The sequence below is a fragment of the Somniosus microcephalus genome, unplaced genomic scaffold (genome assembly GCF_052327205.1).
Source record: "Somniosus microcephalus isolate GS21.2 unplaced genomic scaffold, FLI_Smic_1.0 unresolved_chr1, whole genome shotgun sequence".
NCBI lineage: Eukaryota > Metazoa > Chordata > Chondrichthyes > Squaliformes > Somniosidae > Somniosus > Somniosus microcephalus.
Window position 1 is genome coordinate 134356942 of NW_028225179.1, and position 72089 is coordinate 134429030.

Consider the following 72089-nt stretch of genomic DNA (forward strand, 5'->3'; position numbering starts at 1 on the left):
TGTCAACTGGGCTTCGCTCATCCACCATCTTGGTGACTTCTTCAAAATATATAATCAAAATTGTAAGACATCACCTTTTTATGAAGCCATGTTGGGTGTCCCTAATATGTCCCTCTCTATCCAAACAATCTTATATTGCATCCCTAATTATGCCCTCATGCATCTTTCCTATTACTGATGTCAAACTAATGGTCCTATAGTTACCCGGTACTGTCTTTCACCTTTTCTAAAGATGGGAACTACATTAGACACCTTCCAATCTATGAGAAACATCCCAGAGTGCGGTGAGCTATTAACAATCTGGGCTCGGGTCTGCACAGCACGTGTCCCATCTCCCTGACAGTCTGGCTGCTCTATCTATTTTCAGGTTCTTAATTCTATCTAAAACAATATGTTCATCTATGTTAATATTACTAGTTTTATTATTAAAATCATTCAATTCTAATAGTCAAGCATCATCTTCAGGGTTGATGACCGATGCAATTGAATCCTTATTTACTATTTCCGCCATACCCAGTGAGTCCTTTGTAATCTGTCCCTGAACATCCTTCAATGGCCCAATACCGTCTTTGACAATTCTCTGACTCTTCCCATAACTGAAAAAGCTTTCCTCAATACTTCCACAATTGTCTATGATTCTCTTTTCCATTATCCTTCGAGCTGATCTAATAGCAGCCTTTGTTTCTTTTAGCTGTTCCTTACACTTAACTCTGTTTAGTTCAGTATTAGATGCCTTTAATTTATAGAAACAGTTTTGTTTACATCTTATTTGTCTTTGTAAATCTCCAGTCAGCCGCCATGGCTTTTTCTTGGGACAGTCCCTTCTTTGACTTTGGGTACATATTTGTCTTCCATATTTTTTATTTTGTTCTTAAACATATTCCAGTTGTATTCTACATCGGTCTCATCACCACCCAGAAGGGTGGGCCAATTTATCCGTTCCAAATCATCTGCCATGTTAGTGAAGTTTGCTCTTCTGAAATCTGGTACTATTTGTAGATCCTCGGTACATTTAGTACAAACCGTATAATGTTTCATTTGGTAGGAACAGTCGAGCAGTCTGCAAAATCACATCACATCCGAGTTCGCTAAAATGCACCAGATTCTGTCTGAGAAAGAGCAGCAATTAATCGGAGATCTCAGGGGAGAAGAGCAGAGGATTGTGGAAACAATGGAGAAAAACCTTCGAGAAATTCAAGAGAATTTAAATTCTATTCAGGAGAAGCTGTCAAAGTTGCAGAAACAAATGGACCAACAAGACGCGCTGACATTTCTGAAGGTGAGGATTATATTGCGGGTTAGTTGCAGAATAAGTGATGACAATGTTGAAATAAATGCAGCATTTGCTGAAAAATTTGAAACTGATTTAAACCGAGAGTTTTGTCTATTCTGGGGCGGATCTGCTGTTGTGACTGAACTAACCGGCTCCCACACTGTCTGCAGGATCACGGGATCGTGTTCCCGTGATCGTAATTATTTCTGTGTCCCCAAGAGGTTAATATTCTCCTGGCGCTCACATTACAATGCAGTTCCAGTTACATTGTGTGAGTGTGTGGGTGTGTCTGGTGCGGTGGGTGTGAGAGTCACTGTGTCTCTGAGTGAGACTGGTGTTCAGTTCCAGAACATGACCACACAAATATTAACATATTAACATCGAGAGGGAGGAGGTATTGGCGGTTTTAGCAGGCCTAAAAATGGATAAATCCCCAGGCCCGGATGAAATATATCCCAGGCTGCTGTGTGAGGCAAAGGAAGAGATTGCGGGGGCTCTAACACATATATTCAGAACCTTTCTGGCCACAGGGGATGTGCCAGAGGACTGGAGAACCGCTAATGTAGTACCATTATTCAAGAAGGGTAGTAGGGAAAAACCGGGGAACTACAGGCCAGTGAGCCTAACATCAGTGGTAGGAAAATTATTGGAAAAAATTCTGAGGGACAAAATTAGTCTCCACTTGGAGAGGCAAGGATTAATCAGGGATAGTCAACATGGCTTTGTCAAGGGAAGATCATGTCTGACTAATTTGATTGAATTTTTTGAGGGGGTGACCAGGTGTGTGGATGAGGGTAACGCAGTGGATGTGGTATACATGGATTTCAGTAAGGCCTTTGATAAAGTCCCACACAGGAGACTGGTCAAGAAGGTAAGAGCCCATGGAATCCAGGGTGCCTTGGCACATTGGATACAAAACTGGCTTAGTGGCAGAAGGCAGAGGGTGATGGTCGAAGGTTGTTTTTGTGACTGGAAGCCTGTGGCCAGTGGGGTACCACAGGGATCGGTGCTGGGTCCCTTGCTGTTTGTGGTCTACATTAATGACTTGGATATGAATGTAAAAGGTATGATCAGTAAGTTCGCGGATGATACAAAAATTGGTAGGGTGGTAAATAGCGAGGAGGGTAGCCTCAGTCTGCAGGACGATATAGATGGGTTGGTCAGATGGGCAGAACAGTGGCAAATGGAATTTAACCCGGAAAAGTGCGAGGTGATGCACTTTGGGGGGACTAACAAGGCAAGGGAATACACAATGAATGGTAAGACCCTAGGCAAGACGGAGGGTCAGAGGGATCTGGGTGTGCAAGTACACAGATCCCTGAAGGCGGCGGAACAGGTGGATAAGGTGGTAAAAAAGGCATATGGGATACTTGCCTTCATTAGCCGAGGCATAGAATATAAGAGCAAGGAGGTTATGATGGAGCTGTTCAAAACACTGGTTAGGCCACAGCTGGAATACTGTGTGCAGTTCTGGTCGCCACACTACAGGAAGGATGTGATCGCTTTGGAGAGGGTGCAGAGGAGATTCACCAGGATGTTACCAGGGCTGGAGCGCTTCAGCTATGAAGAGAGACTGGGCAGATTGGGTTTGTTTTCCTTGGAGCAGAGGAGGCTGAGGGGGGACATGATTGAGGTGTACAAAATTATGAGGGGCATAGATAGGATGGATACTGAGGAGCTTTTTCCCTTAGTAGAAGGGTCAATAACCAGGGGGCATAGTTTCAAGGTAAAGGGCGGGAGGTTTAGAGGGGATTTGAGAAAGAACTTTTTCACCCAGAGGGTGGTTGGAGTCTGGAACTCACTGCCTGAAAGGGTTGTGGAGGCAGGAACCCTCACAACATTTAAGAAGCATTTGGATGAGCACTTGAAATGCCATAGCATACAAGGCTACGGACCAAATGCTGGAATATGGGATTAGATTAGACAGGGCTGATGGCCAGTGCGGACACGATGGGCCGAAGGGCCTCTTTCCGTACTGTATAACTCTATGACTCTATGACTAAATCAGATTTTCCAACTGCATCCTCTTTCTATCAGATGCTTTTAATAAATTTTGGTATAATTTCTGCTGCCTGGTTTTCAAATATATCGGGCTAGATTTTCCTGGAGCCGTCAGGCGAGGTTTCAGGCGTGTGGGGGGGGAAAATCCCGAATTTGGGGGTCCCGACACCATCCCACCCAAAACCCCGCCCCACGTAAGTTTCAGAGGCGGCGGTTACCCGCCCCGCACTGGGACCCGCCAAAACCAGGCGGGAAGGGATTAGTGCCAATTAACTGCCTGTTAACAGGTAGTTAACGGGCAGTTTTTAGCCTAATCCCTATTTTGAGGGGTTTCGTGTGGGTTTCCCGACGGCTCCAAACCACGCCAGGTTAGAGCAGGCAGGCCGTCGGGTTGAAGGAGTTGGAGGGATCACGATATCGGCGCTCAGGTGAGCGATGGGTGCATGAGTGCAAAAGTAAGTGTGTTTGGTGTGTCTAAAGTGTGTAAAGAACTTTTACTTACCTGTACTTACCTTAACAGCCTTTCTTCCTGTAGGCGTCAGGAGCCCATCACTCAGCCGGAACTTTAAGCTGAACGGCTGCGATCTGTGAAAAGTGACAGCCTTCAGCTTTGAGTGCCGGTAAGAGTTCTAACTGAGTCTGTGCAGAAGGACTCATGTTAGAACTCAGTGTCAGTGTTTCACAGCTTCAAAGAACTCTTGACAGATGAAATTGCAGTCTGTGACGTCACCTGTTGCCGGGTGGCCCTTAATTGGCCTGCTGAGGCCGCCCAGCGGGCTCAACAAGTTCAATCAAGGGAAAATCGCGCGGATTGGCCGGATGTCGAAGTAGGCGGGTCAAAAACCCGAAAAGAGAAGTCCCGCCTTCTTCCCGACAGGTTTGGGAAAATCTACCCCGATCCTCTCTCTATCTGTGGGGACCTGGCAGTGAGAATTCGGAATTATCAGCATCTTGTCACAATATGGGTGTAATTTCTGCTGTCCGGATATAGACGGTCAGTCTCCGTCAACTCAGATTTGTGTTTTATTGGTTTCAGGAGGAAACGTGTCAGGAGAGGAGGTAGGACACACTGTTTACTGAAACTCTGCACCATTTAGTAAAATAACTCAGCAAAGAGTTTAAGGTCAATTTATAACATCAACTGTTTACTATTTACAGGACTGGTGAGGACTATTATAAACCATCATTATCAGATGGCAAGCTGTCGATCGGAAAGTTCAACGGCCCTTTACAGTACACAGCGTGGAGAGAAATGATAGACGCCATTAACCCCGGTAAAACTCTTATATTCCTTTTCCTGATTTATTAATCCAGACTCAAAGAGTCGTGTAGGAATAAAGGGTTTCAATTGATGGGGCACTGGCACCAGTACTGGGGAAAGACGGAGCTGTTCCATTTGGATGGGCTCCACTTAAACCGGGATAGGGACCAGCGTCCTGGCGAATCGAATAAATAGGGCTGTAAACTAAAAAAAAAAGGATGGGAGGGGTCAGGTGAGGGGGAATTTAGAAATCTAAGGAGAAAGGTCAAGGCAATAGAGCAGTGTAGCGATTTGGCTAAAAATAAGCAGAGTGCGACAGGAAGGGACAGAGAGTTTAACGGTAGCAGTGCAGCAGGGAATAAGGTCAAATCAGGGAATAATGCAAAAAAAAATAAAAGCTCTTTAACTGAATGCACGAAGCATTCGTAACAAGATAGATGAACTAGTAGCACAAATAGAGATAAATGGGTTTGATCTAATAGCCATTACAGAGACGTGGTTGCAAGGTGGCCAAGGTTGGGAACTAAATGTTCCAGGGTACTTGATGTTTCGAAAAGACAGGCAGAATGGAAAAGGAGGGGGAGTGGCCCTGATAATAAAGGATGACATAAGGTCAGTAGCGAGAAAGGATCTTGGCTCGGAAAATCAGGAAGCAGAATCATGGGTGGAGATAAGGAATAACAAGGGACAGAAAACACTGGTAGGAGTAGTATATAGGTCCCCTAACAGTAGCTATAGCATTGGACAGAATATTAATCAAGAAATAGTAGGAGCTGCAACAAAGGGAATGCAATAATCTTGGGGGACTTTAATTTCCATATAGACTGGACAAATCAAATTGGCAAAGGTAGTCTGGAGGACAAGTTCATGGAATGCATTTGGGACAGCTTCCGAGAACAATATGTCATGGAACCAACAGGGAACAGGTTGTTTTACATCTTCAGTTGTGTAATGAGACAGGGTTAATTAGCAATCTCATCGTAAAGGATCCTTTGGGGCAGGGTGGACATAATACAGGAAACTTTGTGCTATCCGGCACCGACGGGACCGAGCTGTTGCCGTTCCCTCAAAACTGCCGGACACACCAGCGTTAATGTTGAAGCATACGGAGCTTTTTATCTCCGTATCTGACAACAAACACTGTTGCTTAGCAACAGCTTGTAAACAGTCGGCCCATACCTTGGAAGCGTCTCTCTGAAGCTGTTGCTAAGCTACAGAGACTTTGCAGAGCCTGACTGTTTGGAAAAAAAAGCCACGAGAAGAAAAAAAGCCACGAGAAGAAAAGAAACCTAACAAAACGGCTCCTGATTTTTGCCGGTGGCTCGAGCTTGCGGGACATTTAGCCTCCGGATAACACACAGTTTCCTGTATGATAGAATTTCACGTTAATTTTGAGAGTGACTTGCTTAAGTCCGAAACTAGAATGTTAAATTTAAATAAAGCCAATTACATATGTATGAGGGATGAGTTGGCTAAGGTAGATTGGAAAAATAGATTAAAAGGTACGGCGGTAGATGAGCAGTGGCTAGCATTTAAAGAAATATTTCATAATTCTCAACAAAAATACATTCCATTGAGAAACAAAAGCTCCATGGGAAAAATGATCCAACCATGGCTAACTAAAGAAGTTAAGGACAGCATTAGATTGAAAGAAGACGATTATGATGCTGCAAATAATAATAGTAAGCCTGAGGATTGGAAGAGTTTCAGAAACCAGTAAAGGTTGACCAAAAAATTGATAAAAAGGGAAAAAATAGAATATGAGAGAAAACTAGCAAGAAATATAAAAGCAGATTATAAGCTTCTACAAGTATGTAAAAAGGAAGAGAGTAGCAAAAATGTTGGTCCCTCAGAGGCTGTGACAGGAGAAATTATTATGGGGAATAAGGAAATGGTTGAAACGTTAAACAAATATTTTGTAACTGTCTTCAGAGTAGAAGACACAAAAAGCATAGCAACACTGGTGGGGAACCAATGGGCTAATGAGGGTGAGGAATGTAACGTAATTAATGTAAGTAGAGATAAAGTACTAGAGAAACTAATGGGAGTAAAAGCCGACAAATCCTCTGGACCTGTTGGCCTACATCCTAGGGTTCTAAAAGAGGTGGCTGCACAGATAGTGGATGCATTGGTTTTGATCTTCCGAAATTCCCTAGATTCTAGAATGGTCCTAGTGAATTGGAAGGTCGCAAATGTAACACCGTGATTCAAGAAAGGAAGGAGAGAAAAACAGGGAACTACAGGCCAGTTACCTTGACATCAGTCATTGGGAAAATGTTGGAATGCATTCTTAAGGAAGTGGTATCAGAGCACTTAGAAAATCATAACATGATTAAGCAGAGTCAGCATGGTTTTATGAAAGGGAAATCATGTTTGACAAATATATTAGAGTTTTCTTAAGACGTAATTAGCAGGGTAAATAAAGGGGAACCAGTGGATGTAGTATATTTGGATTTCCAAAAGGCATTCGATAAGGTGCCACATAAAAGGTTATTACACAAGATTAGGGCTCATGGGGTTGGGGGTAATATGTTAGTGTAGGAACTGGGGTTCCTAGCCGAAGAATTGAGATCGACTCAGAAAATCAAAAACAATAAAATTTAATGAACAAACGAAGCTGTACAGGAAACTGTAGGATACAATGCAAATAGGTCTGGTCTGCTTGAAAGCCTCTCTGGAAACTGCTAGCAGGTTCCGAGCTCAACTGCTAGCAGGTCCCGAGCTCTACTGCTAGAAGGTTCCGAGCTCTGACGTCATGACGTCATCACGTTCTTCCCGCCGTTGAGAGATCAAGTGGCGGACGGCATGACGTCATCACGCGGAGTACAGGAAAGAAACCCTAGTACAGTTAACAGATACATTAAAGGTGCAGCCCCCAGCTGTACTACATTGCTGTAAAAGGAATTATATACAATTGCCCATAATCCTCTGGTGGTTCTGCCACATGCGCCCCCCCAGAATTGCTTTTAACAGAGAAGGTAAGGTGAGAAGGGGGTCTGACAAGTCTGTCCGACCGACTGCGATACCCCGGCAGCTGGAACAGAGCGCTAGAAGATGAACTGGCCGTTGGCTGTGGTTGGGATGACGCCGCAGGCGGAGGAGAAGAAGAGGCCGGCTGTGGTCGACCCGGTGAGGCGGGCACTGGCGACTCGGCAGATGACTGTGGCTGTACTGGACCGGCAGTCGACGGCGGACGACCACGACGAGGCGGCTGAGCGGTGACGACTGGTTCGCTCAGATCCAGATGCGCCGATTTCAACCGGTCGATGGAGATGTGGTCAGGCTTACCGCCGACGTCGACTGTGAAGGACTTGTCACCTGATGAGATGACGCGGAACGGACCTGTGTAAGGCGGTTTGAGCGGGTTTTTGCGAGCATCCTGCCGAATGAACACGTATTCTGCGCTCTTAAGTTCCACCGGGACATGGGAGCGCTGCAGGTCATGATGCGACGTAGGCACTGGGATGAAATTCCTAGCCGCTTCCTGGTGGCTGACGAGCTGCTGAGCTGGGGACCAGGGTTCCGTGTGAGGAGGAAGAAAATCGCCAGGCACTCTGAGTGGTTGGCCGTAAACCAGCTCTGCTGAAGAAGAATGCAGGTCGTCCTTAGGCACCGTGCGAAGACCCAAGGGAGCCTGTCCACCCAACTAGGCCCACGGAGACTAGCTTTAAGGGACCTGTGGAATCTTTCACACAGACCGTTCGCCTGTGGATGGTAGGCAGTGGTACGATGAAGCTTGGTGCCCAAACCTTGAGCTACGGCGTTCCAAAGCTCAGAGGTAAATTGAGGCCCCCGGTCGGAGGAGATGTCAGCCGGTACCCCGAACCGAGCTACCCACGACGAGATGAAGGCTCTGGAGACGTCTGCTGTTGTGGTGGCAACCAAAGGAATTGCCTCTGGCCACCTGGTGGTGCGGTCTACCACGGTGAGGAGGTGAGTGTACCCGCGAGAGGAAGGGAGAGGACCAACCAGGTCCACGTGCACATGGTCGAATCGACGCTCTGGAACCGGAAAAGTGGCGACTGGGGCCTTAACATGGCGTTGTATCTTGGACTTCTGGCAACTCATGCAGGTATTGGTCCAGTCACGGACGTCGAGATGCATGCCCTTCCAGACGAATTTCTTTGCCATGAGTCGTTGTGACGCTCTCATGCCAGGGTGTGACAACCCGTGGATAGTGTTGAAAATTCTCCTGCGCCATTCGACTGGAACGATTGGACGTGGGACGCCCATCGAGATGTCACACAGGAGTGTGGTCCCTGCGGCCTGGAAACTGACATCAGCCACTTGTAAGCTGGAAGGTGCGGTCCGGTATGCTGCACTTCAGGGTCTGCCTTCTGTTCTTTTGCCAAACCAACATAGTCGACTCCCAGGTGTACTGCGTGGAGCTGGGCGCGGGAGAGACAATCCGCCACCAGGTTGTCTTTGCCCGAGACATGTTGTATGTTGGTTGTAAATTCAGATATGTATGTAAGATGATGTTGTTGCCGTGCCGACCATGGTTCCGCTGTCTTGGCCATCACAAAAGTAAGTGGCTTGTGGTCTACAAAAGCCGTGAATGGGCGTCCTTCCAGTAGGAAGCGAAAATGGCGGATGGCCAGAAACAATGCCAACAACTCCCTATCAAAAGTACTATACTTGCGTTCGTTCTTCCGCAATTGGCGGCTGAAGAAAGCCAGTGGTTGCCATGTGCCGTCGACCCACTGCTCCTGTACTGCCCCGATGGCATAATCAGATGCGTCGGTGGTAAGGGCAATGGTTGCACCTGGAAGGGGATGTGCCAACATGGTCGCAGCAGCCAAAGCGTTCTTAGTGTCGAGGAAAGCCTGGTCCATCTGGGGTGTCCAATCGATCGGGTCTTTGCCCGATTTACCTCTGAGGGCCTCGTACAAAGGTTGCATCAACAGTGCCGCCTTGGGGACGAACCGATGATAAAAATTGACCATTCCCAGAAATTCCTGGCGGGTCCTGACGGTCTGAGGAAGAGGGAACAAGGTGACTGCTTCCACCTTCGTGGCCAGCGGGACGGCACCTTCTGAGGTGATTCTGTGTCCAAGGAAATCAATGCTGTGCAACCCAAACTGGCACTTGGCCGGGTTGATAATAAGGCCATGTTGGCTGAGACGAGAAAAAAGGGTACGCAAGTGCGTAATGTGTTCTTTCGTGCTGTTACTGGCAATAAGGATATCGTCTAGGTAGACGAAGATGAACGGCAGATCGCGCAACACGGAATCCATGAGACGTTGGAAGGCTTGTGCTGCATTCTTCAGCCCAAACGGCATACGAAGGAACTCAAAGAGCCCGAAAGGTGTGATGATGGCAGTTTTGGGGACGTCCTGAGGATGCACGGGCACTTGATGATAGCCTCGGACGAGGTCTACTTTGGAAAAGATGGAATTGCCAGATGGGCCGAAAAATCCTGAATGTGAGGAATTGGGTACCGATCCGGTGTGGTAGCCTCATTCAGGTGTCTGTAGTCGCCGCATGGTCGCCATCCGCCGCCCGGCTTGGGAACAATGTGTAATGGTGAGGACCAAGGACTATTCGAACGTCGAATAATACCCAGGTGTTCCATTGTATGGAACTCCGCCTTGGCGGCCGCAAGTTTACCAGGTTCCAGCCTTCGAGTTCTCGCATAAACGGGAGATCCTGTCCTGGTAATGTGGTGCACCACACCGTGCCTCGTGACTGAAGAAGAAAATGTGGGCCTGGTGAGCTCAGGGAACTCACTGAGAAGACGAGTGAACTCATTTGAAGATGGGACTGCACAGGCAACTGACCAAGACATCGCGGTGCTTCGGTGGCAGGGGACCGAGTGAAAAGTGGAGGCACTGATTAGCTGGCAGTGTCAGACGTCGACGAGAAACCCGTTTGCGCAGAAGAAATCTGCCCCCAGGATGGCCTGTGAGACTTTCGCCGTGATGAACTCCCAAACAAAACGTTGGCCGTCAAAACTCAACTGGACCCTACGCTTTCCGAACGTGCGAATGGCCGCACCATTGGCTGCCTCGAGGGGGGGACCTTGACCTCCAAATTGAAGATCTAGCTTCGACGCTGGTAGGATACTACACTGGGAGCCAGTATCACAGAGAAAACGTTGCCCTGACAGGGAGTCTGTAATGTATGGAGGAGGAGTCGGATTCGCTCTTGTGGGGGATGGGCGCCTCGTGGCTGCACAAGATTGTTGTGAGACGGTAAATATTTTATCCGCTTCAGCGGCGAGTTCAGCACAATCCATGATCGCGGAATTGGCCAAGGCCGTCTGTACTGGCTCTGGTAGTTGACAGAGAAACAGCTCGCGGAACAGAAAACATTGCGATTCCGAGCCCAAAAGCATGAGCATTTGGCTCATGAGCTCTGAGGGTTTTGAGTCCCCGAGGCCGGGCATGGAGATAAGTCTGCGAGCACGCTCCGACTTGGACAGACCGAAAATCTGCAGTAAACGTGCTTTTAAAGCTTCGTACTTACCATCGTTCGGTGGACTCTTGAGGAGGCTGACGACCCGCGAGGCCGTGGCGCTGTCGAGGGCGGAGACCACGTAATAATAACGGGTCAAATCCGCTGCTACTCCCCGGATTGCAAATTGGGCTTCCGCCTGGAAAAACCACGTGGCCGGTTGTTGCTCCCAAAATTGCGGCAGTTTGAGGGTGACGGCGTTCGTGTCCAAGATGTAACTTCAACGAAAATTGTTCGAAGAAATCGGGGTCACCAATGTAGGAACTGGGGTTCCTAGCCGAAGAATTGAGATCGACTCAGAAAATCAAAAACAATAAAATTTAATGAACAAACGAAGCTGTACAGGAAACTGTAGGATACAATGCAAATAGGTCTGGTCTGCTTGAAAGCCTCTCTGGAAACTGCTAGAAGGTTCCGAGCTCAACTGCTAGCAGGTTCCGAGCTCAACTGCTAGCAGGTTCCAAGCTCTACTGCTAGAAGGTTCCGAGCTCTGACGTCATGACGTCATCACGTTCTTCCCGCTGTTGAGAGATCATGTGACGGACGGCATGACGTCATCACGCGGAGTACAGGAAAGATGCCCTAGTACAGTTAACAGATACATTAAAGGTGCAGCCCCCAGCTGTACTACATTGCTGTAAAAGGAATTATATACAATTGTCCGTAATCCTCTGGTGGTTCCGCCACATGAGTATGGATAGCGGATTGGTTAACGGACAGAAAACAGAGAGTAGGGATAAACGGATCTTTTTCAGGTTGGCAGGCTGTAACTAGTGGGAAGCAAAGAGTTGGAATCTGGTTGGCAGACAGGGAGCAAAGAGTGGCAGGCAGTGACTAGTGGGGTACCGCAGGGATTGGTGCTAGGACCCCAGCTATTCACAATATATATTAATGATCTAGATGAGGGAACTAAATGTAATATCTCCAAGTTTGCAGACGACACAAAGCTGGGTGGGTGTGTGTGCTGTGAGGAGGATGCAGAGAAGCTCCAGTATGATTTGGACAGGTTGGGTGATTGGGCAGATGCATGGCAGATGCAGTATAATGTGGATAAATGCGAGGTTATCCACTTTGGTGGCAAAAACAGGAAGGCAGATTATTATCTGAACGGCAATAGATTGACAGAAGGGGAAGTGCAACGAGACCTGGGTGTCCTTGTGCACCAGTCGTTGAAGGTAAGCATGCCGGTGCAGCAGGTGGTTAAGAAGGCAAATGGTATGTTGGCCTTCATAGCGAGAGGATTCGAGTACAGGAGCAAGGATGTCTTGCTGCAGTTGTACAGAGCCTTGGTGAGACCACACCTTGAGTATTGTGTGCAGTTTTGGTTGCCTTATCTGAGGAAGGATGTTCTTGCCATGGAGGGAGTGCAGCGAAGATTCACCAGACTGATATCTGGGATGGCAGGAATGACATATGAGGAGAGATTGGGTCAATTGGGCTTATATTCGCTGGAGTTTAGCAGAATGAGAGGGGATCTCATTGAAACTTATAAAATTCTAACAGGACTAGACAGACTAGATGCAGGAAGTATGTTCCGATGGCGGGGGAGTCCAGAACCAGGGGTCACAGTCTAAGGATAAGGGGTAAGCCATTTAGGACAGAGATGAGGAGGAATTTCTTCACCCAGAGTGGTGAACCTGTGGAATTCTCTACCACAGAAGGCAGTAGAGGCCAATTCATTAAATATATTCAAGAAGGAGTTAGATATATTTCTTAAAGCTAAAGGGATCAAGGGATATGGGGAGAAAGGGACAGGGTACTGAATTTGGATGATTAGCCATGATCTCATTAAATGGCAGAGTAGGCTCGAGGGGCCGAATGGCCTACTCCTGCTCCTATCTTCTATGTTTCTATGCTGCAAGGATCAGTGTTGGGGCCTCAGCTATTTATAATCTATATTAATGACCTAGATGAAGGGACCGAGTGTAATGTATCCAAGTTTGCTGGTGATACAAATCTAGGTGGGACAGTAAGCTGTGAGGAGAACAGAAGGAGTCTGCAAAGGGATAGAGATAGTCTAAGTGAGTGGGCAGTAAGGTGGCAGATGGAGTATAATGTAGGGAAATGTGAGGTTATTCACTTTGATAGGAAGAATAGAAAAACAGAATATTGTTTCAAATGGTGAGAAACTTTCAAATGTTGGTGTTCAGAGAGATTTGGGTGTGCTCCTGCAAGAAACACAAAGCTAGCCTGCAGGTACAGCAAGTAATAAGGAAGGCAAATGGCATGTTGGCCTTTATTGCAAGGTGGTTGGAGTATAAGAGTAAGGAAGTCTTGCTACAATTGTACAGGGCCTTGGTGAGACCACACCTGGAGTACTGTGCACAGTTCTGGTCTCCTTATCTAAGGATGGATATACTTGCCTTGGAGGCGGTGCAACGAAGGTTCACTAGATTGATTTGTGGGATGAGAGGGCTGTCCTATGAGGAGAGATTGTGTAGAATGGGCCTATACTCTCTGGAGTTTAGAAGAATCAGAGGTGATCTCATTGAAACATACAAGATTCTGAAGGGGATTAACAGGGTAGATGCTGAGAGGATGTTTCCCCTGGCTGGAGTGTCTAGAACTAGGGAGCACAGTCTCAGGAAAAGGGGTAGACCATTTAAGACCGAGATTAGGAGGAATTTCTTCACTCAGTGAGTTTTGAATCTTTGGAATTCTCTGCCACAGAGGGCTGTGCATGCTGAGTCTTTGGGCTCGATTTTCATTGAACCGTGGAGTCGGGCTTGGAGGCGTGCGGAGAGTTAAAATAGCAAAAACTGGTGGGCACGAACCCCACCCCCCCCCCCCTCACCCCCAGCCTGGTTCACGACTCCGGGCAATTTTAACTTAGGTGTATCTGACGGTCCCGACTCCGTCCCGCATCCAACAGGCGGGACTGGTCTTTAAGGCCCTTAATTACCACTAAATGGCCTCTATAATCCTATTTTAACAGGCCCTTGCAAATTTAACCCTTTTCCCACGTAAAACACGCCTGGTGAGAAACACGAATGTGAAACCTGGCGGGAGCACTATTGGATTGCTGACTATCAACTGCAGGTCAATCATTAAAGAGGAGATTTGATCAGGCGTCATTTGCAGGTGGCAGGACTTCGTGGTCTCAGGTCTGGGGCAACTTTTAACAAGGCTTAACCACACCTGTGGAAGGTTGGAGCCTCACACCCATCTCCAGTGTGGCCTCCAGGGAAACCCCTCTCACCACCTTCACTCAGTGCTTGCTCAACGGAGGCATATACCAGAAGCATGTGAGCCATTTATTTCCTTCCCATCTTGGCATTAGAGGAGCTCGAGCACCAGCCACGGCAGCAGCAGAACCAGGAACAACAGCAACAGCACCAACAGGAGCGCCAGGCTGCTGCTCACTGACCTGAGGCTGCACAGGCCAGAAGGGGCCAGCACCTGGAAGCCCGTCAGCGCAGGAGATACCCCACAAACAGGGTCTACAGACGCAGGGTCACCTATCTCAACATGTCTGAGCAGCAGTGCCAAAGGCGGCTCCGACTTTTGCGAGAGGTAGTGACTGACATCTGCGCAATGCTACAGCAAGACATGCTGCCCAGAGGACCAGGTGGACAAGCATTACCAGTGCCCGTGAAAGTCACCACCGCACTCAACTTTTTTGCCTCAGGCTCATTCCAGGGATCAGCAGCAGACATCAGCGGCATCTCCCAGGCGGCCGCACAAACTTGCATCATGCAGGTAACCGATGCCCTCTTTGCCCTCGCGCACAATCACATCCATTTCACCAGGGATCGAGCAAGTGTCGCGGCGCAAGCGGTTGGATTAGCTCATCTGGCAGGCTTTCTAAGGGGGCAGGGCGTCGTTGACTGCACACATGTGGCCCTTAGGGCACCCCATCGCAATCCAGGTATTTTTGTCAACCTCAAGGGCTTCCACTCCCTCAACGTTCAGCTGGCGGGTGACCACAAGAAGGATATTTTGCATGGAATGGAGGGTAGCTAATGTTACCCCACTATTCATAAAAGGTGGTAGAGAGAAAACAGGAAATTGCAGACCGGTAAGCCTGTCATCGGCAGTGGGGAAAATGCTAGAGTCCATTATAAAAGAAGATGTAATAGCAGAGCACTTGGAAAACAGTGACAGGATCGGACAAAGTCAACATGGATTTACAAAAGGTAAATTGTGCTTGACTAATCTACTGGAATTTTTTGAGGATGTAACTGGTAGAATAGATAAGGGAGAACCAGTGGATGTGGTGTATTTGGACTTTCAGAAGGCTTTCGATAAGGTCCCGCATAAGAGATTAGCATGTAAAGTTAAGGCACATGGGATTGGGGGCAAGGTGCTGACTTGGATAAAGAACTGGTTGGCAGACAAGAAGCAAAGAGTCGGAATAAACGGGTCTTATTCCGAGTGGCAGGCAGTGACTAGTGGGGTACCGCAGGGATCGGTCCTAGGACCCCAGCTATTCACAATATATATAAATGATCTAGACGAGGGAACTAGATGTAATATCTCCAAGTTTGCAGATGACACAAAGCTGGGTGGGCGTGTATGCTGTGAGGAGGATGCCGAGAAACTCTAGTATGATTTGGACAGGTTGGGTGATTGGGCAGAAGCATGGCAGATGCAGTATAATGTGGATAAATGCGAGGTTATCCACTTTGGTGGCAAAAACAGGAAGGCAAATTATTATCTGTACGGCAATAGATTGGGAGAAGGGGAAGTGCAACGAGACCTGGGTGTCCTTGTGCACCAGTCGCTGAAGGTAAGCGTACAGATGCAGCAGGCGGTTAAGAAGGCAAATGGTATGTTGGCCTTCGTAGCAAGAGGGTTTGAGTACAAGAAGAAGGATGTCTTGCTGCAGTTGCACAGGGCCTTGGTGAGACCACACCTTGAGTATTGTGTGCAGTTTAGGTCACCTTATCTGAGGAAGGATGTTCTTGCCATGGAGGGAGTGCATCGAAGATTCACCAGGCTGATACCTGGGATGGCAGGAATGACATATGAGAAGAGATTGGGTCAATTGGGCTTATACTCGCTGGAGTTTAGAAGAATGAGAGGGGATCTCATTGAAACTTATAAAATTCTAACAGGACTAGACAGACTGGATGCAGGAAGGATGTTCCCGATGGCCGGGGAGTCCAGAACCAAGGGTCACAGTCTAAGGATAAGGGGTAAGCCATTTAGAACAGAGATGAGGAGGAATTTCTTCACCCAGAGAGTGGTGAACCTGTGGCATTCTCTACAACAGAAGGCAGTGGTGGCCAATTCATTAAATATATTCAAGACGGAGTTGGATATATTTCTTAAGGCTAAAGAGATCAAGGGATATGGGGAGAAGGCAGGGACAGGGTACTGAATTTGGATGATCAGCCATGATCTCATTGAATGGCGGAACAGGCTCGAGGGGCCAAATGTCCTACTCCTGCTCCTATCTTCTATGTTTCTATGTTTGTCCCATGTACCCTGAGGACGTGGCTAATGACGCCATTGAGGAGGCCAGCCAACGAAGCTGAGGAGCGCTACAACTCCAGCCACATTTCCACGAAATCCATTATCGAGCAAACCATCGGTTTGCTGAAGATGCGCTTCAGATGCCTGGATAGATCAGGTGGGGCCCTGCAGTACTGGTTTGCTGTGCACTTCACAACATGGCACAGCATCGTGGCTTGCAGATTCCTGAGGACCAAGTGGCTCCTCACATATCCTCCTCCTCCTCAGGAGGGTGAAAACGAACATCCTGCAGAGGCTCATCAACCAGCAGCAGCATTACGTGAGAACATTGCTGCCCGGGATGCAAGGAACGCACTCATCCTGGCCAGATTTGCTTAGCCTAATCAATCAAAGACTTTTGCCTCGCAGCTTCCTACCAGAGCATTGACAATGTCCAAGAACCAGAGGATTCCTAGCACTCTGACCACCATACTGACAGTTGCAAGTATTCCTAAGGCCTCAATGTGGAAGTCCCAATAGCGAAATGACAGACGCCACAACTGCAACATTTGCCATCAGACGCTTTATGCACAATTACGACGTGATGGCATTTTTACACTAAACACAAAATTCCACCCAAGTGACTCCCCTTGTGACTACTTGTGCTTTATCTTCCTCTTGCGTGTGCTCCTACGTACTGCTTCCCCTGTGGCTTCAGCAGATGTGGAGGCCCCTTGCTCACTTACCTGCTGCTCCTGTCTTGGCACCTTTGGCGGGCGTCCTCTGGGGTTGCGAGCCTGTGAGGGCTCGTCAGCAGTCTGCTGCTCCTGCGGCTGTGCAGGGGTTGAGGCGTCTAGCTCACTTGGGTGTGGACTCCGGTGGGGCTCTGACCGAGGGCTCTGCAGAATGAAGGAGTGAGTTTAGAGATTGCATAGCATAGATACTTAGAAGGAGACAAAGATGGAGTGAGGTTGCAAGACCAAGGGCCCTCCCTGTGTGTTGTCAGTTGTGTTCAAAGCATCAGAGTGATAGGGAGTGTGAGGGCTGCATGGTGGAATAGTTATGTGAATGTGAGCATAGAGAGAGAGGGAATGGGTAAGGGTGCATGGATGCCAGTGTCAAGTGAGATGTGGAGGAAGAGATTGCTAAAGCTGAGTGCTGGTGAGGAAAGGTAATGGGGATCAGATTGAGGGTGATGGGAAATTCATACTCACTTTTGCAGTGCGCTGAAGGTCATGAAATCTTTTCCTGCACTGTGTCCAGGTTCTGCGGGTGACTCCCAAGGAGTTGACCTCCTCAGCCACCTGCATTCACACAGCCTTGGTCTGAGTGGGGGGCCTCTTCCTCCCTGATGAAGGGAACAGGACCTCCCTGTTGGCCCTAGCCCCATCGACTAATGCCTGCAGTGCCGCCTCGTCAAAGCGAGGAGCTGCTCTTGCCCTCCCGCTTGTCATCTTTCCTGCAGGTCCCTCTGACACCAAATGGAGAAAGCTTGGAAGCCTGCAGAAGAAGCAAGGCTTGCTGTGGTCCTTAAATGCAGCAGCAATGATGACGTCATCGGAGGGGACTGTCAGTCATGAAAAACCCCTTTGCAAAGGCTTCCCACACGTTGGAAATCAATTGAGTTAAAATTGCATCAATCTCCCACATCCATTTAGATTCGTGTGGGGAAACACGAAATTCGGATAACACGACACCATCCCGCACCTGAGTTAAAATCGAGCCCAAATTATTCAAGGCCGATACAGATAGATTTTTGGACTCTAGGGGAATCAAGGGATATGGAGATCGGGTGGGAAGGTGGAGTTGAGGTCGATGATCAGCATTGATCTTATTGAATGGCGGAGCAGGCTTGAGGGGCCGTGTGGCCGACTCCTGCTCTTATTTCTTATGTTCTTATGAGAGGAGACTAAACCAGCTCCCAGACCCCAGATTAAATGATCACTGATGTCCGGGTCTAGTCTGGAGGGCAGAACCTTGGCCAATATTTTACAGTCAGCATTAAGGAGTGTGTATGGTGACCATGTGGGGATAACCTTACTTTTCTTGTGTATTAACATGATTTTGATGAATTTCAGAGTATCTGGTTCTGTGTCTCCAGTACAGGGTGTAGGAGGTTCAGCCGGAGGGGAGAAAACTCCGGGATTGTGGCCTTGTAAAACTTGGTCGGGTGGGCGTCAGTTGGTATGGTTTTGCCAGATTGGAGCTCAGTGTCTGAGATTAGGACCCAGAGTGACCGTGTGCAACAGATCAGTCAAGCATTTTCCACCTCGGGGTATATGTGAGGAGATGAGCTTCGCCTAGAGGTAGGCAGGAACTCTGAGTCATGTAGGAGGGAAGGTGTGAGGCTCCGAGGACTGAGTGGAGTTTAATTGGTGCAAGTCCTGTTTACCTCCTATCACAACAGGTTAGGCGGGATAGACGGGATGCTTCAGGGAGGAGTAGCCGATCCTGGAGTGTGTCTTGCGTCGTTTCAAGTAGAAGGTGAATTCCTTCTCTTTGGGGTGTGGGTCTGCCATACATCCTCTAGGCCCAGGACACTACTTTGATCTTGGATTGCTCGGGCTGCTTGTCCTCGTGTCCTGTGTCCACTGGGAGCTTGTCCTGTTTGGAGTGAAAGCACAGTCTGGGTCTCCACTCCTGGTTCCTGTGCTGTCCATAGGTGGGGCGAGTGTGAGGAATGCTGATGCGGGGACTCCTCATTCGGGACACTGAACTGAAGCATCACTTTGGGTTGTCCTGTTATTCAAATTTCATTAGGATGGAGCAGCCTCCTTCTCCAGGAATGTGTGTCTCCAGAGTAATGGGGAGGTTGCTGGTGATTAGTGTGACTGTCCTCTGCTCTTGGCTGAGGAGAAGGTGGCCAGCATTTGTCCCACCCACTCACTCATAAACCTGGTGTGTTCTGAGGGCGATGAGGAGGGTCTCCTGTAGAAATGCCGCTTCCACTTGTCCTGTTATGTCGATCAATTCAGTTTTGGCTGATTGTGTGTTGGAGTCTATTTAGATTTATGGATATCATGATGTTGTAGCGGTACCACTGAGTGTCCCTTACTTACCGGTCATAATTCCCTTTAACGATGTAGCCGGTGCGGGACTTTCCTCCTTTGGGAGCGCGGGCGAACGTGATGACGCGGGTTAACGCGATGATGTCACGTCGCACATCACATGACCGTCCCAAGCGCGGGCAAACGCAATGACGTCATCACGCAAGTCACGTGACTACCCAAGCGCGGAAAGAACGCGATGACGTCATCACGCAATCCACGGGACTGCCGACTCAGTCTTCGTGGCGTCCCCGCTGGGGAAAGACCTGTTCCACGGCTCTCCTGCATCGATCTACATTGTTTGCTGTATTTCATCTAATCCAACATTAAAGTCCTGTTTGTTGTTCTTCCGAATCAAGCTCCGTTATTTGTTAGGAATACGCCTATTCCTACAATGTTTTTTTTTAACAAAGTTAGTTTCCCTCCTCCTCTGGGTTCTCTCTTCCCCTCTGCAGCAGTTCCCCCTTCTTTGCTACTTTTGCCCATTTCCCTTCCCTTCTCTCTTTCCTTCCGGTGTCTGGACCTTTCCCCCTCTTCCGTTTGGAAGCCCCGCCGTAGCCTCTGGCGCCGATTCCTTGTGTGTTTCTGAAGGTCCCTGGGTCACTCTGCAGCCGCTGAGAACAGCAGGGGACCGGGGGGCCGCAGAGTTCCTGGTCGGATCGCAGTGGGCAGCAGGGGTCAGAGCGACCCCAGGAGCGTAAACCACCGGGTCAGAGCAGATTCCAATAACAGAACCTGGAGCCCTTTAAAAACACCGCAGTTCCCGGGAATCCCCCAAATGGCCACTTTAAAAAAGGAAAGTGTTTGAAACATAGAAGATAGGAGCAGGAGTAGGCCATTTGGCCCCTCGAGCCTGCTCCGCCATTTAATGAGATCATGGCTGATCATCCAAATCAGTACCCTGTCCCTGCTTTCGCCCCATATCCCTTGATTCCTTTAGCCTTAAGAAATATATCTAACTCCTTCTTGAATATATTTACTGAATTGGCCTCAACTGCCTTCTGTGGTAGAGAATTCCACAGGTTCACCACTCTCTGGGTGAAGAAATTCCTCCTCATCTCAGTCCTAAATGACTTACCCCTTATCCTTAGACTGTGACCTCTGGTTCTGGACTCCCCCGCCATCGGGAACATCCTTCCTGCATCTAGTCTGTCTAGTCCTGTTGCAATTTTATAAGTTTCAAAGAGATCCCCTCTCATTCTTCTAAACTCTAGCGAATATAGGCCTAATCGACCCAACCTCTCCTCATACGTCATTCCTGCCATCCCAGGTATCAGTCTGGTGAATCTTCGCTGCGCTCCCTCCATGGCAAGAAAAGCCTTCCTCAGATAAGACGACCAAAACTGCACACAATACTCAAGGTGTGGTCTCACCAAGGCCCTGTACAACTGCAGCAAGACATCCTTGCTCCTGTACTCAAATCCTCTCGCTATGAAGGTCAACATACCTTTTGCCTTCTTAACCGCCTGCTGCAACTGCATGTTACCTTCAGCGACTGGTGCACAAGGACACCCAGGTCTCGTTGCACTTCCCCTTTTCCCAATCTGTTGCCGCTCAGTTAATAATCTGTCTTCCTGTTTTTACCACCAAAGTGGATAACCTCGCATTTATCCATATTATACTGCATCTGCCATGCATCTGCCCAATCACCCAACCTGTCCAAATCGTACTGGAGTTCCTCTGTATCCTCCTCACAGCACACACGCCCACCCAGCTTTGTTTCGTCTGCAAACTTGGAGATATTACATCTAGTTCCCTCGTCTAGGTCATTAATATATATTGTGAACAGCTGGGGTCCTAGCACCGATCCCTGCGGTACCCCACTAGTCAATGCCTGCCACTCGGAATAAGACCCGTTTATTCCAAATTTTTGCTTCCTGTCTGCCAACCAGTTCTTTATCCAAGTCAGCACCTTACCCCCAATCCCATGTACTTTAACTTTGCACACCAATCTCTTATGCGGGACCTTATCGAAAGCCTTCTGAAAGTCCAAATACACCACATCCACTGGTTCTCCCTTATCTATTCTACCAGTTACATCCTCAAAAAATTCCAGTAGATTAGTCAAGCATGATTTACCTTTTGTAAATCCATGTTGGCTTTGTCCAATCCTGTCACTGTTTTCTAAGTACTCTGCTATTACATCTTTTATTATGGACTCTAGCATTTTCCTCACTACCGATGTCAGGCTTACTGGTCTATAATTCCCCGTTTTCTCTCTACCACCTTTTTTAAATTGTGGGGTTTACTTAGCTACCCTCCAATCCATGGGAACTGTTCCAGAGTCTATAGAATTTTGGAAGAGAACCAGCAATGCATCTACTATTTCTAGGGCCACTCCCTTAAGTACCCTAGGATGTAGATTATCAGGCCCTGGGGATTTATCGGCCTTCAATCCCGTCAATTTCCCTAACACCATTTCCCTATAAGTACTGATTTCATTAAATTCCTCCCTCTCATTAGACCCTATGTTCCCCGACATCTCTGGGAGGTTATTTGTGTCCTCCTTTGTGAAGACAGAACTAAAATATGTATTTAATTGGTCAGCCATTTCTTTGTTCCTCATTATAAATTCCCCTGATTCTGACTCCAAGGGACCTACGCTTGACTTCACCAATCTTTTTCTCTTCACATATCTATAGAAGCTTTTACACTCAGTTTTTATGTTCCCTGCAAGCTTACTCTAATATTCTATTTTCCCCCTCTTAATTAATCCCTCTTTGCTCCTTTGCTGACTCCTAAACTGCTCCCAATCCGCAGGTTTGCTGCTTTTTCTGGCCAATTTATATTGGATCTTATGCTATCCCTAATTTCCCTTGTTAGTCACGGTTGAGTAACCGTTTTTGTTTTATTTTTATGCCAAACAGGGATGAACAAATTCTGTAGTTCATCCATGCGATCTTTAAATGTTTGCCATTGCCTATCCACCGTCAACCCTTTAAGTAATGCTCCCCAATCCATCCTAGCCAACTCGCACCTCATACCATTGTAGTTTCCTTTATTTAAATTCAGGACCCTAGTCTCTAAGCCAACTACTTCACTCTCCATCTTAATGAAGAATTCCATCATATTATGATCGCTCCTCCCCAAGGGGCCTCGCACAACAAGATTGCTAATTAATCCTTTCTCATTACATAATACCCAGTCTAAGATGGCCTGATCTCTAGTTGGTTCCTCGACATATTGGTCCAGGAAGCCATCCTGTATACACGCTAGGAATTCCTCCTCCACAGTATTATCACTAACTTGTTTAGCCCAATCTATATGTAGATTGAAGTCACCCATAACTGCTGTGCCCTTATTGCATGTGTCTCTAATTTCCCATTTAATGCCATCCCCAACCTCAGCATTACTGTTTGGGGGTCTGTATACAACTCCCACTAATGTTTTCTGCCCCTTGGTATTTCTCAGCTCTACCCATACAGATTCCACATCATCTGAGCTAATCTCCTTCCTTACTATTGTGTTAATCTCCTCTTTAACCAGCAATGCTACCCCACCTCCTTTTCCTTTTTGCCTGTCCTTCCTGAATATTGAATACCCCTGGATGTTGAATTCCCAGCCTTGGTCACCCTGGAGCCATGTCTCCGTAATCCCAATTATATCATGATGGCAGGAATGATGTATGAGGAGAGATTGGGTCGATTGGGCTTATACTCGCTGGAGTTTAGAAGAATGAGAGGGGATCTCATTGAAACTTATAAAATTCTAACAGGACTAGACAGACTAGATGCAGGAAGGATGTTCCCGATGGCCGGGGAGTCCAGAACCAGGGGTCAGTCTAAGGATAAGGGGTAAGCCATTTAGGACAGAGATGAGGAGGAATTTCTTCACCCAGCGAGTGGTGAACCTGTGTAATTCTCTACCACAGAAGACAGTAGAGGCCAGTTCATTAAATATATTCAAGAAGGAGTTAGATATATTTCTTAAAGCTAAAGGGATCAAGGGATATGGGGAGAAAGCAGGGACAGGGTACTGAATTTGGATGATCAGCCATGATCTCATTGAATGGCGGAGCAGGCTCGAGGGGCCGAATGGACTACTCCTGCTCCTATCTTCTATGTTTCTATACCTGTTTACATCCATTTATGCAGCTAATTCATCCACCTTATTACGAATGCTCCTCGCATTAAGACACAAAGCCTTCAGGCTTTTTTTTTTAACACTCTTAGTCCTTTTAGAATTAATATTTACTGTGGTCCTGTTTGATTTACACCCTTGATTTCTCTGCCTTCCACTTTTGCTTTTCTCCTTCCTGTCTTCTGCTTCTATCCTTGCTTCTCTTTCCTCTGTCTCCCTGCACAGGTTCCCAACCCACTGCCATTTTAGTTAAACCCTCCCCAAGAGCACTAGCAAACACTCTCCCTAGGACATCGGTCCCGGTCCTGCCCAGGTGCAAACCGCCCAGTTTGTACTGGTCCCACCTCCCCCAGAACCGGTTCCAATGTCCCAGGAATTTCAATCCCTCCCCCTTGCACCATTCCTCTAGCCACGTATTCACCTGAAATATCCTTCTATTTCTACTCTGACTAGCATGTGGCACTGGTAGCAATCCTGAGATTACTACCTTTTGAGGTCCTATTTTTTAATTTACCTCCTAACTCCCTATATTCAGTTTTAGGACCTCATCCCATTTTTTATTTATATCGTTGGTACCTATATGCACCACAACAACTGGCTGTTCACCCTCCCCCTCCAGAATGCCCTGCAGCCGCTCCGAGACATCCTTGACCCTTGCACCAGGGAGGCAACATACCATCCTGGAGTCTCGATTGCGGCCGCAGAAACGCCTATCTATCTGAATAAATCACAGCAAGAAACTAAACCGCTCACTGTGTTATTGTAACTTTCCCCCAGCTCCAGCCTCTCTGACTCTGGATCTGAACACAGCGAATCCCCGGCTCATCGTGTCTGAGGACCGGACCAGTGTGAGACTCGGAGACAAACGGCAGGAGCTCCCTGACACCCTGGAGAGGTTTGATCCCTCTGTTTGTGTCCTGGGATTGGAGGGATTCACATCAGGGAGACACTACTGGGAGGTGGAGGTGGGGAACAAGACACAGTGGGATCTGGGAGTGGCCCGAGAGTCTGTCAACAGGAAAGGGGGAATCTCACTGACACCTGAGGCCGGATACTGGACTGTGTGGCTGCTGCCTCCGGAAGTGGCTATGTTGCCGGCACCTCCCCCTCTGTGACCTTCCTCACCCCGAGTGGGGATCCCCGGAAGATCGGGGTGTTCCTGGACTATGAGGGCGGACAGGTGTCATTTTACAATGCGGACAACATGTCCCATCTGCATACCTTCACCCTCACTTTCACTGAGAGACTCTTTCCCATCTTCTGTCCGGGAAAGAATGACAATGGGAAAAACTCCGCCCCGCTGACAATCTGCGGGGTGAAAGGTCACTAGCAGCTCCATCCCATAATTTCACACCGCCTACCTGCCTCCTGCCAGCTGCAAACTGATGGGTGTCACTCTCAGTCACAGGTGGTGCAGATGGTCCCAATGTCACCTGAGGTCAGGGCGGGCACTACCGAGTGACAATGTCTTGTTGGTGATATTTGTTTGTTTAATCGGTGCAGTGGAACAAACTCGTGGCAACTGCTCCAGAGACTCCTGTAAAATTAAATTTAAAAACCTCAAAAACATCGAGAATCATCGGGGCCCAGAGACAGAGAGAATTTAAACATGGGCAGAAATACACCAAGGGAACCACAGACTCAAGATGGGAAGAAAAGGTAAAGAGGGGCAGGAGAGAGGAACTAGGGTGAGATAGAACACCAGTGGGAAGTACATGACAAAGAGGACCATCCGAGACACGGCAAATTAAATAATATCCGAGGGAAGTAAAAAGTAAAAGGGGACACGAGATAAGAAGTAAAATCAAAAAGGAACAAAGGGTTTTAAAATCAGTTAAACAAAAAAAAGGAAAGACTTGCATTTATATAGCGCCTTTCACGACCTCCGGGTGTCCCAAAATGCTTTACAGCCATTGAAGCAGTTCTGAAGTGTAGTCGCTGTTGTAATGTAGGAAAGGGGGCAATGGGAGGAATATAAGAAAGGGAAACTGTCGAGAGAAGGTTGATGAAGATACACACCATGAGATGTGTTTGTTGTGGGATGGTCACAAATGAGGGAGCCCCAGATACAATAGAGGGAGGAAGAGATGTGAAAACAGTGTGTTAATCAGTAACCTTACAGTAAGACTTATGGCCTTAGAGAGCAAGGAGCATGAACTTACAATGTAGAGTAATAAGGAGCTGAGAGCACAGCAGAGTGAGCTGGTAATGGAGTGAGCTGGGGACAGAGTGAGGACTTGGACAATGGGAATTTGGTGGGAGTGGGAATTCGGTGTAGAGGGGGTAGGATCTGCTAAGTACATTAACCAAGGACAAAATGGTATTTTTAACTATATTAAAACTTTGAAGTTGCACAGGAAAGGATTATTACACTGAACAATTATTTTGTATCAGTCTTTACAGTAGAGGACACTAAGAATATCCCAACACTGGACAAACAGGGGGCTCTAGGGGGGGAGGAACTAAATACGATTAAAATCACTAAGGAAGTGGTACTTGGTAAAATAATGGGACTCAAGGCGGATAAATCCCCTGGACCTGATGGCTTGCATCCCAGGGTCTTGAGGGAAGTAGCGGTAGGGATTGTGGATGCATTGGTAATAATTTTCCAAAACTCACTGGACTCAGCAAAGGTCCCGGCAGATTGGAAAACTGCTAATGTAACACCCTTATTTAAAAAGGGTAGTAGGCAGAAGGCTGGAAACTATAGACCTGTTAGCCTAACATCTGTGGTTGGTAAAATGTTAGAGTCCATTATTAAGGAGACAGTAACGGGACATTTGGATAAACATAATTTAATAGGGCAAACTCAGCATGGTTTCATGAAGGGGAAGTCATGTTTAACAAATTTGCTTGAGTTTTTTGAGGAAGTAACATACAGGGTGGATAAAGGGGAACCAGTGGACGTAGTGTATTTAGACTTCCAAAAGGCATTTGACAAGGTGCCACACAAAAGATTATTGCTCAAGATAAAAAATCACAGGATTGGGGGTAATATTCTGGCGTGGGTGGAGGATTGGCTCTCTAACAGAAAGCAGAGAGTTGGGATAAATGGTTCGTTCTCAGATTGGCAACCAGTAACTAGTGGTGTTCCGCAGGGGTCAGTGCTGGGTCCCCAACTCTTTACAATCTATATTAACGATTTGGAGGAGGGGACCGAGTGTAACATATCAAAGTTTGCAGATGATACAAAGATGGGAGGGAAAGTGGTGAGTGAGGAGGACATAAAAAACCTGCAAAGGGACATAGACAGGCTAAGTAAGTGGGCAGAGATTTGGCAGATGGAATACAATACTGGAAAGTGTGAGGTTATGCACTTTGGCAGGAAAAATCATAGAGCAAGTTATTATCTTAATGGCAAGAAACTGGAAAGTACTGTAGTACAAAGGGATCTGGGGGTCCTGGTGCACGAAACTCAAAAAGTTAGTATGCAGGTGCAGCAAGTGATTAAGAAGGCCAATGGAATGTTGGCTTTTATTGCTAGGGGGTTGGAATATAAAAACAGGGAGGTATTGCTGCAGTTGTACAAGGTATTGGTGAGGCCGCACCTGGAATACTGCATACAGTTTTGGTGTCCATACTTAAGAAAAGACATACTTGCTCTCGAGTCAGTACAAAGAAGGTTCACTCGGTTAATCCCGGGGATGAGGGGGTGGTCATATGAGGAGAGGTTGAGTAGATTGGGACTCTACTCATTGGAGTTCAGAAGAATGAGAGGCGATCTTATTGAAACATATAAGATTGTGAAGGGGCTTGATCGGGTGGATGCGGTGAGGATGTTCCCAATGATGGGTGAAACTAGAACTAGGGGGCATAATCTTAAAATAAGGGGCTGCTCATTCAAAACTGAGATGAGGAGAAACTTCTTCACTCAGAGGGTGGTAGGTTTGTGGAATTTGCTGCCCCAGAAAGCTGTGGAAGCTACATCATTAAATAAATTTAAAACAGAAATAGATAGTTTCCTAGAAGTAAAGGGAATAAAGGGTTACGGGGAGCGGGCAGGAAATTGGACATGAGTCTGGGTTCGGAATGGTCATGGCCCTGTGGGTAGTGGAGTGGGCCCAGGGGCCGTGTAGCCTTGTTCTGCTCCTACTGTGTTCTAATTCTGTTAGATTTCAGGAGATGGTTTTATTCCTGTTCCTGGCTGGGGTGGAGATCGCCTTTACAGAAGGTAAGTACTGTAGAAAATATAGGGACAGAGTGATCTCCTGGAAGAATTTCGATCGCCTAGATGGGTCGGAGAGGAATTTCCCAGATTTTTTTCTCCCAAATTGGCCATTGGGTCTTTATCTGGTTTTTCGCCTCTCCCGGGAGATCACATGGGTTCGGGTGGATGCAGAGTGATAGAAGATTTGAGGTTAGGATCAGATCAGCCATGATCTTATTGAATGGTGGAGCAGGCTCGAGGGGCCGATTGGCCTACTCCTGCTTCTATTTCTTATGTTCTTATGTTCTTATGTACTTTGTACATTGTGGAAATGTGAGATTTTGCCTCCCAGCCCGAGATTCAGGAGAGTTTTAAGTGAGGCATTAGAGAAGACCATACTGGGGGTCAGAGTAGTAGAGGAGACCCCAGTACCTAGAGGAGGAGCGGGGGCCTCTGTTATGAAGGGGGCCAGAAATCATGGTCAGGTAGAAGAAAGTTAATGGAGGAATTTCAAGTGTGGTATTTCCTGAAATACTACCCGTACCACGTGCTAGTGAGGAAACGGAGGGTAATTAGGCAGACCAACTTGGGCTTTGGTGTAAGGAATCAGTGTTTCCGTTCCTCAAACAGTGGGACACACAGAATCATAGGCAGAGGAGGTCAGTCGACCCATCGTGCCTGTGCCGGCTCCTTGGTAGAGTTATCCAATTAGCCCCACTACCCTGCTCTTTCCCCATCGCCCTTTAATGTATTTCCATTAAAGTATTTATACAATTCCCTTTTCAAAGTTACTGTTAAATCTGATTCCACCACCCTTTCAGACAGTGCTTTCCAGAATACGATAACTCAATGCCTCATTTTCTTTTCCCTCATGTCACCTCTGGTTCTTTAGCCAATCACCTTAAATCTGTGTCCTCTGGTTACCGACCCTTCTGCCACTGGAAACAGTTTCTCCTTATTTACTCTATGAAAACCGTTCATGATTTTGAACACCTCTATCAAACCTCCTCTTAACCTTCTCTGCTCTAAGGAGAACAACACCAGCTTCTCCAGCCTCTCCACATAACTGAAGTCCTTCATCCCTGGTACCATTCTAGTAAATCTCTTCTGCACCCTCTGTAAGGTCTTGACATCCTTCCTAAAGTGTGGTGCCCAGAATTGAACACAGTGCTCCAGCTGAGGCCTAACCAGTGTTTTGTAAAGGTTTAGCACAACCTCCTTGCTTCTGTACTCTATGCCTGTATTAATAAAACCAAGGATCCCGTACGCTTTTACAACAGCTTTCTCAACTTGTCCTGCCACCTTCAATGATTTATTTACACACCCCCCCAGGTCTTTGTGTTGCTGCAGCCCCTTTATAATTGTAGCATTTAGTTTGTATTGCCTCTCCTTATTCTTCCCACCAAAATCTATCATTTCACTCTTCTCTGAGTTAATCTTCATCTGTCCTTGTTCACCAGTCTGTCTATGTCCCCCTGAAGTTTATTACTATCCTTCTCATTGTTTTCCACATTTCCAAGTTTTGTGCTATCTGGAAACATTGAAATTATACCCCATATACCCAGGTCTAGGTCATTAATATATAAGAACCTTACATTTGTCATAAGTCTTTTTCTGTTTCATTTTCATCTCTATATTAAGTCATCCAGGGACCGAAGGTATGGTTGCTAAATTTGTTGATGATACAAAGATAGGTAGGAAAGTAAATTGGGAAGATGACATAAGGAGGCTACAACGGAATATAGATAGGTTAAGTGAGTGGGCAAAGATCTGGCAAATGGAGTATAATGTGGGAAAATGGGAAGTTGCCCATTTTGGCAGGAAGAATAAAAAAGAAGCACATTATCTAAATGGTGAGAGATTGCAGAGCTCTGAGATGCAGAGGGATCTGGATGTCCTAGTGCATGAATCGCAAAATGTCAGTATGCAGGTACAGCAAGTAATTAGGAGAGCTAATAGAATGTTATCCTTTATTGTGAGGGGAATTGAATACAAAAGTAGGGAGGTTATGCTCCAGTTATACAGGACATTGGTGAGACCACAGCTGGAGTACTGTATACAGTAGTGGTCTCCTTATTTAAGGAAGGATGTAAATCCATTGGAAGCAGTTCAGAGAAGGTTTACTAGACTAATACCAGGAATGGGCGGGTTGTCCTATGAGGAAAGGTTGGACAGGCTAGGCTTGTATCCACTGGAGTTTAGAAGAGTAAGAGGTGACTTGATTGAAACATATTAGATCCTGAGGGGTCTGGACAGGGTGGATGTGGAGAGGATGTTTCCTCTTGTGGGAGAATCTAGAACTAGGGGTCACTCTTTAAAAATAAGGGGTCACCCATTTAAGACAGAGGTGAGGAGAATGTTTTTCTCACAGAGGGTCGTGAGTCTTTGTAACTCTCTTCCTTTCAGAGGGCGGTGGAAGCAGAGTCTTTGAATATTTTTAAGGCAGAGGTAGATAGATTCTTGATAAGCAAGGGGGTGAAAGGTTATCGGGGGTAGGCGGGAATGTGGAGTAATCAGATTAGCCATGATCTTATTGAATGGCGGAGCAGGCTCGAGGGGCCAAGTGGCCTACTCCTGCTCCTAATTCGTATGTTCGTATGAGCTCTAGCTTTGGATGCCCTTCCTTTCCCCCTTGTGGCAATGTGCCTACTCTGTACCTGAACCATCTCCTCTTTGAAGGTCTCCCATTGGTCAATTACTGTTTTGCCTACCAATGTTTGATTCCAATCCACCTGGGCCAGATCCCTTTTAAACTCACTAAAATTAGCCCTCCTCCAGTTAAGTAGTTTTAGGCTTAATTGTTTCTTGTTCTTTTCCATAACTATTCTAAACCTGTTCATATTATGATCAATATTCCCCAAATGCCGCCCCCCCCCACCCCCACTGAAACATGCTCCACTTGCCCCACTTCATTCCCCAGAACTAGATCCAGCACTGCTACCTTCCTCATTGGGCTGGAAATACATTGATCTAGAAAGTTCTCTTGTACACGTTTCAGGAAATCCTCCCCCTCTTTGCCCTTTACACTGTTACTATCCCAATCTATATTAGGAAAATTGAATTTCCCCATTATCATTACTCTATATTTCTTGCATCCATCTGTAATTTGCCTGAAAATCTGCTCCTCTATCTCCTTTCCACTACTTTGTGGCCTATCATATACACCCACTAGCCAGTAATATTAAGTTCCCAATCCTCCACTTCTTTCACCCAGGTCTCTGTTATTGCCACTATTTCATAGTCCCAGGATAGAAATGCTTAAAATGATGAAAGGATGGGACAGGGTAGGTAGAAGCAGACTGTTTGCAGTGGTTGAGGGGTCAAGAACAAGGGGCGATAGATCAAAGATTAATGTAATAGATTTAGAACAGGGAGCAGGAGAAACCTCTTTACACAGAGAGTCATGAGGCTGTGGCATTCACTTGCAGGGTTAGTGGCTGAGGCAGAAACTATGTCAACATTCAAGGTTCGACTGGAGAGAGGGAGAGAGGAAGAAAAAGAGGTTGAAGGGATATGGGAACAGGACGGTTAAATGTGAACAGAATTATTGGTTTTGGTGGAGGGTAAATGCTGACATGGACTGATTTTGTCAACTGGTCTGAAAAGATGTTCACCGTATATTTTTCTCAAATTACTAATAAACTGACTACTGTACCTCAATATAAATCACATTTTTAAAGTTATTTTCTGTAAATTAAAATCGGGTTACTCACAGTCATATCCCCTGTAACTGGAGCAAACAGCATTTCTGGTAACTACAATTCGTTCTCAAGTGCCTCAACAGGTGCATTTCAAAAGTGAATTTATTTGAACGGGAATTTTAAATCTTGCACTCCTATCACTGGAAAACAGTTAATGTGTTCTCCTTGTATGGATATAGGAAAATTATATATTGGCCCAGAAATTCGGGTCTCCACGGGTGAGTACGCACGGGGTACTCACCCGTAGGCCCAATGGAAATGCTGGTTTCCTGCATGCATTGCGCATACGCGGGAAACCGGCACTGCCATTCCTCTGAACGAAGAGGTTCAGAGGTCGAACGCGTGCGCGGGAGAGGCTGTGCGTGCGCATCAAACTTACATTTTTTTTTACAGGCTTTCCTGGGATTGTAAGCCTGCAGGATTTAGAAATGTAAAAAGCAGGCGTAAGGCCTGCTTTTTACAAGATAAGTGGTGAATTCATTAAAATTAAAAAAAAATTTCCACAGGTTTATTATTTTTAAATACTTTAAAGCAAGGTAAGTTTATTTTTAGCCCCGATAGAATATAAAATTATTTTTTTCAAAAATTTAAATTATTGTTTAAAATAGTTATTTCATGTAATTTATAGTTTATTTTAAAAATGTGACTTTTTTTACATGTATTTGAAGATTTAGTGCTATTTTGGGGCTGTAGTATTTATAAGTCTTGACAGCTCTTCCTGTCATTCTTATGAATGGAGCATTCCCTGCTACCATTGGCTGCCCATGGCCCACGTGATCCCAGGGGACGCGTCGAACTAACTGCGCCCCTGGGATATGCAAGCACTGTGCGCCGGCAGCTGGACCAGGCCCCGGATCGGAATTCTACGGGGCCCTACAGCTCAACGGCCGGCGCGCAAGGTAGGTGCAGATCGGGGGCTTGCACCCGTGGGAAGCCCCTGACCCGAAATTCTGGGCCATTATTATGCATATATACATGGTAGAATTTACACAAATATATACAGCTTTCCAAACACTATAGAAGACAAAGCAGTCCGATTGATCAGCAGCCAATTCACCACCTTCAACATCCCCTCCCTCCCCCACCTTCAAAATCCCCTCCCTCCCCCACCATCAACATCCCCTCCCTCCCCCACCATCAACATCCCCTCCCTCCCCCACCATCAACATCCCCTCCCTCCCCCACCTTCAACATCCCCTCCCTCCCCCACCTTCAACATCCCCTCCCTCCCCCACCTTCAACATCCCCCCCCCACCTTCAACATCCCCTCCCTCCCCCACCTTCAACATCCCCTCCCTCCCCCACCTTCAAAATCCCCTCCCTCCCCCACCTTCAACATCCCCTCCCTCCCCCACCTTCAACATCCCCTCCCTCCCCCATCTTCAACATCCCCTCCCTCCCCACCTTCAACATCCCCTCCCTCCCCCACCTTCAACATCCCCCTCCCTCCCCCACCTTCAACAACCCCTCCCTACCCCACCTTCAAAATCCCCTCCCTCCCCCACCTTCAACATCCTCTCCCTCTCCCACCTTCAACATCCCCTCCCTCCCCACCTTCAACATCCCCTCCCTCCCCCACCTTCAACATCCCCTCCCTCCCCCACCTTCAACGTCCCCTCCCTCCCCCACCTTCAACATCCCCTCCCTCCCCCACCTTCAACATCCCCTCCCTCGCCCACCTTCAACATCCCCCTCCCTCCCCCACCTTCAACATCTCCTCCCTCCCTCCCCCACCTTCAACATCCCCTCCCTCCCCCACCTTCAACATCCCCTCCCGCCCCAGCTTCAACATCCCCTCCCTCCCCACCTTCAACATCCCCTCCCTCCCCCACCTTCAACATCCCCCTTCCTCCCCCACCTTCAACAACCCCTCCCTCCCCCACCTTCAAAATCCCCTCCCTCCCCCACCTTCAACATCCTCTCCCTCCCCCACCTTCAACATCCTCTCCCTCTCCCACCTTCAACATCCCCTCCCGCCCCACCTTCAACATCCCCTCCCTCCCCCACCTTCAACATCCCCTCCCTCCCCCACCTTCAACATCCCCTCCCTCCCCCACCTTCAACATCCCCTCCCTCCCCCTCCTTCAACATCCCCTCCCTCCCCACCTTCAAAATCCCCTCCCTCCCCCACCATCAACATCCCCTCCCTCCCCCTCCTTCAACATCCCCTCCCTCCCCCACCATCAACATCCCCTCCCTCCCCCACCATCAACATCCCCTCCCTCCCCCACCTTCAACATCCCCTCCCTCCCCCACCTTCAACATCCCCCCCCCACCTTCAACATCCCCTCCCTCCCCCACCTTCAACATCCCCTCCCTCCCCCTCCTTCAACATCCTCTCCCTCTCCCATCTTCAACATCCCCTCCCTCCCCACCTCAACATCCCTCCCTCCCCCACCATCAACATCCCCTCCCTCCCCCACCATCAACATCCCCTCCCTCCCCCACCATCAACATCCCCTCCCTCCCCCACCATCAACATCCCCTCCCTCCCCCACCTTCAACATCCCCTCCCTCCCCCACCTTCAACATCCCCCCCCCACCTTCAACATCCCCTCCCTCCCCCAACTTCAACATCCCCTCCCTCCCCCACCTTCAAAATCCCCTCCCTCCCCCACCTTCAACATCCCCTCCCTCCCCCACCTTCAACATCCCCTCCCTCTCCCATCTTCAACATCCCCTCCCTCCCCACCTTCAACATCCCCTCCCTCCCCCACCTTCAACATCCCCTCCCTCCCCACCTTCAACATCTACTCCCTCCCCCACCTTCAACATCCCCTCCCTCCCCCACCTTCAACATCCCCTCCCTCCCCCACCTTCAACATCCCCCTCCCTCCCCCACCTTCAACAACCCCTCCCTCCCCCACCTTCAAAATCCCCTCCCTCCCCCACCTTCAACATCCCCTCCCTCCCCACCTTCAACATCTACTCCCTCCCCCACCTTCAACATCCCCTCCCTCCCCCACCTTCAACATCCCCTCCCTCCCCCACCTTCAACATCCCCTCCCTCCCCCACCTTCAACATCCCCTCCCTCCCCCACCTTCAACGTCCCCTCCCTCCCCCACCTTCAACATCCCCTCCCTCCCCCACCTTCAACATCCCCTCCCTCCCCCACCTTCAACATCCCCTCCCTCGCCCACCTTCAACATCCCCCTCCCTCCCCCACCTTCAACATCTCCTCCCTCCCTCCCCCACCTTCAACATCCCCTCCCTCCCCCACCTTCAACATCCCCTCCCGCCCCACCTTCAACATCCCCTCCCTCCCCACCTTCAACATCCCCTCCCTCTCCCATCTTCAACATCCCCTCCCTCCCCACCTTCAACATCCCCTCCCTCCCCCACCTTCAACATCCCCCTTCCTCCCCCACCTTCAACAACCCCTCCCTCCCCCACCTTCAAAATCCCCTCCCTCCCCCACCTTCAACATCCTCTCCCTCCCCCACCTTCAACATCCTCTCCCTCTCCCACCTTCAACATCCCCTCCCGCCCCACCTTCAACATCCCCCTCCCTCCCCCACCTTCAACATCTCCTCCCTCCCTCCCCCACCTTCAACATCCCCTCCCTCCCCCACCTTCAACATCCCCTCCCGCCCCACCTTCAACATCCCCTCCCTCTCCCTCCTTCAACATCCTCTCCCTCTCCCATCTTCAACATCCCCTCCCTCCCCACCTTCAACATCCCCTCCCTCCCCCACCTTCAACATCCCCCTTCCTCCCCCACCTTCAACAACCCCTCCCTCCCCCACCTTCAAAATCCCCTCCCTCCCCCACCTTCAACATCCCCTCCCGCCCCACCTTCAACGTCCCCTCCCTCCCCCACCTTCAAATTAGTCATATAGGGCAGACAGTGTCCTTTCCCCCTCTGGGACTGGGCGGTGCAGTGGGTCAGACACTGTCCTTTCACCCTCTGGGACTGGGCGGTGCAGTGGGTCAGACACTGTCCTTTCCCCCTCTGGGACTGGGTGGTGCAGTGGGTCAGATACTGTTCTTTCCCCCTCTGAGACTGGGTGGTGCAGTGGGTCAGACACTGTCCTTTCCCCCTCTGGGACTGGGTGGTGCAGTGGGTCAGACACTGTCCTTTCCCCCTCTGGGACTGGGCGGTGCAGTGGGTCAGACACTGTCCTTTCCCCCTCTGGGACTGGGTGGTGCAGTGGGTCAGACACTGTCCGTTCCCCCTCTGGGACTAGGTTGTGCGGTGGGTCAGACACTGTCCGTTCCCCCTCTGGGACTGGGTGGTGCAGTGGGTCAGACACTGTCCTTTCCCCCTCTGGGACTGGGTGGTGCAGTGAGTCGCTTTCCTCCCTCGCCGCTCTCTGCAACTCTCCCCTCACCGCCCTCTGCAACTACCCCCTCACCGCCCTCTGCAACTCCCTCCTCACTGCCCTCTGGAACTCCCCATCACCATTCTCTGTAGCCGCCCCTCCACTGCCCTCTGCAGCCACTCCGCCCGCCCTCTGAAGCCACCCCCACCGCCATATGCAACTCCCATCTCACTGCCGTCAGCGCATTCTCTATACAGATATTGTCAAAGTGTTAACTGAATCTCAATTCCCCTTTATGCACTGAAATCAGGATAAATATCCCCCTCCCAGCGGCTGTACTATCTCAGTGAACCTCTCTCAATATCAACAAGTTTAACACAAGCCACAGATTAATCCAAGGAATTCAGGGACATTTCCTTCTTCTCGCTGGATGACTCAGTTGTGAAACGAGTACTGGGCACATGCCGATTATTTTGCTCGTGCCCCAGGCTGTTGAGTCCAGACACGCCCAGGTGAAGGATTTAACCCTTTAGTTGCCTCAGTGCCACCCCGCAGGATTAATGTATTGGGAAATGTTCTGGCGGCTGACTATTTTGCCGGTGGCCCAGGTTCTGAATCCAAACCCACCCAAGTGAAAGATTGAACCTTTACTGTGGGCTCAGGGCCACCCCGCAAGGTGCGTCCGCCCACTGGGCCAAATTGTCCACTTTGTTTTTTGCGCTGTTACTGAGATTTATCTTGTTAACGTGTGTATCGGTTTCTATTCTTGGAATTCACGAAAAAGTTAGGAATACAAGTTTCAGTTTTATTTTCCTGCGGTGGAGATTTGCCTCAGGAACTAATGCACCCGCTGCCCTTTGTAAGAATACACCGTTCACAGTAAACTTGATTGAACCTAAAGTGACCAAATTTAATGTACCGACAGGCTTTGAGGGCCTGGCTAAACATTTGTAAAATAAATGATGCGCTTGCAAGCTGTTGTTTTTCTACAAATGATAAGACTTGAAAATTCTGTGAGAACAAGGAGTCAACCCTCGGGTGTAAAAACAAGGACTTCTTCAGGCCTTGGTTCACCAAGTGTCAAAACAGATAGGAAAGTGAGAGAGAGACAACAAGGCTATTCACACAGTGAGGGACATGAATGCTGTGGGCCAGTTGACAGGTTTTGAGGTATAAAAGAGGCTGCAAATTGACCACTCGCTGCTGCAGTCGAGGGCAGCTTGGTCAGTTGCCAGTTAAATTCATCCGTCTGGTCACCGCCGAGCCGACCTCTCACTGGTGTTAGTACGTCTGTGATTGCTTTTGATCACTTGAGCTTAAAGTCAATGGTTATATTAGTGCCTGCTTACTTGTAATAAGTCAATGACTTGAGTACGAGTTGTTTTACTGTATGATCCGTGCGCGCTTACTTGTAATAAGTAAATGATAGAGTACGGGTTGTCATGTAATATTTTGTGTGCTTTTTTGCAACCTCTTGTTGATTTTAAATAAAGAATAGTTTACCCTGAAATCTTTTTCTCGAGTTGTCTGTTCCTCAGGTCTGAACTCGAAAACTGTCAGACAGAAGTTTAAAACAAACTGAATGTCTTATACCTTGTCCTTCTAGGCGGTAGAGGGTTTGGCAGGTGCTGTCAAAGAAGCCTTGGTGAGTTGCTGCATTGCATCTTGTAGATGGTACACACTGCAGCCACGGTGCGCCAGTGGTGGAGGAAGTGAATGTTTAACATAAGAACATAAGAAGTAGGAGCAGGATTAGGCCATACGGCCCCTCGGGCCTGCTCTGCCATTCAATAGGATCATGGTTGATCCGAATCTAGACTCACGTCCACTTCCTTGCCCTCTCCCCGTAACCCGGTGTATGGAGTGCCAATCAAGCGGGCTGCTTTGTCCTGGATGGTGTTGCGTTCCTTGTGTCTTGTATGAGCTGCATCCATCCAGGCAAGTGGGGAATATTATAAATGGTGGATAGGCTTTGGGAAGTCAGGTGGTGAGTCACTTGCAGCAGAATACCCAGCCTTCTGACCTGGTCCAGTTAAGTTTCTGGTCAATGGTGACCCCCCAGGATGTTGATGGTGGGGAATTGACGAAGATAATGCTGTTGAATGTCAAGGGGAGGTGGTTAGACTCTTTTGTTGGAGGTGGTCATTGTCTGGAACTTGTGTGGCGTGAATGTTACTTGCCACTTATCAGTCCAAGCCTGAATACTGAATGCTGCATGTGGGCATCGACTGCTTCATTATCTGAGGAGTTGCAAGTGGTTCTGAACAAGTTGAAATCATCAGTAAGCATCCCCACTTCTGACCTTATGATGGGGGAAGGTCATTGAAGATGGTTGGGCCTAGGACACTGCCCTGAGGAACTCCTACAGAGGTCCTGGGGCTGAGATAATTGGCCTCCAACAACCACGACCATCTTCCTTCCTGCTAGGTGTGACTCCAACCAGTGAAGAGTTGTTCACCGATTCCCATTGACTTCAGTTTTATTAGGGCTCCTTGATGCCACACTCGGTCATATACTGCCTTGATGTCAAGGGTAGTTGCTCTCACCTCACCTCTGGAATTTCGCTCTTTTCTCCATGTTTGGACCAAGGCTGTAATGAGGTCTGGAGCTGAGTGGTCCTGGCAAAACCGAATCGGAGCACTGGCGAGCAGGTTATTTGTGAGTAAGTGTTGCTTAATAGCACTATTGACAACACCGTCCATCAATTTCCTGATGTTTGAGAGTATGCTGATGGGGCGGTAATTGGTCCGATTGGACATGCCTGGGCAGTTTTACACTTTGTCAGGTAGATGCCCGTGTTGTAGCTGTACTGGAACAGGTTGGCCAAAGACGCGGCTAGTTTGGGAGCACAAGTCTTCAGCAATACAGTCGGGATGTTGTCAGGTCCCGCAGCCTTTGCTGTATCGAGTGCATTCAGCTATTTCTTGATATCATGTGGAGTGAATTGAATTGGCTAAAGACTGGCTTCTGTGATGGTGGGGAGCTCAGGAGGAGGCCGAGATGGATCATCCACTCAACACTTCAGGCTGAAGATGGTTGTAAACACTTCAGCCTTGTCTTTAGCACTCACATGCTATGCTCCGCCATCAATGAGGATGGGGATGTTCACAGAGCCTCCTCTTGACGTTAGTTGTTTAAATGTCCACCACAATTCACGACTGGATGTGGCAGGACTGCAGCTTTGCTCGAATCTGTTAGTTGTGGGATCGCTTCGCTCTGTCTACAGCATGCTGCTTTTACTAATTAGCATGTATGTAGTACCTTCCCCAGGTTGGCACCTCATTGTTAGGAATGCCTGGTGCTGGTCCTGGCATGTCATCTACACTTCTCATTGAAGCAGGGATGGTCCCCTGGCTTGATGGTAATGGTAGAGCGAGGGATATGCCAGGCCATGAGGTTACAGATTGTTTTTGTATACAATTCTGCTGCTGGTGATGGCCCACAGCCCCTCATGGATGCCCAGTTTTGAGCTGCTAAATCTGTTCTGAATCTATCCCATTTAGCACGGTGGTAGTGTCACATCACGATGGAGGGTGTCCTCAGTGTGAAGATGGGACTTTGATTCCACAAGGATTGTGCGGTGGTCACTCCTCCCACTACTGTCATGGACAGATGCATCTGCGACAGGTAGATTGGCAAGGATGTGGTCAAGTAGGTTTTCCCTCATGTTGGTTCTCAGACCACCTGCCATAGGCCAGTCTGGCAGCTATGTCCTTCAGGACTCAGCCAGCTCAGTTAGTAGTGGTGCTACTGAGCCACTCTTGGTGATGAACATTGAAGTCCCCACCCGAGAGTACATTCTGTGCCCTTGATACCCTCAGTGCTTCTTTCAAGTGGTGTTCAACATGGAGGAGAACTGATTCACCAGCTGAGGGAGGGTGGTAATCAGCAGGAGGTTTTCTTGACCTGAAGCCATGAGACTTCGTGGGAACCGGAGTCAATGTTGAGGACTCCCAGGACCATTCCCTCCCGACTGTATACCACTGTGCCACCACCTCTGGTGGATCTGTCCTGCCCGTGGGACAGGATATACTCAGAAATGGTAATGGAGTAGTCTAGGACGTTGACTGAAAGGCAATGTTCCCTCTATTTCATTTTTGGATGTTTGGCCCCTTTAATGGGCTGCATGGCCCATTGAACTTTCCACACGTGCGGTTTTTCCCCACAGTAAAGCTGGCAAGCGGCCTGCACGGGACCTCCAGCTTAACGGGAACATTGCTGAAAGCTATGATTCTGTGAGTATGACTATGTCAGACTGTTGTTCGGTTAGTCTCGTCTACAGGACAGCTTCCCAGCTGTTAGTAAGGAGGACTTTGGCGGGGGGGGGTTGTCGACTGGGTTCTTTCAGAGGGCAGTTAAGAATCAACCACATTGCTGTGTGTCTGGAGTCACATGTAGGCCTGACCGGGTAAGGATGGCAGATTTTCTTCCCTAAAGGACATTAGTGAATCAGATGGGCGTTTACATTAAAAAAAAATAGAAAAATAGGAGCAGGAGTAGGCCATTTAGCCCTTCGATATGATCATGGCTGATCCTCTATCTCAGAAAGTGTGAGGTTATGCACTTTGGCAAGAAAAATCATAGAGCAAGTTATTATCTTAATGGCAAGAAACTGGAAAGTACTGAAGTACAAAGGGATCTGGGGGTCCTGGTGCACGAAACTCAAAAAGTTAGTATGCAGGTGCAGCAAGTGGTCAAGAAGGCCAATGGAATGTTGGCTTTTATTGCTAGAGGGATAGAATATAAAAACAGGGAGGTATTGCTGCAGTTGTACAAGGTATTGGTGAGACCTCACCTGAAATACTGCATACAGTTTTGGTGTCCATACTTAAGAAAAGACATACTTGCTCTCGAGTCAGTACAAAGAAGGTTCACTCGGTTAATCCCGGGGATGAGGGGGTGGTCATATGAGGAGAGGTTGAGTAGATTGGGACTCTACTCATTGGAGTTCAGAAGAATGAGAGGCGATCTTATTGAAACATATAAGATTGTGAAGGGGCTTGATCGGGTGGATGCGGTGAGGATGTTCCCAATGATGGGTGAAACTAGAACTAAGGGGCATAATCTTAGAATAAGGGGCTGCTCTTTCAAAACTGAGATGAGGAGAAACTTCTTCACTCAGAGGGTGGTAGGTTTGTGGAATTTGCTGCCCCAGAAAGCTGTGGAAGCTACATCATTAAATAAATTTAAAACAGAAATAGATAGTTTCCTAGAAATAAAGGGAATTAAGGGTTACGGGGAGCGGGCAGGAAATTGGACGAGTCTAGGTTCGGAATGGTCATGGCCCTGTGGGTAGTGGAGCGGGCCCAGGGGCCGTGTAGCCTGGTTCTGCTCCTACTTCTTGTGTTCTAATTCTGTGTTAGATTTCAGGAGATGGTTTTATTCCTGTTCCTGGCTGGGGTGGAGATCGTCTTTACAGAAGGTAAATACTGTAGAAAATATAGGGACAGAGTGATCTCCTGGACGAGTTTCGATCGCCTAGATGGGTCGGAGAGGAATTTCCCAGATTTTTTCTCCCAAATTGGCCATTGGGTTTTTTATCTGGTTTTTCGCCTCTCCCGGGAGATCACATGGGTTCGGGTGGATGGAGAGTGATAGAAGATTTGAGGTTAGGATCAGATCAGCTATGATCTTATTGAATGGTGGAGCAGGCTCAAGGGGCAGATTGGCCTACTCCTACTCCTATTTCTTATGTTCCCGCTCTCTCCCCATAACCCTAGATGTCTTTTGTGTCTAGAAATCTATCTATCTCCTTCTTAAATATATTCAGTGACTTGGCCTCCACAGCCTTCTGTGGTAGAGAATTCCACAGGTTCACCACCCTCTGAGTGAAGAAATTTCTCCTCATCTCAGTCTTAATGTCCTACCTGTATCCTGAGACTGTGTCCCCTCGTTCTAGACCCCCCCAGCCAGGGGAAACATCCTCCCTGCATCCAGTCTGTCTAGCCCTGTCAAAATTTTATACGTTTCAATGAAATCCCCTCTCATTCTTCTAAACTCTAGTGAATACAGGCCTAGTCGACCCAATCTCTCCTCATAGGACAATCCCCCCATCCCAGGAATTGGTCTGGTCGCTGCACTCCCTCTGTGGCAAGTATATCCTTTCTTAGGTAAGGAGACCAGAACTGCACACAGTACTCCAAGTGTGGACACACCAAGGCTCTGTACAACTGTAGTAAAACATCCTTGCTCCTGTACTCAAATCCTCTTGCAATGAAGGCCAACATACCATTTGCCTTCCTAACTGCTTGCTGCACCTGCATGTTTGCTTTCAGTGACTGGTGTACAGGGATACCCAGATCCTTTGTACATCAGCATTTCCCAATCTAGCACCATTTAAATAATACTCTACCTTTGTTTTTCCTACCAAAGTGGATAACTTCATATTTATCCACGTTATACTGCATCTGCCGTGTATTTGCCCCCTCACTCAACTTGTCTAAATCGCCTTGAAGCCTCTTTGCATCCTCTTCACAACTCACAATCCCACCTAGTTTCGTGTCATCAGCAAACTTGGAAATATTACATTTTGTTCACTCATCCAAATCATTTATATATATTGTGAATAGCTCGGGCCGAAGCACTGATACCTGCGGTACCCCACTAGTCACCGCCTGCCACCCCGAAAAAGACCCATTTATTCCTACTCTGTTTCTTGTCTGTTAACCAATTTTCAATTCATGCCAGTATAGTACCCCCAATCCAATGTGCTTTTAATTTTGCACACTAACCTCTTATGTGGGAATTTATCAAATGCCTTCTGAAAATCCAAATACACCACATCTACTGGTTCTCCCTTGTCTATTCTACCAGTTACATCCTCAACAAACTCCAGTAGGTTTGTCAAACATGATTTCCCTTTCATAAATCCATGTTGACTTTGTCTAATAGAAACATAGAAGATAGGATCAGGAGTAGGTCATTCGGCCCCTCGAGCCCGCTCCGCCATTTAATGAAATCATAGCTGATCATCCAAATTCAGTACCCTGTCCCTGCATTCTCCCCATATCCCTTGATCCCTTTAGCCTCAAGAAATATATCCAACTCCTTCTTGAATATATTTAATGAATTGGCCTCAACTGCCCTGTGTGGCAGAGAATTGCACAGGTTCACCACTCTCTGGGTGAAGAAATTCCTCCTCATCTCAGTCCTAAATGGCTTACCCCTTATCCTTAGACTGTGACCCCTGGTTCTGGACTCCCCCGCCATCGGGAACATCCTTCCTGCATCTAGTCTGTCTAGTCCTGTTAGAATTTTATAAGTTTCAATGAGATCCCCTCTCATTCTTCTAAACTCTAGCGAATATAAGCCTAAACGACCCAATCTCTCTTCATATGTCATTCCTGCCATCCCAGGTATCAGTCTGGTGAATCTTCGCTGCACTCTCTCTATGGCAAGAACATCCTTCCTCAGATAAGACAACCAAAACTGCACACAATACTCAAGGTGTGGTCTCACCAACGCCCTGTACAACTGCAGCAAGACTTCCTTGCTCCTGTACTCAAATCATCTCGCTATGAAGGCCAACATACCATTTGCCTTCTTAACCGCCTGCTGCACCTGCATGCTTACCTTCAGCGACTGGTGCACAAGGATACCCAGGTCTCATTGCACTTTCCCTTTTCCTAATCGATTGCCATTCAGATAATAATCTGTCTTCCTGTTTTTGCCACCAAAGTGGCTAACCTCACATTTATCCATATTATACTGCAATACTGCATTTGCCATGCACCTGCCCAATTACCCAACCTGTCCTAATCGTACTGGAGTTTCTCTGCATCCTTCTCACAGCACACACGCCCACCCAGCTTTATGTCGTCTGCAAACTTGGAGATATTACATCTAGTTCCCTCGTGTAGATCATTTATATATATTGTGAATAGCTGGTGTCCTAGCACCGATCCCTGCGGTACACCACTAGTCACTGTCTGCCACTCGGAAAAAGACCCGTTTATTCCAACTCTTTGCTTCCTGTCTGCCAACCAGTTCTCTATCCAAGACAGTACCTTACCTCCAATCCCATGTGCTTTAACTTTACATACGAATCTCTTATGTGGGACCTTATCGAAAGCCTTCTGAAAGTCCAAATACACCACATCCACTGGTTCTCCCTTATCTATTCTACCAGTTACATCCTCAAAAAATTCCAGTAGATTAGTCAAGTATGATTTACCTTTTGTAAATCCATGTTGACTTTGTCCGATCCTGTCACTGTTTTCCAAGTGCTCTGCTATTACATCTTTTATAATGGACTCTAGCATTTTCCCCACTACAGATGTCAGGCTTACCGGTCTATAATTCCCCGTTTTCTCTCTACCACCCTTCTTAAATAGTGGGGTTACATTAGCTATCCTCCAATCCATGGGAACTGTTCCAGAGTCTATAGAATTTTGGAACATGACCAGCAATGCATCTACTATTTCTAGGGCCACTTCCTTAAGTACCCTAGGATGTAGATTATCAGGCCCTGGGGATTTATCGGCCTTCAATCCCGTCAATTTCCCTAACACCATTTCCCTACAAATACTGATTTCATTCAGTTCACCCCTTTCATTAGACCCTATGTTCCCCGACATCTCTGGGAGGTTATTTGTGTCCTCCTTGGTGAAGACAGAATCAAAGTATGTATTTAATTGGTCTGCCATTTCTTTGTTCCCCATTATAAATTCCCCTGATTCTGACTGCAAGGGACCTACGCTTGACTTCACCAATCATTTTCTTTTCACATATCTATAGAAGCTTTTACAGTCAGTTTTTATGTTCCCTGCAAGCTTACTCTCAATCTATTTTCCCCCTCTTAATTAATCCTTTTGTCCTCCTTTGCTGAATCCTAAACTGCTCCCAATCCAGAGGTTTGCTGCTTTTTCTGGCCAAATTATATGTCCTCTCCTTGGATCTTATGCTATCCCTAATTCCCCTTGTGAGCCACGGTTGAGTCACCTTTTTTGTTTTATTTTTATGCCAAACAGGGATGAACAAATTCTGTAGTTCATCCATGCAATCTTTAAATGTTTGCCATTGTTTATCCACCATCAACCGTTTAAGTAACATTCCCCAATCAATCCTACCCAACTCGCGCCTCAGACCATCGTAGCTTCCTTTATTTAAATTCAGGACCCTAGTCTTTGAGTCAACTACTTCACTCTCCATCTTAATGAAGAATTCTATATTATGATCGCTCCGCCCCAAGGGGCCTCGAACAACAAGATTGCTAATTAATCCTTTCTCATTACAATCCCGTTAATATTTTCTAAGTGTCCTGACATCACATCCTTTATAATAGACTCTAGCATTTTCCCTACTATTGATGTTAAGCTAACTGGTCTGTAGTTCCATTTTCGCTCTCCCTCCTTTTTTAAATAGTGGGGTAACATTTGCCACCCTCCAATCTGCAGGAACTGTTCGATAATCTATAGAATTTTGGAAGGTGACAACCAATGCATCCACTATTTCCATGGCTACCTCTTTTAGTACTCTGGGACACAGATCATCAGGCCCTGGGGATTTATCAGCTTTCAGTCCCATTAATTTCTCCCGCACTATTTTTTTTACTAATACTAATTTCCTTTAATTCCTCCTTCTCACTAAACCCTTGGTCCCCTAGCATTTCTGGGAAGTTATTTGTGTCCTCTTCCTTGAAGACTGAACCAAAGTATTTGTTTAATTGCTCTGCCATTTCCTTGTCCCACATTATAAATTCTCCCATTTCTAACTGTTGTCTTCACTAATCTTTTTCTTTATACATACTTGTAGAAGCTTTTACAATCCGCTTTTATGTTCCTTGCAAGTTTACTCTCATACTCTATTTTTCCCCTCTTAATCAATCTCTTGGTCCTTTTTTGCTGAACTCTAAACTGCTCCCAATCCTCAGGCTTGCTACTTTTTCTGGTAACTTTATATGACTCCTCTTTGGATCTAATATTACCCTTAATTTCTTTTGTTAGCCATGGTTGGGCCGCTTTTCCTTTTGTGTTTTTGTGCCAGAAACGAATGTATAACTCACAGAATCATAGAAAGTTACAGCACGGAAGGAGGCCATTTCGGCCCATCGACTCCGCGCCGGCCAACAAAGAACTACCTGGCCTAATCCCACTTCCCAGCTCTTCGTCCGTAGCAATACAGATTAGAGCATCCCAAGGGCACATCCAAGTACTTTTTAAATGTGGTTAGGGTTCCTGCCTCTACCACCCTTACAGGCAGTGAGTTCCAAACCCCCACAACCTTCTGGGTGAAGAAATTTCCCCTCAAATCCCATCTAAACCTTCCACCAATTACTTTAAATCTGTGCCCCATGGTTTTTGACCCCCGGCTAAGGCAAATAGGTCCTTATCTATGCCCCTCATAATTTTATACACCTCAATAAGGTCTCCACTCGGCCTCCTCTGTTCCAAGGAAAACAGACCCAGCCTATCCGGTCTTTCCTCATAGCTAAGATTCTCTACTCCCAGCAACATCCTTGTAAATCTCCTCTGTACCCTCTCTAGTGTAATCACATCTTTCCTGTAATATGGTGACCAGAACTGCACACAGTACTCTAGCTGAGGCCTAACTAGTGTTTTATACATTTGAAGCATAACCCGCCCTGCTCTTGTATTCTATGCCATGGGTAATAAAGGCAAGCATTCCGTATGCCTTCTTAACTACCTTATCTACTTGGCCTGCTACTTTCAGGGATCTGTGGATATGCACTCCAAGTTCCCTTTGTTCCTCTGCACTACCCAGTGTCCTACCATTTAATGTGTATTTCCTTTCCTTGTTAGCCCTTCCCAAATGCATTACCTCACACTTCTCTGGATTGAATTCCATTTGCCACTGTTCTGCCCACCTGACCAATTTATTGATATCTTCCTGCAGTCCACAGCTTCCTTCTTCAGTATCAACCACAGCCGATTTTAGTATCATCTGCAAACTTCTTAATCATACCCCCTATATTCAAGTCAAGATCATTGATATATACCACAAAAAGCAAGGGACCTAGTACTGAGCCCTGCGGAACCCCACTGGAAACAGCCTTCCAGTCACAAAAACACCCATCAACTGTTGCAAGTCATGCATTCGTTCCTTAAATGTTAGCCATTGCCTATCCACCGTCATGCCTTTTAATGAAGCTCCCCAATCTATCATAGCCAACTCACTCCTCATACCATCGTAGTTTCCTTTATTTAGATTTAGGACCCTCGTTTCAGATTGGACTTCTTCACTTTCCATTTTAATGAAGAATTCTATCATGTTATGGGACTCTTCCAACAATCCGATAGTTTCAAGGTCACCATTAGCGAATTTCAACTCCCCAGCTGCCGTGGTGGGATTTGCACTCATGTCTCTGGATCATAAGTTTAGGCCTCCGGATTACTCGCCCAGTAACATAACCACTATGTCTTGAACCTTCGAACTCAAAGGCAAGTGTGCTCTCCAGTGAGCCACGGCTGACACCTAGGTTATGTGAAATCTGCTTAAAAGAAGTGGTCAGTGACACTGAACCCAAGAAACGTCTGGCGGTGACACTGGGTAAGAATAGGATTTGGCTTGGTTGTGATGTTTCCTAGCAAAATAGATAAGCGAGAACCAGTGGATGTGGTGAATTTGGGTTTTCAGAAGGCATTCGGTAAGGTGCCACACAAGAGGTTATTAAACAAAATTAGGGCTCTTGGGATTGGAGGTAATACACTCGCATGGATTGAGGGTTGGTTAACAGAAAGAAAAGTCAGTGGGAATAAACGGGTCATTTTCGGGTTGGCAGGCTGTAACTAGTGGGATACCACAGGGATCAGTGCTTGGGCCACAGCTATTCACAAATCTAGATCAATGATTTGAATGAGGGGACCAAATGTAATATATCCAAGTTTGCTGATGATACAAAGCTGGGTGGGAATGTAAGTTGTGAGGAGGATGCAGAGGCTCAAGGGGATATAGACAGGCTAATTGAGTGAGTTAAGTAAAGGACATGGCAAATGGAATATAATGTGGAGAAATGTGAAGTTATCCACTTTGGTAGGTAAAATAAAAAAGCATTTTTTTAAAAAAAAATTTAAATGGTGAGAGATTGCGAAATGTTGCTGCTCAGAGAGACCTGGGTGTCCTTGTACACGAATCACTGAAAGTTAACATGCAGGTACAGTAAGCAATTAGGAAAGCAAATGGTATGTTGGGCTTTATTACAAGAGGATTTGAGTATAAGAGTAAAGATGTCTTACTGCAATTATATAGGGCTCTGGTGAGACCACACTTGGGGTATTGTGTTCAGTTTTGGTTTCCTTACCCAAGGAAGGATATACGTGACATAGAGGGAGGGCAACGAAAGTTCACCAGACTGATTCCTGGGATGGGGGTGGGGGGGTTGTCCTATGAGGAGAGATTGAGTAGACTAGGCTATATACTCGAGTTTAGAAGAATGAGAGGTGATCTCATTGAAACATACAACATTCTTACAGGGCTTGACAGGGTAAATGCAGGGAGGATGTTTCCCCTGGCTGGGGAGTCTAGAACCAGGGGTCACAATCTCAGAATAAGGGTTCGGCCATTTAGGACTGAAATGAGGAGAAATGTCTTCACTCAGAGGGTGGTGAAGTTTTGGAATTCTCTACCCCAGAGGGCTGTGGAGCTCAGTCGTTGAGTATATTCAAGACAGAGATCGATAGATTCTTGAATATTAAGTGGATCAAGGGATATGGGGATAGTGCAGGAAAGTGGAGTTGAGATGGAACATCAGCCATGATCTTATTGGAGGGGCAGGATCGAGGGGCCGAATGGCCTACTGCTCCTATTTCTTATGTTCTGATGTTCCCCCATCGCCTCAAATCTATTATTTTTGTGTGGCCCTGCCCCACCAATGGGACTTCACACACAACAGGTGGTCAGTGGAACCTTACAGATACATTGCTCACAATTTTCTATTTTAAATGGATGAAAATTGGCAGGCAGTAAACCTGCATCTAAAGCTGTCATTGCGGTGAAGCCCCGTCAGTGGCTCAGAGTCAAGGAAAATTCTCCCCATTATCTTCAAATTAAACTTTGATCTAAACTGTATCGGTACTGATGTTAATCCAGCTCCCTCACACTGTCACTCAGTAACCCATCCCCCAAACAAACTGTATCACTGAATGTATATGTACTGATGTTAATCGAGCTCCCTCGCACTGTCACTCAGTAACCCCTCCCCCAGCTCCGTGTCACTGACTGTATCTGTACTGATGTTAATCCAGCTCCCTCACATGATCGGGCTCAGTAACTCCTCCCCGCTGCCTGGCCCAATAAGATCACAAGCATTTAAACAAAAAATAGCAATCGTTTTCCTCAGTAAATTCAAAGAGAGCAAAGGTTGATGATAAAGTCACTCACTCACACCCGGCCCTTCCCTACCTGTGTCTGCAGAGCCCGGTAACCAGAGATGGCAAATGGCGAGCCTCTCACTGCAATGGCTAAAGTAAATAAAGCTTTATTGAAATTGAGCAATACATTCACGGTAAGGTTTGGAATGGGTCTCCTCAATGCACTCCGGAATGAAGTGATACACAGCAGGGGTGACGCTGCTGTGGGAAGATGCATATGCATCGTTTTTATAAAGGTCCCCGGTCCCACAGTCCCGGCACCGCGCGGTCCGGACCAGCAGGAGGTTAGCACTCGTCCTCTTGGAGCAGGGCGAACTTGTTCTTGCTGAGGAAGGCTCCCTTGTGCCCTTTGCTCACCGGCTGCTCCTCTCTCACGTCCCCATCCCCGTCTTCCTCCTCCTCCTCCTCCTCATCAGCGTCCTGGTCTTTCTCCTCGTCCTCCTGGTCGGAGCTGGAGATCTCGTCCTCGTCGTCGGAGCTTTGCTTGCTCTGCTGCCTGTGCGCCTCCTGAAGAGCCGCGATCTCCAGCGTCTCGACGTGTTGCTGCCAGTCCGCTAAGGACAGAGAGAGAGAGAGAACTGAAGTTAATTCATCCTCTTCGCTTTCTCTCCCAACAACAATCATTTATCGTGAATTGTGCGCTCTCTCCTCTGGGAGGGTCACTGATCCTCCTGTCAGTGGCAGCTGTTTCTCCCAACTACTCCATCAAACCCCTTTATAATTAGCACCTTTCAAAAGGGAATTGGATAAATACTTGAAAAGGAAAGATTTTGCAGGACTGTGGCGAAAGAGCAGGGGAGTGGGACTAATTGGATTGTTCTTTCAAAGAGACAGCACTGGCACGATGAGTTGAGTTGGCCCCGAACAAAGCTGCCCGCAGAGATCTCGCGATCTGGGTGGCGAGAAGTTTGCCTTTTTCTACCTGCCAGTGATTGCAGCGCTCTCTAGTGGGGATTCATGTCCCAGGCTCAACTCTGGCTCGACTCCCCACAGCCGCTCCCACTGACACTTGGTGCACAAGTCGAGCGAGCCCTCACCTTTCTGCACGGTGTAGCCTGGGGGTCGCATGCACAGACACAGGCGCCGTCCACAGTCAGTCGAAGGATGCTATTCCGCCCGGTACACGTCATTCCGGGCAGCTTTAGCCGTCTTGTAGCCCCTCTTCTCTGCCCAGGCTGCAAGGAGACAAATGACGGACGCTATGTCAGAAAGGCATCAATTCTCACCCCAGGTCCAGCCTGGAGCTCGTTATCAATACAAGACGCAAGAGCAAAAAAAGCTTTTCACCTCATTGATTATTTTAAAATAACTAGTAAACAGCCTCTTCTCTTTCCCCCAACCCACAATCCCCCACTGCTAATCTTGTCGTCCAGTTACCTTCGCAGATGTCCCAGGCCGTGAACTTCGGCTCGGCCTGCTCCCCAGACCTGTCCTCCACGTTAGGGTGCTTGAGCTTCAGCAGCTTCTGCACGGGAATCCTCGTGGCCAGGTAACCGACGGAGGTATAAGGCTCCTGGATCTGTGCTATGGGGTAAATCCCAGCCAGAATCTAGAGGGAGAGGGAGGCAAAACTGCAATCTTCAGAAACCAGCCAAGTGACTCAATGAGGGGGAGGGTGAATGGTCGGCCCATTCAGTGGTCAGCCGGGGCTCAGTGGGTAGCACTCTTGCCTCGGAGACCAAAGGTCGTGGGTTCAAGTTCCACTCCAAAGACTTGAGCACAAAATCTAGGCTGACACTTCAATGCAGTACTGAGGGAGAGCTGCACTGTCAGAGGTGCCGTCTTTTGGGTGAGACGTTAAAATGAGTTCCCGTCTCCCACCTCAGGTGGATGTAAATGATCCCATGGCACTATTTTGTAGAAGAGCAGGGGAGTTATCCCCGGTGTCCCGGCCAATATTTATTCCTCAATCACATCACTAAAACAGATTATCTGGTCATTACCTCATTGCTGTTTGTGGGAGCTTGCTGTGTGTAAATTGGCTGCCGTGTTTCCTACATTACAACAGTGACTGCTCATCAAATGTACTTCATTGGCTGTGAAGCGCTTTGGGACACCTTGAGGTTGTGACAGGCGCTATAGAAATGCAAGTCTTTCTTCACTTTTACCCCAGTGGTTCAGTAAGTCAGTGCACAGCCTGAAGTGGTACACACACCACACACACCAAGATGATCCCAGCTTCAATCCTCAGAGTGTGCTGAGTTAGTTAACCTCAGGCAGAGTGCCGCTAGGGGAGCTACATTTAGCCTCAGTGCCCCGGGGGGGGAGGGAGGGGAGACCAAAAAGGAGCCCGGCTTGGCTGCTCCCGACCGCCATCTAGTGACCCCCATTGGAAAAACACACGCGTGTGGAGGTCAAGGGAGGACGGCAACGGGCTCAGCTGTGTTTCCCCAAACAGTGTTTATTCCTGAAACTACTTCCCAGAGTTTGTGTTCAAATCCCTCGGTGGCCTTGTCCCTCCCTCTCTCTAACCTCCTCCAGCCCTACAACCCTCCGAGATCTCTGTGCTCCTCCAATTCTGGCCTCTTGCGCATTCCCCACTCCCTTTGCCCCACCATTGGTGGCTGTGCTTTCAGCTGCCTGGGCCCTAAGCTCTGGAATTCCCTCCCTAAACCTCTCCCTCACTCTCTCCTCCTTTAAGACGCTCCTTTAAACATTCCTCTGTGGCCAGTCACCTGTCCTAATGTCTCCTGATGTGACTCGGTGTCAGATTCTCTGATAGCTCTCCTGAGTTTGCTCTATGCGGGTTGTTGTTGCAGTGTTTGACCTTCACAAAACACACAGCGCCATTAACTGACCTGTTGCTGACGGTCCACGAGTGACGGGAAGATCAGACCCGGGCAGTCGCAGAGCTTGACGGTGGGAGTCAGGAAGTAGGTCTGGAAGTACTTGGTGTGACCCGGGGTCCTGGACACGCTCACCACCTTCTTCCCCACCAGGCCGTTGATGAGAGACGACTTGCCCACATTCGGGAACCCTGAGCGAGACAAGGAAAGAGACATTTTACCCCCTGACTTTGAGCCCTGTACAAATTCACCACACTTGGAAAGTCATTTCTTGTCAGCGAAGTGCTTTGGGACGACCTGAGGAGGTGAAAGAAGCCAAGCTCTTTCCATCTTATGGGGCAGCTGGAACTCAAAAGGATTGAGAAAAAAAACTGTTCCTCAAATTCCAGTTTGGGACATTTTCCACATCTTTGACTTCAGATCCTGAAATGCTCGTGCATCCGCTCACTGAACTCCCACTGGCCTCTGGAAAACCTGGAGAGATATTAGGGAGGGGTGGGGGAAAGAGAAAATGGAGGGTCAGGGGAAAGAGGAGCAGGAGAGGAAAGAGAAGGAGTGGGGAAGAGAGGAAAGAGGAGGGGAGAGGATGAAGACATGCCACAAAGCAGGAACAGTTTGACATTTTCCAGCTTTAGACAAGTTGAGCGATAGAGTATCTGCAGTATTGCCATCTGGTGGTAGTCAAGTGTACTGCACGAATGGCCCTGTCTTCAAGGAAGGAAAATGTGGGTCTTTAAAGGGAAGGGAGGAAGCTGCTCGTTTCCAGCAGTTACCACCCACTGCATCGACCATGTTAAAAGCCAAATGCGCCGGTCGTGCCAACTCACCCACACAACCCACGGTGAGGAGGCCATCCTTGTAAAGTTCATCCACCGGTGCGCACATTTCCATGGCAGAATCCGTCTGATGCTCCACCAGGACAGCATCATCTTCGTCCTCCTCGTCGGTCAGGTCCTCGTGGTGAGTGTTTGCCGCGTCCCGCTCCATCTTCTCCTTCCAACTGGTCAAGTCCACTAGCAAGAGGCAGAAAAGCAGTTACACGATTCAAGAAAGCAGGTGATTGGTTGGTGAGTATTACAGCTCTTTTTTGCTCTCTAAGTTAGGGAAGGGGGTTAAATTAAGAGCTGAGAAACTGCATCTTGCTAGTACTTATTAAATTAATAACTTACACTGAATAAAATAATCAAAGAATAAACCTAAACTATCGATTGAATATAATCTTTAATTAATTAATTAAAACCAGGTTAGAGATGGCAGGGCAGGTGGTGTGTCGTAACTGCAGCATGTGGGGGTCTGTGGGGACCATCACGATCCCGAGCAACCACATCTGCAGCAAGTGTCTGCAAATCGAGGAACTTCGGCTCAGAATTGTTGAGCTGGAGTCCGGGCTGCAGACATTGCGATCCATCAGGGAGGGGGAGAGTTACCTGGACACTTTGTCCCAGGAGGCAGTCGCACCCTTTAGGTTAAGTCGTACTTTAGAGTTAGTCAGTGGTCAGGGACAGGAGGGTGTTTCTCCCCGTGTTTGCGTGGGTTTCCTCCGGGTGCTCCGGTTTCCTCCCACAGTCCAAAGATGTGCGGGTTAGGTTGATTGGCTATGATAAATTAACCCTTAGTGTTAGGGGGATTAAATACGTGGGGTTACGGGGATAGAGTGGGATATGTGTTGGTGTAGGGGTTACGGGGATCGGGTGGGATATGTGTCGGTGCAGGCTCGATGGGCCGAATGGCCTCTATCTGCACTGTGGGGTTTCTGTGATTCTGTGTGACTCCGAATCAGAAAGGTATGGGGACCCAGGATGTAGTGATGGAGGAGTCTCAGTCCTGGGCCTTGTCCAACAGGTACGAGGTACTTTCTACCTGTATGGATGAGGAAAAGGACTGCAGGGAGGATGGGCAAACTGACCACGGCACTGTGGTACAGGGGGCCATCCAAGTTTGGGGGGGGGGGGGGAAAGAGGGGAAAGAGAGAAGGAATGTGGTAGTAGTAGGGGGACAGTATAGTCAGAGGGATAGATACTGTTCTCTGCAGCCGTGAAAGAGAGTCCTGAAGGCTGTGTTGCCTGCCCGGTGCCAGGGTAAAGGGTATCTCCTCGTGGCTGGAGAAGAACTTGGAGTGGGACGGGGAGGATCCAGTTGTTGTGGTCCATGTAGGAACCAACGACATATGTAGAGCTAACACTGAGGTTCTGCTGAGGGAGGTTGAGGAGCTAGGATCTAAATTAATAAGCAGAACAACAAGGGTAATAATCTCTGGATTACTACCTGAACCACGTGCAAATTGGCATTGGGTCAAGCAGATCAGAGCATTAAATGCGTGGCTCAAAGAGTGGTGTGGGAAAATGGGGTTTCAATTCATGGGGCACTGGCACCAGTACTGGGGAAAGAGGGAGCTGTTCAGTCAAGACAGGCTCCACTTAAGCCGGGATGGGACCAGCGTCCTGGCGAATCAAATAACTAGGGCTGTAGATTGGGCTTTAAACTAAAAAAGGGGGGGCAGAAGTAGGGGTCAGGTGAAGGTACATTTAGAAATCTAAAGAGAAAGGTCAGGGCAATAGAGCAGTGTAGCGATTTGGATAAAAATAAGCAGAGTGTGACAGGAAGGGTCAGAGAGTTTAACGGTAGCAGTGCAGCAGGGAATAATGGTAAAACATTTAAATTAAAGGCACTTTATCTGAATGCACGAAGCATTCGTAACAAGATAGATTAATTAGTGGCACAAATAGAGACAAATGGGTTTGATCTAATAGCCATTACAGATACATGGTTGCAAGGTGGCCATGGTTGGGAACTAAATGTTCCAGGGTACTTGACGTTTCGAAAAGACAGGCAGAATGGAAAAGGAGGGAGAGTAGCTCTGATAATAAAGGATGACATAAGGACAGTAGCGAGAAAGGATCTCAGCTCAGAAGATCAGGAAGTAGAATCAGTATTGGTGGAGATAAGGAATAACAAGGGGCAGAAAACACTGGTAGTAGTATATAGGCCCCCTTACAGTAGCCGTACGGTTGGACAAAATATTAATCAAGAAATAGTAGGAGCATGCAACAAAGTTAATGCAATAATCTTGGGGGACTTTAATCTTCATACAGACTGGACAAATCAAATTGGCAAAGGTAGTCTGGAGGACAAGTTCATGGAATGCATTCGGGACAGTTTCCTAGAACAATATGTCATGGAACCAACCAGGGAACAGGTTATTTTAGATCTTGTACTGTGTAATGAGACACGGTTAATTAGCGGTCTCATAGTAAAGGATCCTCTGGGGCAGAGTGATCACAATATGATAGAATTTCACCTTAATTTTGAGAGTGACTTGTCTAAGTCCGAAGCTAGAGTCTTAAACTTAAAAAAAGGCAATTACACAGGTATGAGGGGCGAGTTGGCTAAGGTAGATTGGAAAAATAGATTTCAAGGTATGGCGGTAGATAAGCAGTGGCTAGCATTTAAAAGAAATATTTCATAATTCTCAAAAATACATTCCATTCAGAAAAAGAAACTCCACGGGAAAAGTGATCCAACCGTGACTAACTAAAGAAGTTAAGGACAGCATTAGGTTGAAAGAAGAAGCTTATAATGTTGCAAAGAATAATACTAAGCCTGAGGATTGGGAGAGTTTCAGAAACCAGCAAAGGTTGACCAAAAAATTGATAAAAAGGGAAAAAATAGAATGAGAGAAAACTAGCAAGAAATATAGAAGCAGAATGTAAGAGCTTCCACAAGTATGTAAAAAGGAAGAGAGTAGCAAAAGTAAACGTTGGTCCCTTAGAGGCCGAGACAGGAGAAATTATTATAGGGAATAAGGAAATGGCTGAAACATTAAACAAATATTTTGTAACTGTCTTCAGACACAAAAAGCATACCAAAACTGGTGGGAACCAAGGGTCTAATGAGGGTGAGGAACTTAACATAATACAAGTAGAGAAAAAGTACTAGAGAAACTAATGGGACTAAAAGCCAACAAATCCCCTGGACCTGGCGACCTACATCCTAGGGTTCTAAAGGAGGTGGCTGAAGAGATAGTGGATGCATTGGTTTTGACATTCCAAAATTCCCTAGATTCCAGAATGGTCCCAGTGGATTGGAAGGTCGCAAATGTAACACCGCTATTCAAGAAAGGAGGGAGAGAAAAAAAAGTAAACTACAGGCCAGTTACCTTGACATCAGTCATTGGGAAAATGCAGGAATCCATTGTTAAGGAAGTGGTATCAGGGCACTTAGAAAATCATAACATGATTAGGCAGAGTCAACATGGTTCAGGAAACTCTTTTTTTATCCGGCACCGATGGGACCGGCGTGGTGCCGGTTTATCAAAAAGTCCGGATTACAGAGAGGTATACTAAAAGGTACGAGAGCCCCGTACACGGCCACAGATCCAGGAGTCCCTGTTGCATAGCAACAGGTGCAGGAACCCCGGCCACAAGATCCAGGTGTCCCTGTTGCATAGCAACAGGTGCAGGAACCCCGGTTACACGGCCACAGATTCAGGAACGGCCACTAATATGAAGTAAAACTTACCTGAACCTACTCCTGAATTTTGCCTGTTAACAGAGATTTCCGGTTATTTAGCTGCCGGTAAATCAAGAGTTTCCTGTTTTATGAAAGGGAAATCGTGTTTGACAAATTTATTAGAGTTTTTTGAGGATGTAACTAGCAGGGTAGATAAAGGGGAACCAGTGGATGTAGTATATTTGGATTTCCAAAAGGCATTCGATAAGGTGCCACATAAAAGGTTATTACACAAGATTAGGGCTCATGGGGTTGGGGGTAATATAGCAGCATGGATAGAGGATTGATTAATGGACAGAAAACAGTGAGTAGGGATAAACGGATCTTTTTCAGGTTGGCAGGCTGTAACCAGTAGGGTCCTGCAAGGATCAGTGTTGGGGCCTCAGTTATTTACAATCTATATTAATGACCTAGATGAAGGGACCAAGTGTAATGTATCCAAGTTTGCTGATAATACAAAGCTAGGTGGGACAGTGAGCTGTGAGGAGAACACAGAGTCTGCAAAGGGATAGAGATCGACTAACTGAGTGGGCAGTAAGGTGGCAGATGGATTATAATGTAGGGAAATTAGGTTATTCACTTTGGTAGGAAGAATAGAAAAAAATATTTGCGATCAAAGACAAAGGCCTAGAAATTCAGTGGGCTGCGCCACCTGTTAGCGCCCTAAGAGGGCACTTAGTGGGTTGGACGCCATTGGCCACACCTCCCGCTAAATTTAGCGGTACGCTAATGGCGGCGCTAGCCATTAGCGCTGCGCCGCTACCGATGACGTCATCGGTGTGCGCAGCGCCCCGTTACCGCCCTGATCGCGAAATTTAGTAGCGTCCCCCGCTTTAACGCCGGTCGCTATTTGCGACCGGTTCAGGGGGGCCTAACTGCGGCGGTAGAGGCGCTGAGGTGCGGGGCAGCCATTTTTTTTGCTGGCTGCCTGCCAGCACCTCTCCACGCCGCCGTCCCCGGCCTCCTGAGTGCCGCCCCCCCCCCACGGAGTGCCGGCTGTGTTCCAAGAGCCCAGCACTTCTCCTCTGTGCCGGGTTCTTTTGCCGGCACTCGCGATCTCTGATCGCGCTGCAGCAGGCCCCTCCCCTTTAAGGGGAAGGCCTGCAGTACCGCAGTGCGCCGTGTGGCGCTGCGGCACGTTGCGCTGCGATATTGAGTTGCAGTGCCCCAAGAGGGATGTGGGGCGCCTCCAGTAGCACCGTGCTTCCCTCTGGGGCGCGCAGTCCATTTCCGGCGGGTGGCCGCGACTACTTCCGGGGCGCTACTTTTAGCACCCTGGCGAGGCTGGCGCACAGAATTTCTAGGCCATAGACTGTAAAAGGAGTTTTAAAAAAAAAATCATTCTCAGGCTGTGCCGGAATTGGAAAGGCCTCATTACTGTTCTTCCCTCGTTGACCCGGCCACACAGAGGGAGCAAGTGGTTATGGAAGAGAGTTCCAAAGACCAGGGCACAGTGACTGCTTCAGATGGTTGAGTCACACAGACTCGTTCCTTCATCGTCACTGGTGTCAAAATCCTGGAATTCACTCCCTAACAGCACTGTGGGAGTACCTTCACCACACGGACTGCAGCGGTTCAAGGAGACAGCTCACCCTCACCTTCTCAAGGGCAATTAGGGATGGGCAATAATGCTGGCCTTGCCAGCGACACCCACATCCCGGGAATAAATAATAAAAAAACATGCTCCCACTGTCGAGTAGCATTCTCCGAGTCTCGGCTCACAGTGTATTGGATAAGGTACGGGAGGGCGCCAGGCACCTGTGCTCAGTACCCCAGCAAGGAGTCAGCGGCTTTGGCGTGATTTGAACTGCGGAGGTAGTGGGAAACAGACGGAGTTTATAAGATGACAGCACATCATGGTGTACAATTCTGGGCACCACACTTTAGGAAGGATGTCAAGGCCCTGGAGAGGATACAGAGGAGGCTTACCAGGGATGAAGGACTTCAGTTATGTGGAGAGACTGGAGAACATAAGAAATAGGAGCAGGAGTAGGCCATTCGAGCCTGCTCCGCCATTCAATGAGATCATGGCTGATCTTTTGCCTCAACACCATTCACCGGCCCTATCGCCATATCCCTTGATGCCCTTACTAGTCAGAAATCTATCGAGTTCTGTTTTGAATATACCCAATGACTGAGCCTCCACAGCCCTCTGGGGTAGAGAATTCCAAAGATTCACCACCCTGTGTGTGAAGAAATTTCTGCTCATCTCAGTCCTGAATGGCCTACCCTTTATCCTGAAGCTGTGGCTCCTGGTTCTAGACTCCCCAGCCAAGGGAATCATTCTCCCAGCATCCACCCCGTCAAGCCTGTAATAATTTTGTATGCTTCAATGAGATCCCCTCTCATTCTTCTGAATTCAAGAGAATATAGGCCTAGTTTACTCAATCTCTTTTCATACGACAGTCCTGCCATCCCAGGAATCAATCTAGTGAACCTTCGTTGCACTCCCTCTATGGCAAGTATATCCTTCCTTAGGTAAGGAGACCAAAATTGTACACAGCACTCCAGGTGTGGTCTCACCAAGGCCCTATATAATTGGAGCAAGATGTATTTACTCCGGTACTCAAATCCTCCTGTAATGAAGGCCAGCATACCATTTGCCTTTCTAATGGCTTGCTGCACCTGCACATTCACTTTCAGTGACTCATGTACAAGGAGACCCAGGTTCGAGCACCTGCATTCCCCAATCTTTCACCATTTAGGAAATACTCTGCCTTTCTGTTTTTTCTACCAAAGTGGATAACTTCACATTTATTCACATTATATTCCATGTGCCATGTTCTCGCCCACTCACTGAGCCTGTGGAGAACTCCTTGAAGCCTCTTCACATCCTCTTCGTAACGGACACTGCCACCTAGCTTTGTGTCATCAGCAAATTTGGAAATGTTACATTTAGTCCCCTCATCCAAATCATTTATATAGATTGTGAATAGCTGGGGCCCAAGCACCGATCCTTGTGGTACTCCATTAGTAACAACCTGCCATCCTGAAACAGACCCGTTTATCCCTACTTTTTGTTTACTGTCTGTTAACCAATTCTCAATCCATGCTAGTGTATTACCCCCAATTCCATGTGCCCTAATTTTGTTCACCAACCTCTTGTGTGGGACCTTATTGAAGGCCTTCTGAAAATCCAAATACACAACATCTACCGGTTCCACTTTGTCTACTCCACTAGTTACATCCTCAAAGAACTCAAGTAGGTTTGTCAAACAGGATTTCCCTTTCATATATCAATGTTGACTCTGCCCAATCTTACTATTAGTTTCTAAGTGCCCAGTTATTGCATCCTTTATAATAGATTCCAGCATTTTCCCAACTACTGATGTGAGGCTAACAGGTCTGTAGTTCCCCGTTTTCTCTCTCCCTCCTTTCTTAAATAGCGGGGTTACATTTGCTATCCTCCAATCTGCAGGAACCGTTCCAGAATCTATAGAATTTTGGAAGATGACAACCAATGCGTCCACTATTCCAATGGCCACCTCTTTCAAAATCCTAGGATGTAGGTCATCTGGTCCTTGAGATTTATCGACTTTTAGTCCCATTAATTTTGCTAGTACTGTTTTTTTTACTAATAATAATTTCTTTAAGTTCCTCATTCTCGCCACACCCTTGGTTTTCTTGTATTTCTGGGAGGTTTTTTGTGTCTTCCTCCGTGAAGACAGAAACAAAGTATTTATTTAATTTCTCTGCCATTTCCTCATTCCCCATTATAAATTCTCCCGTCTCTGACTGTAAAGGACCTACATTTACCTCGGTCAGTCTTTTCCTTTTCACATACCTATAGAAGCTTTTACAATCCGTTTTTATATTTTTCACTAGTTTGTGCTCATATTCCATTTCTTTATCAATGTTTTGGTCCCCCTTTGCTAATTTCTAAAAAGTTCCCAATCCTCAGGCTGACTGCTTTTTCTGGCAACTGTATAAGCTTCCTCCTTTGACTTAATACTAGCTTTAATTTCTTTTGTTAGCCATGGTTGGATCATTTTTCCTTCTGGATTTTTATGCCCTAGAGGAATATATGTTTGTTGCAAATTATGCATTATTTCCTTGAATGTTAGCCATTGTATATCCACCTTGATAGCTTTTAGTGTAGTCTCCCAATTTACCATGGCCAACTTGTCCCTCATACCCTTGTAGTTTCCTCTGTTTAGATTGAAGACCTCAGTTTCAGATTGGACTACATCACTCTCAAACTTAATATAAAATTCAATCATATTATGGTCACTTGTCCCTAAAGGCCCCTTTACCACAAGATTATTGATTAGCCCTTTCTCATTCCACAGTACCAGATCCAGAATAGCCTGTTCCCGAGTTGGTTCCTCCACATACTAATCCAGGAAACCATCTCGCATGCATTCCAAGAATTCGTCCTCCACACCAAATTTGATTTGCCCAGTCAATATGTAGTCCCCCATGATTACCGTATTGCCCTTGTTACATGCACTTCTAATCTCTTGATACTGTGCCCTACATTACCACTATTTGGTGGCCTATACCCAACTTCCACCAATGTTTTCCGCTCGTTGCTCTCTTAGCTCCACCCAAACTGATTCCAGTTCTACATCACAATCTGCCAAGCCAAGATCTTTTATCTCTACTGTACCGATCTCATCCCTTATTAACAGCGCTACGCCACTTCCTTTTCCTTTATAACAACAGAAAATGCTGGAAAAACTCAGCAGGCCAAGCAACATCCGTGGAGAGAAATTAGAGTCGACGTTTCGGGTCTAACCCTTTTTCAAAACTGGAAAGGAAATGAAATAGATCGAAGGCAGGGCTGCGATAGAACAAAAGAAGTAAAGAGACATTAAGAGGTATTCAAAACCAGACGAGATGGTAATAGGACAAGTGGAGACAAAAGACGGCTCAGATTAGGTGTGAAGTGTACTGGCAGAATGAGAGACAGCTGCCATGTGGGAGAGAGAAAACCCAAAACAAAGGGGTGGAAAAAAATATAAGTGTAAAAATGTAATAGGGGCCGAGGTTATGATCTGAAATTGTTGAACTCGATATTGAGTCCGGAAGGCTGCAAAGTGCCTAATCTGAAGATGAGGTGCTGTTCCTCGAGTTTACGTTGAACTTCCGTGGAACAATGCAAGAGGCCAAGGACGGTGAGGTCCGAGTGGGAATGGAGCGGTTTTTTTCTCTCCCACATGGCAGCTGTCTCTCTTTCTGCCAGTACACTTCACACCTAATCTGAGCTGTCTTTTGTCTCCACTAGTCCTATTACCATCTCATCTGGTTTTGAATACCTCTTAATGTCTCTTTACTTCTTTTGTTCTCTCCCAGCCCCGCCTTTGACCTATTTCATTTCCTTTCCAGTTTTGAAAAAGGGTTAGACCCGAAACGTCAACTCTAATTTCTCTCCACGGATGTTGCCTGGCCTGCTGAGTTTTTCCAGCATTTTCTGTTGTTATTTCGGATTTCCAGCATCTGCAGTATTTTGCTATCCTTTTCCTTTATGTCTGTCCTTCCTAAATGTTGAGTACCCTGGAACATTCAGTTCCCAGCTTTGGTTACCCTGCAACCATGTCTTTGTAATGGCAATTACATCATACCCATTCACTTCCATTAGTGCCATTAATTCATCCACCTTGTTGCAAATGCTACGTGCATTTAGATTAAAGTGCCTTCAACTTTGCCTGTAATATTTTTCTGCACTTTGACCCTCTTTACTGTTGGCCTTTGTTTCTGCTCCCTACTAGTTTTGCGGACTACTTTTCTAACTTGCACTTCCAGCTAAAGCTGGGATCGCTCTCCTTAGAGCAGAGATGGTTCTGGAGGCATTCGAAATTTAACGGGATTTTGTTAGAACAAGTCGGGAGAAACTATTTCCTCCGGCAAGTGGATCAGTAACTGGAGGTCACAGATTTAAAATAATTGGCAAAAGAACTAGCGGGGAAATGAGGAGACATTTCTTCACACAGAGGGTTGTTCAGGTCTGGATCGCACTACCTGAAAGTGTGGTGGAATCAGATTCCACAGTAACTTTCAAAGGCAATTGGACATGTACCTGAAGAGGACTCATTTGCAGGGTTGTGGGGGAAAAGCTGTGTTGTGGGACTAAACTGGACAGAACTTTCAAAGAGCCGGCACAGACACGACAGGCCAAATGGCCTCCTTCTGTGCTGTAAGATTGGATGAGGATTATGAAATGACTTGTATCGGTCCAGAGTGTTACCGTCCCTTGTGCCTGCCCAGATTCCCAGCCTTACCTTTTCCTTGCGTGATGGTCTCGCAGGATTTCAGGAGTTGTTTGGGCCCCACGGCCGTTGTCCTGAGTCGCCTCCGTCGCCTCCGCTTCTGAAAAACTAAAAGCCCACAACAGACAAGTGAAGGAAACGCACAGTCCCACTGGTCGAGCTGGAATAACTGAAGAGCCCCACGTTTACACCAGCACAAATTTTTTGAAGATATTAAAACTGGATGTCAGTCACTGCATCTGTCACGAAGGTGGGGTGGGGGGGGAATTAACCCTCTCACGCAGGCCCTCTCGCTACTTACCGGCACTCGGGTCCGTCTCGCCCGGTTTCTCCCGTGGGTACGACGTGAAGCAGAGCACGTGGAGCTGAGGGAACTTCTGCTGGAAATAATGTTTCCAGGCCGCCACTAGGGAGGGCGGAGCGAGGTCGATCTTATTCAGCACCAGGATAATGCTCCTCTTCATCTCCCGCGTTACGTAGTCGTAAAGTGCCGGGGAAAAGTGAATCACCTGCGGAGAGAGGAAGGAACTGGCTCAAGAAAGAAATCAGTCAGTGTAGGTGTACCAGGTAGAACAGCCAGAGTAAGCTTTTAATATGTCTGTGTATTATAAAATATAATTGTGTGTATGTATATATGTGTGTGTATATAGCTACATATACTCATCTATATATATATATATATACACATACACACACATACAAAACTGATTCTGCGGTAGCTGCAAAGTACAAGGTTGGGCCTGGAGTGTAGGAGACATTGCCTCATTGACCGTCCATGACAAGAGTGAAGAAAAATAGTAGGTATATAGTGAATCAGTCAAGAACACGGAAGGGAGGAAACAACAGCAACTTGCATTTATATAGCACCTTGAACATAGTAAAACATCCCAAGGCGCTTCATAGAAGTGTTATCAAACAAAATTTGACACCGAATCACATCAGGAGACATTAGGACAGGTGACCAAAAGCTTTGTCAAAGAGGCAGGTTTTAAGGTGTGTCATAAAGGAGGATAGAGGTAGGGAGGCGGCGAGGTTTAGGGAGGGAATTCCAGAGCTTAGGGCCCAGGCAGCTGAAGGCACGGCCACCAATGGTGGGACGATGGAAATCGCGGATGCCTTAGAGGCCAGAATTGGAGGAGTGCAGTGATCCCGGAAGGCTGTAGGGCTGGAGGAGGTTACAGAGATGGGGAAGGGCGAGGCCATGGAGGGATTTGAACACAAGGATGAGAATTTTAAAATCGAGGCGTTGCCGGCCCAGGAGCTACTGTAGGTCAGCGAGCACAGGGGGTGATGGGTGAACGGGACTTGGTGCGAGTTAGAATACGGGGAGCAGAGTTTTGGAGGAGCTCAGGTTTACGGAGGGTGCAAGGTGAGAGGTCAGCCAGGAGAGCCTTGGAATAGTCGAGTCTCGAGGTAACAAAGGCCTGGATAGGGGTGGCAGCAGCAGCTGAGCTGAGGCGGCGGCGGAGACGGGCGATGTCACTGAGGTGGAAGTAGGCAACTGTATGAATAAGAGCTAGTTATGGATGTACGAGGAAGAGATAAGAGAGGAAGGCCATAACTGAAAGGCACGATTTCTCATTAGTGAGTACAATGAACAAGAAGCAGATGTTATTGCGCAGTCTCGTTGAACATAAGAAATAGGAGCTGGAGTAAACCATGTGGCCCTTCGAGCCTGCTCCGCCATTCAACAGGATCATGGCTGATCTACTACCTCAACTCCACCTTCCCGCACTATCCCCAAATCCCTTAGGTCCCAAACATTTATCCACCTCTGTCTTGAATATACTCAACGACTGAGCATCCACAGCTCTCTTGGGTAGAGAACTCCAAAGATTCACAACCTCTTGAGTGAAGAAATTTCTCCTCATCTCAGTCCTAAATGGCTGCCCCCTTATTCTCAGACTGTGACCCCGTGTTCTAGATTCCCCAGCCAGGGGAAACATCTTCTCAGCATTAACCCTGTCAAGCCTCTTAAGAATTTATGTTTCAATAAGATCACCTCTCATTCTTCTAAACTCTAGGGATTATAGGCCTAGTCTACTCAATCTCTCCTCATAGGGCAATCCCCTCCTCCCGGGAACCAGTCTGGTGAACCTTTGTTGCACTCCCTCTAAGGCAGGTATGTCTTTCCTTAGGTAAGGAGACCAGAACTGTACACAGTACTCCAGGTGTGGCCTCACCAATGCCCTGTATAATTGTAGTAAGAATTCTTTACTCTTATACTCTAAATCCCTTTGTAACAAAAGCTAACATACTATTTACTTTCCCAATTGCTTGCTGTACCTGCATGTTAACTTTCTGTGATTCATGTACAAGGACACCCAAGGTCCATCTGAATGCAAACATTTCCCAGTCTCTCACCAGTCAAAAAATATTCTGCTTTTTTGTTTTACTTACCAAAGCAGATAACTTCACACTTCCCCACGTTTTGTTCCATTTGCCATGTTCTTGCCCACTCAGTCAACCTGTCTATATCTCTCTGCAGCCTCTTTGTGTCCTCCTCACAGCTTACTTTCCCACCTAACATTGTACCATCAGCAAACTTGGATACGTTACACTCAGTCACTTCATCCAAGTAATTAATATAGATTGTAAATAGCTGAGGCCCAAATACTGATCCTTGCAGTACCCCACTAGTTCCAGCCTGCCAACCCGAAAAAGTCCTGCTTTTCGAGTTGAAGGGAGATTAACCAGAGGCAAGGAGGACATGATGGCAATGGCGGCAGGAATGAAGAGACAGGCACTTTATCTGACAGTAACATCACCCAGGAGCAACTAATGCGATGCCACGAAGACCAGCAGCCATTCAGTAAACGGCGAGTTTACACATTGCAGTATCAATTACCACATCCTTGGTGCAAAGATTCACAACACTTGTTCAGTCCGAACCTTCTTTCAGACTGAAGGCCTTACCCAAAGGTCCGTTCCCAGTACATACCGGGTGCCTGATGTCCGTGATCAGCAATACAATGTCGGACATCTCCAAGACTCTCCATAGTTGTCGCCAGGTCTACAGGACAGAGACAGGGGAAGAATGAATAGAAAAACTGCCATAATGATGCAAGGAATAGATGACTGTCAGGGACAGAGTGCATTTTCTGGCATGGAGACAGGTCGAAACATTTCAAGACACGGTCCAACTACAATGGTACATAGAGAAAAACAAATGCACGAGTACACAGCCACCACCTGACCCATTCCACCAGGCAGCAGCCAACCAACCCTCCCACCAGATACTAGCTCTCCTGTGCATCTTTTCCAGCTCAGCTACGTCCTTCCTATTGCAAGGGTTCCAGAATTCCACAATATACCCTAGGTATGGCAGGGTAACCTCTTTCGACCTACACTCTTATTCCTCCCAATCCCTCTCCTCGCTCTCTTCGTGACAATTTCAAATTATTCATCCCTCGTCACTGACTCCCTAACCAGAGGAAACAGTCTTTCTCTCTTCACTCGATCAAGCCTCTGCATAATTTCATAAACCACCCCAAATCACCCCTGCTCCAGTAGAACTAGCCCCAGTATCTTTTGTCTTGCAGTGGAGACGTTCAACCGAAGCCCCATCTACCCTCTCAGGAGGACATAATCCTATGGCATGATTCCGAAGAAGAGCGGGGGGAAGTTCTCCCCGGTGTCCTGACCCATGTTAATCCCTCAACCAACATCAATAAGAAACAGATTATCTGGTCATTATCCCAATGCTGTTTGTGGGAGCTTGCTGTGCGCAGATTGGCTGCCGTGTTTCCTACATTACAACAGTGACTATGCTTCAAAAAGTACTCCATTGGCTGTAAAGTGCTTTGTGATATCCTGAGATCATGAAAGGTGCTGTATAAATGCAAGTTCTTTCTTATCTCAAGTGTTCCACCTATCTATAGCTTCCTACTCCTAGTATCATCTCGGTGACTGTTATCTGCGACGGCCACTCTCCTCACCTCCAAGTTGTGCTCGAAGTAACTGAGTTTCACAGGATCAAATGTGCTGTAAATCTTATCCAGGTATTCGCGGAACGCCTTCTCCTCCTGCACCAGAAGCTGCTCCTTCGTCATTGCGTAGTTCCAAGGAGAACGTTTTGGAAAATCCAACACTGGGCACAAGAGAGAGAGAAAAACAATCATCTAAAAGCACAACATACAAAAAGCAAAGGCTGTCTTACAGAAGCTGTACTTTGCCCGGTGGTGAAGGTCTAACACCCAGCAACACAGAAAGGACACAGGTTTGGTTCCCCAGTGAGTTACATCCAGCAGGAATCTCCCTGCAAGGTAAACCAAGCACTGGGGTACATTTCGAGAGGGATAGAATTGAAAAGCCTCTTGTTAAACTTCTATCAAACCTTGGTTAGATCACACTTGGAGTTCTGTGAACAGTTCTGGTCTCCATAATTATAAAAAGGATGTAGAGGCAGTGGAGAAGGTGCAAAAAAGATTCACAAGGATGATAGCAGAACTGAGAGGATGTAGATATCAGGAAAGCCTGAACAGGCTGGGACTTTCCTAGAGACGGCTGAGGGGTGACCTGATAGAGGGCATGCAGATTATGAAAGGTTATGATAGAGTAGAAGACCAGAGGTCATAAATATTCAGATAATCACTAATAAATCCAATAGGGAATTCAGGAACAACGTCTTTACCCAAAGAGTGGCAAGAATGTGGAACTCTCTACTACAAGGTGTAGTCGGGGCAAATACCATAGAAACATAGATACATTTAAGGGGAACCATAGAAACATAGAAGATAGGAGCAGGAGTAGGCCATTCAGCCCCTCGAGCCTGCTCCGCCATTCAATGCGATCATGGCTGATCATCCAAATTCAGCATCCTGTCCCTGCTTTCACCCCATATCCCTTCATCCCTTTAGCCTTAAGAAATATATCCAACTCCTACTTGAATATATTTAATGAATTGGCCTCTACTGCCTTCTGTGTTAGAGAATTCCACAGGTTGACCACTCTCTGGGTGAAGAAATTCCTCCTCATTTCTGTCCTAAATGTCTTACCCCTTATCCTTAGACTGTGACCCCTGGTTCTGGACGCCCCGACCATCGGGAACATCCTTCCTGCATCTAGTCTGTCCAGTCCGGTTAGAATTTTATAAGTTTCGATAAGATCCCCTCTCATTCTTCTAAACTCCAGCGAGTACAAGCCCAATCGACACAATCTCTCCTCATACGTCATTCCTGCCATCCCAGGTATCAGCCGGGTGAATCTTCGATGCACTCCTTCCATGGCAAGAACATCCTTCCTCAGATAAGGCGACCAAAACTGCACACAATACTCAAGGTGTGGTCTCACCAAGGCCCTGTACAACTGCAGCAAGACATCCTTGTTCCTGTACTCAAACCCTCTCGCTACGAAGGCCAACATACCATTTGCCTTCTTAACTGCCTGCTGCACCTGCATGCTTACCTTCAGCGACTGGTGCACAAGGACACCCAGGTCTTGTTGCACTTCCGCTTCTCCCAATCTATTGCCATTCAGATAATAATCTGCCTTCTTGTTTTTGACACCAAAGTGGATAACCTCGCTTTTATCCACATTATATTGCATCTGCCATGCTTCTGCCCAATCACCCAGCCTGTCCAAATCATACTGGAGTTTTTCGGCATCCTCCTCACAGCACACACACCCACCCAGCTTTGTGTCGTCTGCAAACTTGGAGATATTACATCTAGTTCCCTCGTCCAGATCATTAATATATATTGTGAATAGCTGGGGTCCAAGGACCGATCCCTGCGGTACCCCACTAGTCACTGCCTGCCACTCGGAAAAAGAACAGTTTATTCCAACTCGTTGCTTTCTGTCTGCCAACCAGTTCTCTATCCAAGTCAATACCTTGCCCCCAATCCCATGTGCCTTAACTTTACACGCTAATCTCTTATGGGGGACCTTATTGAAAGCCTTTTGAAAGTCCAAATACACCACATCCACTGGTTCTCCCTTATCTATTTTACCAGTTACATCCTCAAAATGGGAAGCCACATATGCACATGAGGGAGAAACAAATATGTTGATAGGGTTCGATGAAGAGGGGTGGGAGGAGGCTCGTGTGGACCATAAACGCAGCATAGACCAGTTCGGCCGAATGGCCTGTTTCTGTGCTGTACATTCTATGTAATTCTAAGTAAAGAAAGTACTTGTATTTTATATGGCACCTTTCACGGCCTCAGGGTGTCCCAAAGTGCTTCACAGACAATGCAGTACTTTTGAAGTGGTCGTCACTGCTCTAATGTAGGCGACACAGCAGCCATTTGCACACAGCAAGCTCCCAATGTGATAATGACCAGATAAACTGTTTTTAGTGATGTTTGTCCAGGGATAAATAATGGCCAGGAGACCGGGGAGAACTCCTCTGCTCTACTTCGAAATAGTGTTGTGGGATCTTTTACGTCCACCAGCTATTGCAGATGGGGCCTCAGTTTAACATCTCATCCGAGAGACGGCTCCGCCGACAGTGCAGCACTCCCTCAGTACTGCCTTGAAGAGTCAGCTGAGATTATGTGCTCAAGCCTCTGGAGAGGGGCTTGAACACACAATCTTCTGACTCAGAGGCAAGAGTGGTTCCCAATGAACTACAGCTAACTCCTAGATAGGGGGAAGGCCGAAGGACATCCTGACTGGTCGCACCTAATAGTCAGCTAGTTGCCCAGTCGGTTCCAGTGATGTAAATGCAATTCATTTGGACTGGGACAAACACAGTGATAATTTACATTGCAGGGAGGGTGAAAGAAGTACACTGTGTGCTGCAGTTATCCCTGGATTTAAATCCAGTCCAGAATGATAAGGATGAAAGTCCCCAATATCTTCTGAGTTCAAGGGAAGTGACTCTTGGTTCCCTCAGCCCACATCCTTTTGGGCAGGGCCCACAACACACAGCTGGCTTTATTACTGCATTGTCACTCAGAGACTACAGGACGGCTTAATGTCAGACTGGTACAATAGGGGGCGCTCTTTTGAGGTTCAGTCATCAAGGCACATAGTTCGGTAAATGTAGAGGGAGCTTTACTCTGTCTCTAACCCATGCTGTACGTGCCCTGGGAGTGTTTGATGGGACAGTGTAGAGGGAGCTTTACTCTGTCTCTAACCCGTACCGTACCTGCCCTGGGAGTGTTTGATGGGACAGTGTAGAGGGAGCTTTACTCTGTCTCTAACCCATGCTGTGCCTGCCCTGGGAGTGTTTGATGGGACAGTGTAGAGGGAGCTTTACTCTGTCTCTAACCCATGCTGTACGTGCCCTGGGAGTGTTTGATGGGACTGTACAGAGAGAGCTTTACTCTGTATCCAACTAAGCTTTGGCAGTGCTTGATGCTGACGCTGGGTACCTGAAGTGCTCCAGATCTCGGTGCCAACGTCCTTCACAGTGTTGAGGGTAAAGTTAAACAATTTTGCTTGTTTAAATTATTAATCCATGTTGCGAAAAACATCTGTGGTGACATTGTCCCTGCTGTATGCAAGGGTTATGGGGCTCCTGCCGTAGTGGCTGCTCTTGGTGACAGGGCAGTTTTTACAGTGTGTTGGCGTCAGCACTGTCAGTCACAGAACCGCTGATCACTGCAGTATGTGAACAATCCAGGTTTTCTGTGAAGCGAGCTACAGCCCCAGGCCAGAGCTGGAGGGAACGGCCAGAAACCTGCTCTACCCAGCACGGGTCTGCTGACGCCCCTTTCAACTGGCCACTGCCCATTAACCCTGGGACGGAACCGTCCATTCTTGATATTTTCCTCTACTCTTCTCCTGAAGGCGCTGGGGTGCAGTTCCACGGTGGCCAGCTGCCACTCAGTACCTCACCCAATCTCAACGCGCGAGGCTAACCGGCAGGATATTCGCCTGTGGAAGGCATCGCGGCCAACCCTGAACATGTCGTCACCCGATATCCGCACAGGCATTTTCCAGCAGAATAAGGAGCGGGAATCCCGGCTGAACTCCGCCCCCCCCCGCCACTCTACACCTCCTCCTCTAGCCCAGGGGTCACTCAGGCTAATTATAATGACCTCACCACCACTTCAGCAGAGATCAGCGAGCTCAGCACAGGCCGGAGCACGAACCTGGGGCCTTCCTGGTCTGTGTCACTCAGTTCCAGACCTTTGAGCCATCAGGGGCGTTATTTTAAAAAACAAATAAGTGATATTATAGGCTACACATTCCTCTATCCCTAGTAATAGTTGTGACTGTTTTAGTTAACTTTGACAAACTGTCTGCTTTCTTCCCAGCCCAGTGTGTTGTCCAGGCTCAGAGGTCACCCAGACATCCAATGGGACCAGCCAGGTGGAAAGGGACTGTACAGGGGAGATTTAATAAGTCCCACTCCAGAGACTTTAACACATAATCCAGGCTAACACTCCCAGTGCAGTACTGAGGGAGTGCTACACTGTCAAAGGTGCTGTCTTATGGGGCATTAAACCAAGGCCCCGTCTGCCTTCTCAGGTGGGTATAAACGATCCCATGCCACGATTCAAAGAACAACAGGGGAGATTTCCCAGTGTCCTGGTCAACATTCCTCCCAAAACTGATACCAACAGAAACACATTATCTAGTCATTTAACTATTTGCTGTTTGTGGGATCTTGCTTTGTGCGAATTGACTGTCGTGTTTCCTACATTACAAGTGACTACACTTTAAAATACTTCACTGGCTGCGATGCGATTTGGGAGATCCTGAGGAGGAGGTGGAAGAAGTTCTTTCTTTCATTAAGAGTTGACCACAGTGTCGGTTCCCTCACCTGAAGAGCATGGAGCCAGATTTATTATAATCAATCGCACAACTTGCTGCGGTGGAATAAGAACATAAGAAATAGGAGCAGGAATAGGCCACTTGGCCCCTCGAGCCTGCTCCGCCATTCAATAAGATCATGGTTGATCTAGGGCTCAAATCCACTTCCCTGCCCGCTCCCCATAAACCTTCACTCCCTTATCTTGCAAAAATGTGTCTATCTCCACCTTAAATGTATTTAATGACCCAGCCTCCACAGCTGTCTGGGGCAGAGAATTCCACAGATTTACGACCCCGAGAGAAGAAATTCCTCCTCATCTCAGTTCTAAAAGGGCGACCCTTTATTCTGAAACTGTGCCCCCGAGTTCTAGATTTCCCCACGAGGGGAAACATCCTCTCAGCCTCTACCTTGTCGAGCCCCCTCAGTATCTTATATGTTTCAATAAGATCACCTCTCATTCTTCTAAATTCCACTGAGTATAGGCCCAGCCTGCTCAACCTTTCCTCATAAGTCAACCCCCTCATCTCTGGAATTAACCTAATGAATCATCTCTGAACTGCCTCCAATGAAAGTATATCCTTCCTTAAATAAGGAGACCAAAACTGTACGCAGTACTCCAGGTGTGGTCTCACCAATACCCTGTACAGTTGTAGCAGGACTTCCCTGCTTTTATACTCCAACCCCTTTGCAATAAAGGCCAATGTTCCATTTGCCTTTTTGATTACTTGCTGTACCTGCATGCTAACTTTTTGCATTTCATGCACAAGGACCCCCAGGTCCCTCTGAACGGTAGCATTTTGTAATCTCTCTCCATTTGAATAATAGTTTGCTTTTTTATTTTTCCTGCCAAAGTGGATAACCTCGCACTTTCCCACATTATACTCCATCTGCCAAATGTTTGCCCACTCACTTAGCCTGTCTATA

General features: G+C 47.3%; 1 protein-coding gene and 1 pseudogene across 2 annotated transcripts in view; one reads left to right on the forward strand and one right to left on the reverse strand.

The window, feature by feature from the left end:
* The first annotated feature begins 905 nt into the window (after window positions 1-905).
* LOC147095902 (zinc-binding protein A33-like) lies at window positions 906-25993 on the forward strand (annotated as a pseudogene). Its single transcript, XR_015074836.1, has 4 exons — window positions 906-1279; window positions 4311-4333; window positions 4433-4548; window positions 24293-25993. The product of XR_015074836.1 is annotated as a zinc-binding protein A33-like (transcript).
* Window positions 25994-49045: 23052 nt separating this feature from the next.
* The window catches only part of LOC147095903 (guanine nucleotide-binding protein-like 1), a 38118-nt gene continuing 15074 nt past the window's right edge, over window positions 49046-72089 (reverse strand). Inside the window, 11 exon segments of the mRNA XM_085974903.1 lie at window positions 49046-49508; window positions 49992-50036; window positions 50039-50067; window positions 50069-50129; window positions 50332-50503; window positions 51753-51931; window positions 52568-52753; window positions 62471-62566; window positions 62760-62967; window positions 65400-65471; window positions 66397-66548. Of these exon segments, the coding sequence (XP_085831029.1) occupies window positions 49240-49508; window positions 49992-50036; window positions 50039-50067; window positions 50069-50129; window positions 50332-50503; window positions 51753-51931; window positions 52568-52753; window positions 62471-62566; window positions 62760-62967; window positions 65400-65471; window positions 66397-66548 (1469 nt within the window). The 3' untranslated portion in view covers window positions 49046-49239.